The sequence below is a fragment of the Salvelinus namaycush genome, chromosome 10 (genome assembly GCF_016432855.1).
Source record: "Salvelinus namaycush isolate Seneca chromosome 10, SaNama_1.0, whole genome shotgun sequence".
In the NCBI taxonomy this organism is placed as follows: domain Eukaryota; kingdom Metazoa; phylum Chordata; class Actinopteri; order Salmoniformes; family Salmonidae; genus Salvelinus; species Salvelinus namaycush.
The window spans coordinates 43,671,521-43,734,963 of record NC_052316.1 but is presented as its reverse complement, the minus strand read 5'-3'; the positions used below and the strand labels follow the sequence as shown (position 1 = coordinate 43,734,963).

At 43.7% G+C, this 63,443-nt stretch overlaps 1 protein-coding gene across 3 annotated transcripts; it reads left to right on the top strand.

The window, feature by feature from the left end:
- The first annotated feature begins 24,257 nt into the window (after positions 1 to 24,257).
- gtpbp3 (GTP binding protein 3, mitochondrial) lies at positions 24,258 to 61,869 on the top strand. 3 transcript variants are annotated; one of them, XM_039002924.1, is made up of 9 exons: positions 24,258 to 24,627; positions 36,351 to 36,610; positions 36,765 to 36,851; positions 41,662 to 41,864; positions 43,280 to 43,352; positions 51,132 to 51,275; positions 54,341 to 54,506; positions 59,758 to 60,072; positions 60,548 to 61,869. In XM_039002924.1, the coding sequence occupies exons 1-9, from the start codon at positions 24,569 to 24,571 to the stop codon at positions 60,777 to 60,779; spliced, it is 1,539 nt and encodes a 512-aa protein (XP_038858852.1). In that variant the 5' UTR covers positions 24,258 to 24,568; the 3' UTR covers positions 60,780 to 61,869. The 3 variants fall into 3 exon arrangements, with proteins under 3 accessions (XP_038858852.1, XP_038858850.1, XP_038858853.1); XM_039002922.1 differs by having other exon boundaries at positions 36,348 to 36,610; XM_039002925.1 differs by lacking the exon at positions 51,132 to 51,275 and having other exon boundaries at positions 36,348 to 36,610.
- Positions 61,870 to 63,443: the final 1,574 nt, after the last annotated feature.

Below are 63,443 nucleotides of genomic sequence, written 5' to 3'. Positions count from 1 at the left end.
TCCACAAATATATATTTAAAAAAATATTCAGAACTTATCTATTTTTGTAATAACCAATTAGGTAATATTCAGAATGTATCTATTTTTGTAATAACCAATTAGGTAATATTCAGAATGTATCTATTTTTTGTAATAACCAATTAGGTAATATTCAGAACTTGTGTATTTGTGTAATAACCAATTAGGTAATATTCAGAATGTATCTATTTTTGTAATAACCAATTAGGTAATATTCAGAATGTATCTATTTTTGTAATAACCAATTAGGTAATATTCAGAATGTATCTATTTTTGTAATAACCAATTAGGTAATATTCAGAATGTATCTATTTTTGTAATAACCAATTAGGTAATATTCAGAACTTGTGTATTTTTGTAATAACCAATTAGGTAATATTCAGAACTTGTGTATTTTTGTAATAACCAATTAGGTAATATTCAGAACTTGTGTATTTGTGTAATAACCAATTAGGTAATATTCAGAATGTATCTATTTTTGTAATAACCAATTAGGTAATATTCAGAATGTATCTATTTTTGTAATAACCAATTAGGTAATATTCAGAACTTGTGTATTTTTATAATAACCAATTAGGTAATATTCAGAACTTGTGTATTTTTGTAATAACCAATTAGGTAATATTCAGAACTTGTGTATTTTTGTAATAACCAATTAGGTAATATTCAGAACTTGTGTATTTTTGTAATAACCAATTAGGTAAAGAAGAGAGCCAGTGATGCACTGGTGCTGAAATACCAATGTCTGAAATGGACCAAAAACTGATCCTCTCCCCTGTAGACTTTCGGCAGAGGTAGAGGGTAGAGTAGAGGGTAGAGTAGAGGGTAGAGTAGAGGGTAGAGTAGAGAGTAGAGTAGAGGGTAGAGTAGAGGGTAGAGTAGAGAGTAGAGTAAAGAGTAGAGTAGAGGGTAGAGTAGAGGGTAGAGTAGAGGGTAGAGTAGAGAGTAGAGTAGAGAGTAGAGTAGAGGGTAGAGTAGAGGGTAGAGTAGAGAGTAGAGTAGAGTAGAGTAGAGTAGAGAGAGAGTATGAGGGTAGAGTAGAGGGTAGAGGGTAGAGTAGAGGGTAGAGTAGAGAGTAGAGTAGAGTAGAGGGTAGAGTAGAGTAGAGGGTAGAGTAGAGAGTAGAGTAGAGTAGAGGGTAGAGTAGAGTAGAGAGTAGAGTAGAGGGTAGAGTAGAGGGTAGAGGGTAGAGTAGAGGGTAGAGTAGAGGGTAGAGTAGAGAGTAGAGTAGAGTAGAGGGTAGAGTAGAGTAGAGAGTAGAGTAGAGGGTAGAGTAGAGGGTAGAGGGTAGAGTAGAGGGTAGAGTAGAGGGTAGAGTAGAGGGTAGAGTAGAGTAGAGAGTAGAGTAGAGGGTAGAGTAGAGAGTAGAGTAGAGTAGAGGGTAGAGTAGAGTAGAGAGTAGAGTAGAGGGTAGAGTAGAGGGTAGAGGGTAGAGTAGAGGGTAGAGTAGAGGGTAGAGTAGAGGGTAGAGTAGAGAGTAGAGTAGAGGGTAGAGTAGAGTAGAGAGTAGAGTAGAGGGTAGAGTAGAGTAGAGGGTAGAGTAGAGTAGAGGGTAGAGTAGAGAGTAGAGTAGAGTAGAGGGTAGAGTAGAGTAGAGGGTAGAGTAGAGGGTAGAGGGTAGAGTAGAGGGTAGAGTAGAGAGTAGAGTAGAGGGTAGAGTAGAGAGTACAGTAGAGGGTAGAGTAGAGAGTAGAGTAGAGGGTAGAGTAGAGGGTAGAGTAGAGGGTAGAGTAGAGGGTAGAGTAGAGGGTAGAGTAGAGAGTATAATAGAGGGTAGAGTAGAGGGTAGAGTAGAGTAGAGGGTAGAGTAGAGGGTAGAGTAGAGTAGAGAGTAGAGTAGAGGGTAGAGTAGAGTAGAGGGTAGAGTATAGGGTAGAGTAGAGTAGAGAGTAGAGTAGAGGGTAGAGTAGAGAGTAGAGGGTAGAGGGTAGAGTAGAGTAGAGAGTAGAGAGTAGAGTAGAGGGTAGAGTAGAGGGTAGAGTAGAGTAGAGAGTAGAGTACAGGGTAGAGTAGAGTAGAGGGTAGAGTAGAGAGTAGAGTAGAGGGTAGAGTAGAGTAGAGAGTAGAGAGTAGAGTAGAGGGTAGAGTAGAGTAGAGAGTAGAGAGTAGAGTAGAGGGTAGAGTAGAGGGTAGAGTAGAGAGTAGAGTAGAGTAGAGGGTAGAGTAGAGAGTAGAGTAGAGGGTAGAGTAGAGTAGAGAGTAGAGAGTAGAGTAGAGGGTAGAGTAGAGTAGAGAGTAGAGAGTAGAGTAGAGAGTAGAGTAGAGAGTAGACTAGAGTAGAGGGTAGAGTAGAGTAGAGAGTAGAGTAGAGGGTAGAGTAGAGGGTAGAGTAGAGAGTAGAGTAGAGGGTAGAGTAGAGGGTAGAGTAGAGAGTAGAGGGTAGAGTAGAGAGTAGACTAGAGTAGAGGGTAGAGTAGAGTAGAGAGTAGAGTAGAGGGTAGAGTAGAGGGTAGAGTAGAGAGTAGAGTAGAGGGTAGAGTAGAGGGTAGAGTAGAGAGTAGAGGGTAGAGTAGAGAGTAGACTAGAGTAGAGGGTAGAGTAGAGTAGAGAGTAGAGTAGAGGGTAGAGTACAGGGTAGAGTAGAGAGTAGAGTAGAGGGTAGAGTAGACGGCATTAGAGTAGAGGGTAGAGTAGAGAGTAGAGTAGAGTAGAGAGTAGAGTAGAGAGTAGAGTAGAGGGTAGAGTAGAGGGTAGAGTAGAGGGTAGAGTAGAGAGTAGAGTAGAGAGTAGAGTAGAGTAGAGAGTAGAGTAGAGAGTAGAGTAGAGGGTAGAGTAGAGGGTAGAGTAGAGGGTAGAGTAGAGAGTAGAGTAGAGGGTAGAGTAGAGGGTAGAGTAGAGGGTTGAGTAGAGGGTAGAGTAGAGGGTAGAGTAGAGGGTAGAGTAGAGAAGAACCGATCCGGTCTTATTCCCCATGGCATGACAGAGGTTAAAAACAGTCGGCGATTGGCCAATAGTAGGGATTCTTCAATAAAGTCTTTGTGGTCATTCAACAACTCGTTTTCATGCTAATCTTTTCATTGAGAAATACTGCACCAAAGATCTTAGTTAGATGTAAAATGACTTGACTAAGATCTCCTCTGCAAAAACGTCAAATGTAATGACAGATTTGAGTCATCTTAGATTAATTCTGACTATTTTGAGGAAGTGTATACTGGCTACGGCGCCTCAAAATGGACAAACAGCACGTTTTTTTCTAATTTCTCAAGCGAAGTAGGCTTAGTGAGTAAGCTCGAAGTAGGCTTAGTGAGTAAGCTCGAAGTAGGCTTAATGAGTAAGCTCGAAGTAGAATTAGTGAGTAAGCTCGAAGTAGGCTTAGTGAGTAAGCTCAAAGTAGGCTTAGTGAGTACGGTAAGCTCGAAGTAGGGTTAGTGAGTAAGCTCGAAGTAGGCTTAGTGAGTAAGCTCGAAGTAGGCTTAGTGAGTACGGTAAGCTCGAAGTAGGCTTAGTGAGTAAGCTCGAAGTGTTATGGTGCAAGAGGCTAGTGAGTACGGTAAGCTCGAAGTAGGGTTAGTGAGTAAGCTCGAAGTAGGCTTAGTGAGTAAGCTCGAAGTAGGCTTAGTGAGTAAGCTCGAAGTAGGCTTAGTGAGTAAGCTCGAAGTAGGCTTAGTGAGTAAGCTCGAAGTAGGGTTGGTGTTGTGGCAGGCTGACTAGACTTGACCCTCAGACAGACAACATCAATGTATGACTAGCACCACTTGCATTGCTCATCTCTGGAAGAACATTTAGTAACACAAGACAGCAACCTGAGACAGAATGGGTTTGGTAGGCCTGATGCTGATGGAGGGCCCCACCAGCTTGCTCACAGATACTCTCATCATCCCTTATATGGCCCTTAGACCGCACAGCTACTGCTATCTTTAATCCAGCCCGCCTTCATCAATATTCTCCATTTCCTCTGTGAAACCATTTGGTCACTGTCATGTCTGATATGAACACTCAAGGCTACAGGACCGTCCATGTTAGTTAGTTTGTTCATATAGACAGAGGCTATCTCATTTTGGCATTTTGGCATGATACAAAATAACAAAAATTGTAATTCTGCTCCCTTTCCTGAACAACAAATAGAGTGATGCATATCGAAGTTGACTGGAAGCATGATAGACCTATTAGGAGGTGAAATGAAATCCCAGTCAGAAGTCCCTGCAGCGTGCCATGCGGTTATGGAAGACTCAGCATCAGTCAGGCCAGACTCAGCACCAGTCAGGCCAGACTCAGCATCAGTCAGGCTAGACTCAGCACCAGTCAGTCCAGACTCAGCGTCAGTCAGGCCAGACTCAGCACCAGTCAGTCCAGACCAGCGTCAGTCAGGCCAGACTCAGCATCAGTCAGGCCAGACTCAGCACCAGTCAGGCCAGACTCAGCATCAGTCAGGCCAGACTCAGCACCAGTCAGGCCAGACTCAGCACCAGTCAGGCCAGACTCAGCACCAGTCAGGCCAGACTCAGCATCAGTCAGGCCGCTATGCTGTACCATATTCTATCTCTATGGTGCTATGAGAGAAAATAATATAATAGGATCAGATAGATAGAATAGGATCAGATAGAATATAATAGGATCAGATAGAATAGAACATAATAGGATCAGATAGAATAGAATATAATAGGTTCAGATAGAATATAATAGGGTCAGATAGAATATAATAGGATCAGATAGAATAGAATATAATAGGTTCAGATAGAATATATTAGAATGTCTGCTGTAAAAATTGTAGCTTCTTGCTTCTACAAGTGTGGCAAGTTTGATGCTTTTGAATAATTTGCTCTGCTCTTCAGTGCTGTCACAGAGGATATATGTATTTGAACCAAGCTGTGTGCCATTGTACCTGTCTAAATCTGCTTAAAGCAGAGTGGGGGACTTCTCACTGAGGGGTAAAGAGAGATACACAGAGAAAGTGGAATCCCTGCCAGTGCCAAGGCTGTGTGGATGATGTGTGCTGAGTCAGAGTGCACATCCCTGCTTAAAACATTTCACTCATGCATTATTGCACAAGGTGAAGTGCCTTTATTAATGCTGAGCTCTAAAGAATGAAACTAAGTTTTCCCAAAATGGATCCCTCGAACCTCCTATCTCACCAAGATCCCAGAATAGATCTGGTGCCACTTTCTGAGGATGTCGGCAGAGTGAAAACAGTTCTCATGATCTGATTGGTTCAGACAAGGACGGGTGTTTCTCAATGCGCGCCACAGTCTCATGATCTGATTGGTTCAGACAAGGATGGGTGTTTCTCAATGCGCTCCACAGTCTCATGCTCAGAGTTGGTTTTCCAAGAGCATTCTCTTTGGGTTGAGATGTTACCCGGGTAACGCTAAGATCAGTTATTCACTTGATCTACAGAGAGAGATAGAGTTAAACCAATGATAATTGGGAAATATACTTGTTACTAGGCGGCAGCGTGGCCTAGTGGTTAGAGCGTTGGGCCAGTAACCAAAAGGTTGCTAGATCAAATCCCCCGAGCTGACAAGGTAAAATCTGTCGTTCTGCCCCTGAACAAGGCAGTTCCCTGGTAGGCCGTCATTGAAAATAAGAATTGTTCTTAACTGACTTGCCTAGTTAAATAAAGGTTACATTTAAATAATAATAAATAAGCACAGACCAAGTCCATGTTTAGAAGAGGAAGACTCTTAACAACCAATACCTTTTCTATCAGATTAGGGAAACTCCCTCCCTCTCTCCCAAACAACCAAAACAAACCCCTTTGATGTTGTGGTTGAATGAGTATCCACTGTGAAATCCATGCCCTAATTTCCCTGACGGAACTGTTCCTTATCAGCAGCTGCTCTAGCAGTCTGCAGACAGACACAGTCAGTAATTGCTGCAACTCAGTATGCGTCCCAAATTAAACCCTATTCTCTATGTAGTGTACTCGTTCAGCGAGGACCCATAGGGCGAAGATGACTATGTCCTATGATGGACGTATAATTCATGTGGAGGACGAGGGCAGGGACTGTGAGGGGTGAAGTCACAAAGGACAGCGGCTGAACGGATCAAAGCTACTTTAGACTAAACAGAAATGGATTAGGAAGACATGGAGAAGAAACATCCAATCATCCAATCCTCGCCGTCCCGCCCGGCTGAAACGGGGAGCAGGGCTGAGGGAGAATCAAGCATCAGGACTCAATACACTGTGTGTGGTGGTGGTGGGGGGGGGGGGGGGGGGGTGCTGACAGACACTGACACGCGAGAAGGCAGTTATGTGATATCAAGTTAATCCTGACGAAACTAAAACCCACTGACTCCCCAGCTCCAATCTTCTTCTCCCCCATGAACCAACTGGTAAATACAGTCCATAGTAATATACAGACTGTATACTAATGCTGACAGAGAAAATCGCTGCAGGGTTAATATTATTACTATTAGACTACAGTGAAGTCAGTCCCGCCATATTAACACAAATACAGCTACACTCCACAGTTTACAATATCTTTAGTTACGTTATCGTGGACTAAGTCAAAGACCATCTCTGGCCAAGTGAAGAGCCACTCTCTTTCATTAACTGTAAGCTATGTTTCCAGGATAGTTACCCTGGGGGGACCTCAGTCAGTTTTTTTCCTAAATTGAGAGTTAGAATATTAGAATAGGCAAGGTGCAATTTTTATTTATTTTGGTTGTGAATCAGCAGTTTCTCTCTTGTTATGTTAACCACTGACAGTCACTCAACTAGCCATGTTTTTTTATTGTTTTTTTTATTGGTTAATTAGTCTAGCCAGCTATCTAAACTTGTAGTAATCAGGGCCGAATAGCAAAGGGGCACGCAAGGCATGAGCTCAGGGGCCCTGACTTCCAGGGGGGCCCCATTGATTGTGTTAGTCACTCTCACTTAGATATCATTAACATGGCATTTTATGGTTGTTATGGTTACCTTCCTCTGTTATCTACTGGCGATCTCATATTGTAGCTTGTCAAGTATCCTAGTTCTCTCCTCTGCCTGTTATGGTTTTACAGACGCTCCCCACCCCGTGGCTGTAACCCTTCTAATTTAGTTTACCCTGCGCGCACAGCCCATGTGGTATTCCTAGTCTCTGGCAGTGTTCGGAAACTGTGGCCTGCAGTCAGTAAGGCTGAGTTTATCTCCGACTCCAGTATATTGCCCTTTAGTCCCTACAATGTTTGTCCCTGACGGAGACACGGATCACCCCAGAGAACACTGCTAATCCAGCTGCTCTCTCTTCATCATATGTTCTCTCATCGTCCGAGAGCATCTGGTCGTCACGGCGGTGGCACGGGGCAGACAATTACTCATAAATGGATATTTTCTCTTCCCCTTCTGTCACCTGTATATATCCTCATTTGAATTACATGTGGTCACTGTCACTTGTCAATTCATTTCTTTCCACCTCTTACTTTCCCCGCCTTGCCTCTTTTGACCTCACCCTTTCCCAGTCCCCTCCCTCTCACAAGGCAGGCAATATGCTTGACCTCATCTTTACTAGAGGCTGTTCTCCTACTAATCTCACTGCAGCCGCCCTCCAGGTCTCTGTTCTCCTACTAATCTCACTGCAGCCCTCCTCCAGGTCTCTGATCACTATTTTGTTTCCTTTTCTCTCCCATCTCTCCTCCTACCCTACCCACGCAGCCCCTATCCATCTCTCCACTCAGCCCCTATCATCTCTCCTCCTACCCACACAGCCCCTATCCATCTCTCCTCCTACCCAACCCATCTCTCCTCCTACCCACGCAGCCCCTACCATCTCTCCTCCTACCCACTCAGCCCTTACCCATCTCTCCTCCAACCTTACCCACTCAGCCCCTACCCATCTCTCCTCCAACCTTACCCACTCACCCCCTACCCATCTCTCCTCCTACCCACGCAGCCCCTACCATCTCTCCTCCAACCCACTCAGCCCCTACCCATCTCTCCTCCAACCCACTCAGCCCCTACTAGAGGTCGACCGATTAATTAGGGCCGATTTCAAGTTTTCATAACAATCGGTCATTTTGGACGCCGATTTTGCCGATATTTTATTTTGTACACCTTTATTTAACCTTTATTTAACTCGGCAAGTCAGTTTAAGAACACATTCTTATTTACAATGGCAGCCTAGGAACAGTGGGTTAACTGCCTTGTTCAGGGGCAGAACGACAGATTTTTACCTTGTCAGCTCGGGGATTCAATCTTGCAACCTTACGGTTAACTAGTCCAACGCTCTACCCACCTGCCTCACGAGGAGCCCGCCTGTTACGCGAATGCAGTAAGAAGCCAAGGTAAGTTGCTAGCTAGCATTAAACTTATCTTATAAAAAACAATCAATCAATCAATCCTAATCACTAGTTAACTACACATGGTTGATGATATTACTAGTTTATCTAGCGTGTCCTGCGTTGCATATAATCGATGCAGTGTGTATCGTTGCTCCAATGTGTACCTAACCATAAACATCAATGCCTTTCTTAAAATCAATACACAGAAGTATGTATTTTTAAACCTGCATATTTAGCTAAAAGAAATCCAGGTTAGCAGGCAATATTAACCAGGTGAAATTGGGTCACTTCTCTTGCGTTCATTGCACGCAGAGTCAGTGTATATGCAACAGTTTGGGCCGCCTGGCTCATTGCGAACTAATTTGCCAGAATTGTACGTAATTATGACATAACATTGAAGGTTGTGCAATGTAACAGGAATATTTAGACTGATGGATGCCACCCGTTAGATAAAATACGGAACGGTTCCGTATTTCACTGAAAGAATAAATGTTTTGTTTTCGAGATGATAGTTTCCGGATTCGACCATATTAATGACCTAAGGCTCGTATTTCTGTGTGTTATTATGTTATAATTAAGTCGATGATTTGATAGAGCTATCTGACTGAGCGATGGTAGGCACCAGCAGGCTCGTAAGCATTCATTCAAACAGCACTTTCGTGCGTTTTGCCAGCAGCTCTGCTGTTTATGAATTCAAGCCTATCAACTCCCGAGTTTAGGCTGGTGTAACCGATGTGAAATGGCTAGCTAGTTAGCGGGGTGAGCGCTAATAGCGTTTCAAACGTCACTCGCTCTGAGACTTGGAGTGGTTGTTCCCCTTGCCCTGCATGGGTAACGCTGCTTCGAGGGTGGCTGTTGTCGATGTGTTCCTGGTTCGAGCCCAGGTAGCGGCGAGGAGAGGGATGGAAGCTATACTGTTACACTGGCAATACTAAAGTGCCTATAAGAACATCCAATAGTCAAAGGTATATGAAATACAAATCGTATAGAGAGAAATAGTCCTATAATTCCTATAATAACTACAACCTAAAACTTCTTACCTGGGAATATTGAAGACTCATGTTAAAAGGAACCACCAGCTTTCATATGTTCTCATGTTCTGAGCAAGGAACTTAAACGTTAGCTTTCTTACATGGCACATATTGCACTTTTACTTTCTTCTCCAACACTTTGTTTTTGCATTATTTAAACCAAATTGAACATGTTTCATTATTTATTTGAGGCTAAATTGATTTTATTGATGTATTATATTAAGGTAAAATAAGTGTTCATTCAGTATTGTTGTAATTGTCATTATTACAAATACATTTTTAAAAAATCGGCCGATTAATCAGTATCGGCTTTTTTGGTCCTACAATAATCGGTATCGGTATCGGCGTTGAAAAATCATAATCGGTCGACCTCTAGCCCCTACCCATCTCTCCTCCAACCCTACCCATCTCTCCTCCTACCCACTCAGCCCTTACCCATCTCTCCTCCAACCCACTCAGCTCCTACCCATCTCTCCTCCAACCCTACCCATCTCTCCTCCTACCCACTCAGCCCTTACCCATCTCTCCTCCAACCCACTCAGCTCCTACCCATCTCTCCTCCAACCCACTCAGCCTCTACCTATCTCTCCTCCTACCCACTCAGCCCCTACCCATCTCTCCTCCTACCCACTCAGCCCCTACCCATCTCTCCTCCTACCCACTCAGCCTCTACCTATCTCTCCTCCAACCCACTCAGCCCCTACCCATCTCTCCTCCAACCCACTCAGCCCCTACCCATCTCTCCTCCAACCCACTCAGCTCCTACCCATCTCTCCTCCAACCCACTCAGCCCCTACCCATCTCTCCTCCTACCCACTCAGCTCCTACCCACTCAGCTTCTACCCATCTCTCCTCCAACCCACTCAGGCCCTACCCATCTCTCCTCCAACCCACTCAGCCCCTACCCATCTCTCCTCCAACCCACTCAGCCCCTACCCATCTCTCCTCCAACCCACTCAGCCCCTACCCATCTCTCCTCCAACCCACTCAGCCCCTACCCATCTCTCCTCCAACCCACTCAGCCCCTACCCATCTCTCCTCCAACCCACTCAGCCCCTACCCATCTCTCCTCCTACCCACTCAGCTCCTACCCACTCAGCTTCTACCCATCTCTCCTCCAACCCACTCAGGCCCTACCCATCTCTCCTCCAACCCACTCAGCCCCTACCCATCTCTCCTCCAACCCACTCAGCCCCTACCCATCTCTCCTCCAACCCACTCAGCCCCTACCCATCTCTCCTCCAACCCACTCAGCCCCTACCCATCTCTCCTCCAACCCACTCAGCCCCTACCCATCTCTCCTCCAACCCACTCAGCCCCTACCCATCTCTCCTCCTACCCACTCAGCTCCTACCCACTCAGCTTCTACCCATCTCTCCTCCAACCCACTCAGCCCCTACCCAGATGGTCATGCGCCGCCGCAATCTTCGCTCTCTCTCTCTCTCTCTCTCTCTCTCCCACTACTCTCTTCAATCCTCTATCTCTTCTGCTAAATCCTTCTCCCTCCTGTCACCTGACTCTGCCACTTCTACTTTTCTCTCCTCCCTTTCCGCATCCTTTGACTCTCATTGTCCCATTTCCTCCCCGCCGGTTCAACCTTCGACTCCCGCACCATGGTTGAGCAACTCACTGCGAGCTTAGAGAACAGGGCTGCGGGCAGCTGAGCAGAAATGGAGAAAAGCTCAACTTCCAGAGGACCTATCATCCTTCCATTCCTTCCTGTCTCTGTATTCGCTGCTAGAGCCGCTTTCTATCACTCAAAATGTAAACCCTGAGAAACTCTTCTCCACTTCCTCCTCCATCCTTAATCCTCCACCTCCTTCTCCACTCTCCACTCTCCCCCTCCACCTCCTCCCTCTACACTCTCCCCCTCCACCTCCTCCCTCTACACTCTCCCCCTCCACCTCCTCCATCTACACTCTCCCTCTCCACCTCCTCCCTCTACACTCTCCCCCTACACCTCCTCCCTCTCCACTCTCCCTCTCCACCTCCTCCCTCTACACTCTCCCCCTCCACCTCCTCCCTCTACACTCTCCCTCTACACTCTCCCTCTCCACCTCCTCCCTCTACACTCTCCCTCTCCACCTCCTCCCTCCACCTCCTCCCTCTCCACTCTCCCTCTCCACCTCCTCCCTCCACCTCCTCCCTCTACACTCTCCCTCTCCACCTCCTCCCTCTACACTCTCCCCCTCCACCTCCTCCCTCTACACTCTCCCCCTCCACCTCCTCCATCTACACTCTCCCTCTCCACCTCCTCCCTCTACACTCTCCCCCTACACCTCCTCCCTCTCCACTCTCCCTCTCCACCTCCTCCCTCTACACTCTCCCCCTCCACCTCCTCCCTCTACACTCTCCCTCTACACTCTCCCTCTCCACCTCCTCCCTCTACACTCTCCCTCTCCACCTCCTCCCTCCACCTCCTCCCTCTCCACTCTCCCTCTCCACCTCCTCCCTCCACCTCCTCCCTCTACACTCTCCCTCTCCACCTCCTCCCTCTACACTCTCCCCCTCCACCCACTCCCTCTACACTCTCCCTCTACACTCTCCCTCTCCACCTCCTCCCTCTCCACTCTCCCTCTCCACTCTCCCTCTACACTCTCCCTCTCCACATCCTCCCTCTCCACCTCCTCCCTCTCCACTCTCCCTCTCCACCTCCCTCTCCCTCTCCACCTCCTCCCTCTCCACTCTCCCTCTCCACCTCCTCCCTCTCCACTCTCCCTCTCCACATCCTCCCTCTCCACCTCCTCCCTCTCCACTCTCCCTCTCCACTCTCCCTCTCCACCTCCTCCCTCTCCACTCTCCCTCTCCACCTCCTCCCTCTCCACTCTCCCTCTCCACCTCCTCCCTCTCCACTCTCCCTCTCCACCTCCTCCCTCTCCACTCTCCCTCTCCACCTCCTCCCTCTACACTCTCCACCTCCTCCCTCTCCACTCTCCCTCTCCACCTCCTCCCTCTCCACTCTCCCTCTCCACCTCCTCCCTCTCCACTCTCCCTCTCCACCTCCTCCCTCTCCACTCTCCCTCTCCACTCTCCGCAGACGACTTTGTCAACCATAAAAAGGTTGACAACATTTCCTCCTCATTCACTCTGCCTACTAGTCCACTGATCCCACTCACACAGAACGACCCTACGCCTTGACCTCTTTCTCCCCTCTCGACAGACCAGTGTCCATTCTTTATTTTCTTTACAAAACACTTGAACGTGCTGTCTCCGACAAACCCTCTCGTTATCTCTCTCAGGCTTCAAGGTGGCTCTCCGCGCTGCCAAAGCTGACGCTCTCTCCTCTGTTCTTATCCTCCTAGATCTATCTGCTGCCTTCAACACCGTGAACCATCAGATCCTCCTCTCCACCCTCTCAGGGCTGGGCGTCTCAGGCTCTAAACACTCCTAGATTGCATCCTGCCTGGCAGGTCGCTCCTACCATGTGGCGTGGAGATGATGTGTCTGCAACACGTGCTCTCACTACTAGTGTCCCCCGGGGCTTGGTTCTAGGCCCTCTCCTCTTTCCCCTTTACACCAAGTCACTCGCCTCTGTCATATCCTCACATGATCTCTCCTATCATTGTGATGACACTCAACTACTTTTCTCCTTCCCCCTTCTGACACCAAGGTGGCGGTACGTGTCTCTGTATGCTTGGCAGACATCTCAGCTTGGATGACGGCCCACCACCTCAACAAAACGGAGATGCTCTTCCTCCCGGGGAAGGCCTGCCAGCTCCAAGACCTTTCCATCACGGTTGACAACTCTGTGGTGTCCTCCTCCCAGAGTGCAAAGAACCTTGACGTGACCCTGGACCCTGTCGTTCTCTGCAAACATCAAAGCAGTGACTCACTCCTGCAGGTTCATGCTCTACAACATCCAGAGAGTACGACCCTACCTCACACAGGAATTGACACAGGTCCTAATCCAGGCACTTGTCATCTCCCGTCCGTACCACTGCAACTCTCTGTTGGTAGAGTATCTTAAACAACTCTCTGTTGGTAGAGTATCTTAAACAACTCTCTGTTGGTAGAGTCTCTTAAACAACTCTCTGTTGGTAGAGTATCTTAAACAACTCTCTGTTGGTAGAGTATCTTAAACAACTCTCTGTTGGTAGAGTATCTTAAACAACTCTCTGTTGGTAGAGTATCTTATAGAGTATCTTAAACAACTCTCTGTTGGTAGAGTCTCTTAAACAACTCTCTGTTGGTAGAGTATCTTAAACAACTCTCTGTTGGTAGAGTATCTTAAACAACTCTCTGTTGGTAGAGTATCTTAAACAACTCTCTGTTGGTAGAGTATCTTAAACAACTCTCTGTTGGTAGAGTATCTTAAACTACTGTCTGTTGGTAGAGTATCTTAAAGAGTCTCTTAACCAACTGTCTGTTGGTAGAGTATCTTATAGAGTATCTTAAACAACTCTCTGTTGGTAGAGTATCTTATAGAGTATCTTAAACAACTCTCTGTAGGTAGAGTATCTTAAACAACTCTCTGTTGGTAGAGTATCTTAAACAACTCTCTGTTGGTAGAGTATCTTAAACAACTCTCTGTTGGTAGAGTATCTTATAGAGTATCTTAAACAACTCTCTGTTGGTAGAGTATCTTAAACAACTCTCTGTAGGTAGAGTATCTTATAGAGTATCTTAAACAACTCTCTGTTGGTAGAGTATCTTAAACAACTCTCTGTTGGTAGAGTATCTTAAACAACTCTCTGTTGGTAGAGTATCTTAAACAACTCTCTGTTGGTAGAGTATCTTAAACAACTCTCTGTTGGTAGAGTATCTTAAACAACTCTCTGTTGGTAGAGTATCTTAAACAACTCTCTGTAGGTAGAGTATCTTAAACAACTCTCTGTTGGTACAGTATCTTAAACAACTCTCTGTAGGTAGAGTATCTTAAACAACTCTGTTGGTAGAGTCTCTTAAACAACGCTCTGTTGGTAGAGTATCTTAAACAACTCTCTGTTGGTAGAGTATCTTAAACAACTCTCTGTTGGTAGAGTATCTTAAACAACTCTCTGTAGGTAGAGTATCTTAAACAACTCTCTGTTGGTAGAGTATCTTAAACAACTCTCTGTTGGTAGAGTATCTTAAACAACTCTCTGTTGGTAGAGTAGCTTAAAGAGTCTCTTAAACAACTCTCTGTTGGTAGAGTATCTTAAACAACTCTCTGTTGGTAGAGTATCTTAAACAACTCTCTGTAGGTAGAGTCTCTTAAACAACTCTCTGTTGGTAAAGTATCTTAAACAACTCTCTGTTGGTAGAGTATCTCAACCAACTCTCTGTAGGTAGAGTATCTTAAACAACTCTCTGTTGGTAGAGTATCTTAAAGAGTCTCTTAACCAACTCTCTGTTGGTAGAGTATCTTAAACAACTGTCTGTTGGTAGAGTATCTTATAGAGTATCTTAAACAACTCTCTGTTGGTAGAGTATCTTAAACAACTCTCTGTTGGTAGAGTATCTTAAACAACTCTCTGTTGGTAGAGTATCTTAAACAACTCTCTGTTGGTAGAGTATCTTAAACAACTCTCTGTTGGTAGAGTATCTTAAACAACTCTCTGTAGGTAGAGTATCTTAAACAACTCTCTGTTGGTAGAGTATCTTATAGAGTATATTAAACAACTCTCTGTTGGTAGTGTATCTTAAACAACTCTCTGTTGGTAGAGTATCTTAAACAACTCTCTGTAGGTAGAGTATCTTAAACAACTCTCTGTTGGTAGAGTATCTTATAGAGTATCTTAAACAACTCTCTGTTGGTAGTGTATCTTAAACAACTCTCTGTTGGTAGCGTATCTTAAAGAGTCTCTTAAACAACTCTCTGTAGGTAGAGTATCTTAAACAACTCTCTGTAGGTAGAGTATCTTAAACAACTCTCTGTTGGTAGAGTATCTTAAACAACTCTCTGTTGGTAGAGTATCTTAAACAACTCTCTGTTGGTAGAGTATCTTAAACAACTCTCTGTTGGTAGAGTATCTTAAACAACTCTCTGTAGGTAGAGTATCTTAAACAACTCTCTGTTGGTAGAGTATCTTAAACAACTCTCTGTTGGTAGAGTATCTTATAGAGTATCTTAAACAACTCTCTGTTGGAAGAGTATCTTAAACAACTCTCTGTTGGTAGAGTATCTTAAACAACTCTCTGTAGGTAGAGTATCTTATAGAGTATCTTAAACAACTCTCTGTTGGTAGAGTATCTTAAACAACTCTCTGTTGGTAGAGTATCTTATAGAGTATCTTAAACAACTCTCTGTTGGAAGAGTATCTTAAACAACTCTCTGTTGGTAGAGTATCTTAAACAACTCTCTGTAGTTAGAGTATCTTATAGAGTATCTTAAACAACTCTCTGTTGGTAGAGTATCTTAAACAACTCTCTGTTGGTAGAGTATCTTATAGAGTATCTTAAACAACTCTCTGTTGGTAGAGTATCTTAAACAACTCTCTGTAGGTAGAGTATTTTAAACAACTCTCTGTTGGTAGAGTATCTTAAACAACTCTCTGTTGGTAGAGTATCTTAAACAACTCTCTGTTGGTAGAGTCTCTTAAACAACTCTCTGTTGGTAGAGTATCTTATAGAGTATCTTAAACAACTCTCTGTTGGTAGAGTATCTTAAACAACTCTCTGTAGGTAGAGTATCTTAAACAACTCTCTGTTGGTAGAGTATCTTAAACAACTCTCTGTTGGTAGAGTATCTTAAACAACTCTCTGTTGGTAGAGTATCTTAAACAACTCTCTGTAGGTAGAGTATCTTAAACAACTCTCTGTTGGTAGAGTATCTTAAACAACTGTCTCGCCACCCTCCCACTCATGGTTTACTGATGTTTTTTTAGGTGCTGGAGAGCAATTAAAATATAAATAACGTCGTAATTTCCTCAAAGTTTGTACCGACAGATGTAGCCTGTTGAATATATCATCCTATACAATATAATTCTATATCATTATAGAAAATGCATAAAATACATCCTCCAATCGCAATGTCTGCCTAGGCCAACACATATTGTCAACAACAACAAAAATATATATATATATTTTTAATATCCTCAATCACCAAATTAGGCATACCCAATTTCAAAATAGGCCATAATCACTGTCAATCGTGAATGACAATTCTTCATGTTTTACGGTGAAGCGTCCAAACTGTATCTGCATACCAATCAATTGATCTCCGTCAGTTTCATGGGAATTTGTATTCAGATCTTATTGAATTACTGTTTTGTGAGTGAATTAGAGCAGATGGTGTTAACTAACTGCACACTGAGTGTACAAAACATTAAGAACACCTTCCTAATACACACAGAAAATGGTTGAGTGTGAAAAATCCTGCAGCATTGCCGTTCTTGACACAAACTGGTGCGCCTGGCACCTTCTACCACACCCCGTTCAAAGGCACTTAATAATTTTTTTTTTTTTTATTGCCTGGCACAACACATGTATCAACACATGTATCACACAACACATGTATCAATTGTCTCAAAGCTCAAAAATCCTTATTTAACTTGTCTCCTCCCCTTCATCTACACTGATTGAAGTGGATTTAACAAGCGACATCAATAAGGGATCACAGCTTTCACCTGGATTCACCTGGTCGGTCTACACGTCATGGAAAGAGCAGGTGTCCTTAATGTTTTGTACACTCAGTGGGTAATTTTACATAGATAGTAATACATCAATATTAAACTGATTATGGCAGTAGGCCGAGTATGGCATTAGTCATGTAAACACCTTACTCTGCTTATCTTAATTGGCGTAAGGTCAAAATCAAAGTGAACATACGCTGATTAAAACAACAGCCTTCCTGTATTTAGTTTCAATCAAATCATAATATGTTTAGTGGGGTGCGCTGGTGAGTTTGTTTATTGACTATTCAGCTAAACATCCTAAAATATCATCAGAAATGAGGTGGTGTTTTTGGTGTAACAGTAACATTATACTGTGCTATTGTATTTGGTTATGTTATGTAGAATACGAATGAATCATTATGTGATATTCAAAGACATTGATTCAGCTTTGATCTAACTTGACTAAAAAAGCCCCATTGTGAGAAGTGGCAGAGCGGTCGCTACAGTCCACTCCAGCAGCATTACACTCCTGCTCCTGCTGCACCGAACGAGCTAATTGAAGCGCACCTAGAAACGAAACATTGGCCAACGTCTCGTCTTGCGCTGCACAGGATATCAGATCTCTACAACGATTGGAGAAGTGTTCAACATCACCATGGCTATCACATCCTTATGATATAGATTTTTTTTCATAAGCGCAACGTGACTGCAAGAGACAGGTTGGAATGTCTGACTGAAATACGGGACAAATAAATAAAAAAATAAAAATCAGTGGCGTTTGAATTTGTTGATAAAATGCGGGACATGCTTGTTTGGTTGCGGGACACGGGACAAAGGGCCAAAATGCGGGACTGTCCCGCACAATCCGGGACATGTGATCACCCAACTCACCATGGCGAAATGTATTGATTTGCAGGAAATTACCATTAAAACTTAAATTGTTATCTCTGCCTTCAAGTGAGGGCCGATAAAATTGTTTTTTGGGGGAAGCATGCTGCCTGTGCTCTCTCTGCCGCCCTTCAGCCAAGACACGAAAACAGCCACACGCAGCTGATGCAGTTCCCAGAATCCCGGCTCCAGTTCCCACATGAAGCATGGACCGTATCCCAAAAATAGCACAGGCCCCGGGACCGTATCCCAGAAATAATACAGGCCCCGCGCAGAATATGACCGATGTTGCTTATTCAAATAAACGGGTCCAGTTTATAGACCCTACAAAAGCCGAACGAATTCATAAACCCAGTGATAGAAGGGGCACAATGTCACCAACATTCTTCCCACAATACATCATTTAAATAACAAAACATTAATCTGTCTATTGTGCGAAATCCGTCTCGGTTTGAACAGGCTGTGTAGTGTAGAGTATAATGTGATGTTTTCGTGGCCAACGATCATAACCCGGACCGTTCGAAAGCTCAGAATACAGTAGCCTAATCTTTCGGTGACATTAAAAGGTTAATTCGTCAAGAAACTGGCAACTGGGACGTTGCTGCATTTACAGGCTAACCTCCCACATGTCAGGCTGCTGGAGATAGCCTACATAGACAACACAATGTCTCTGAAAATATGGAATATGGAGGTTTGTAGCCTAGTAAACAGCGACGAATGTACAGTGACCTTCGAGGACAAATACATCATTTTACAAACAAGATAAGATGTGGGATGTTTTTCTAAGGGCCCGGTGCATAAAGACAAAAAAGACGCTGCGGTGGCAGTAGGCTATTGGCTATATTGTGATGCCCTGCTCATCTCATTTTCCTGCCACATCCACCTGTCCTGTCGCTACAATTCTACATTCAATTTCCGTCCCCGGCCCAATCCAAACCGACCCTTTGAAAAGACGGACTCACCCAGTACACCGGATGACGTTTGCTGCGAGGAGGCAGCACTTTGATCTGTCTTTTCCCCTTCGCCTTGCGATCGGTGTCTGTGCCGAGAGCTCTCGGTGCCACCACTGCTGTCGGAGGAGCTGCTACCCGCTGCTGCAGGGGCTGCTGCTCCCGCCGCCCCCGTCTCCGGCATGGTATTTCAGTGGGGAGTAACGGACGATATTCTCCGGGAAAGGGGAGAGCGAAATCTCATCTCAGGCAGGCAAATCATGGGACGCTGCTGGTCGGTGTGTCAGAGAGAGAGAGGGGTTAAATGAACGTGAAAGTGAAGGTTGTTGTGGTGGTGGCTTATCCTAGTTTGCAGCAGGATGCGAGCAGATTGATAGCGCTCGGTTGATTCTTACTATGGAGGAGGGACAAAGAGAGAAGGGGGGACGACACACACGTAGGGCTACAGCCAGCCTCACACACAGACACGCGCACGCACGAAAACACACATACACGCACAGGCATGCTGGAAATAAAATATCATGGTTCTCCTCCTCGCCCTCAAAGAGAGAACTGCTTTAAATGCACCCTTCACGTGCCCCTGACCTCTGCAAGCCGCTAGAGAACAACATGTTTATCTTTATAGAACCACGAGCCGATGCAAACGCGCCACCACCAGCTATGATATCACTGAAAATATAAAACGTTTATATTTCATTTTCAATTCCATGCCATAGGGAAAAGTACGCCACCACTAGTCATGTCAGTCACCCATGATTCCACCCCATAACATACACAATTATAAGACACAACATACATTTATGTTCCTATAAAGCAAGGTTTATGTACTTACTTTTGATCAGATCACTCTCTAGACAGTTTAGCAGCAAAATAGCCTATGTTGTTGTAGGTGCTTGAGTAGTCCAGCAGACAGACAGACAGACAGGTGCTTGAGTAGTCCAGCAGACAGACAGACAGGCAGGCAAGTGCTTGAGCAGTCCAGCAGACAGACAGGCAGGTAGTTGAAGCTCCTCTCCACGGATGTGTAATACATAACAAAGAACCCATCCTGTCTGTGAAGGATTAAGTACATCATTATTTATTTATCAATGCAAGAAATTTCTTCACAGATAAACATTTTTTGTTGATGTGAGATAGATCATCTGCTTCCTCTCTAGCCCACATTGGAGTCATCACCATTTAATAGACATACCATAGCCTAACATATGCTCCACAGTCTTTCCTGGACGACAGGTCCACTTACAGTGGCCTATGATGGATGTTTGTTCTGTTTTCATACTTTGCCATGTTTACAACGCTGTTGTAGACAGTATTATCTTTCTCAAAACCCCTATTTCTTTCCTTTGTAAATAGCCTTTGAGAAGGTAAACCCCGAGACCTCATAAATTGTATTTACTTTGTCAAACCGTCAAAACACAGGAACATAAAAAGGGGCACACTGTCCACAAAGACTCAGTTTGAATATACTCCTACTGTAGACAGTGAACGTTACATTTCAAGTCTTCTTCAAATCTAATATTGATGGTAGCCAATGTAACAGTCTCCACACATGACAAACTCCCAAACTTTTATTAGTTTAGTGTGTGTGTGTGTGTGTGTGTGTGTGTGTGTGTGTGTGTGTGTGTGTGTGTGTGTGTGTGTGTGTGTGTGTGTGTGTGTGTGTGTGTGTGTGTGTGTGTGTGTGTGTGTGTGTGTATGTGTGTATGTAAGGTGCACCAAGAGAATAACATGATGATTGCTTTTACCATACAAAAATCAAATCCAATTATATTGGTCACATACACATATTTAGCAGATGTTATTGCGGGTGTAGCGAAATGCTTGTGTTCTCTAGCTCCAACAGTGCAGTAGTATCAATTCACAACAATACACACAACAATACACACAATACACACAAATAGACCTGGCTGTGTGGTGCCAGGACAACAACCTCTCCCTCAACGTGATCAATACAAAGGAGATGATTGTGGACTACAGGAAAAGGAGGACCGAGCACGGCCCCATTCTCATCGACAGGGCTGTAGTGGAGCAGGTTGAGAGCTTCAAGTTCCTTGGTGTCCACATCATCAACAAACTAACATGGTCCAAGCACACCAAGGCAGTCATGGAGAGGTCACAACTAAACCTACTCTCCCTCAGGAGACTGAAAAGTTTTGGCATGGGTCCTAAGATCGTCAAAAGGTTCTACATACAGCTGCACCATCGAGAGCATCCTGACTGGTTGCATCACTGCCTGGCATGGCAACTGCTCGGCCTCTGACCGCAAGGCACTACAGAGGGTCACTGGGGCCAAGCTTCCTGCCATCCAGGACCTCTATACCAGGCGGTGTCAGAGGAAGGCCCTAAAAATTTTCAAAGACTCCAGCCACCCTAGTCATAGACTGTTCACTCTGCTACCGCACGGCAAGCGGTACCGGAGTGCCAAGTCTAGGTCCAAGAGGCTTCTAAACAGCTTCTACCTCCAAGCCATAAGACTCTTGAACATTGATTGACTCTGTACCGGTACCCCCTGTATATAGCCTCCACATTGACTGTATATAGCCTCCACATCTATTTCACTTGCTTTGGCAATGTAAACACATGTTTCCCATGCCAATAAAGCCCTTAAATTGAAATTGAAATTATTGAGACTATTGAGACACACCCACAGAGTCTTCTCCTGTTCTCCACCCCCCCTGTACACCATCTGCCGTGGAGCCCAGCCCTCCCACCCCTCCCAGCCCAGCTCAGCTCAGCTCAGCCCTCCAAGCCCATCCCTCCCACCCCTCACAGCACTCCTACCCAGCTCTCCCACCGCTCTGAGCCCAGCCCTCCAACCCCTCACAGCCCAGCCCTCCCACTGCTCTGAGCCCAGCCCTCCAACCCCTCACAGCCCAGCCCTCCAACCCCTCACCGCCCAGCCCTCCCACTGCTCTGAGCCCAGCCCTCCAACCCCTCACAGCCCAGCCCTCCAACCCCTCACAGCCCAGCCCTCCAACCCCTCACAGCCCAGCCCCCCCACCCCTCTGAGCCCAGCCCTCCAACCCCTCACAGCCCAGCCCTCCCACTGCTCTGAGCCCAGCCCTCCAACCACTCACCGCCCAGCCCTCCCACTGCTCTGAGCCCAGCCCTCCAACCCCTCACAGCCCAGCCCTCCAACCCCTCACAGCCCAGCCCTCCAACCCCTCACCGCCCAGCCCTCCCACTGCTCTGAGCCCAGCCCTCCAATCCCTCACAGCCCAGCCCTCCAACCCCTCACAGCCCAGCCCTCCAACCCCTCACAGCCCAGCCCTCCAACCTCTCACAGCCCAGCCCGCCCACCGCTCTGAGCCCAGCCCTCCAATCCCTCACAGCCCAGCCCTCCAACCCCTCACAGCCCAGCCCTCCAACCCCTCCCAGCCCAGCCCTCCAACCCCTCACAGCCCAGCCCTCCAACCCCTCACAGCCCAGCCCTCCAACCCCTCACAGCCCAACCCTCCAACCCCTCACAGCCCAGCCCGCCCACCGCTCTGAGCCCAGCCCTCCAATCCCTCACAGCCCAGCCCTCCAACCCCTCACAGCCCAGCCCTCCAACCCCTCACAGCCCAGCCCTCCAACCCCTCACAGCCCAGCCCGCCCACCGCTCTGAGCCCAGCCCTCCAACCCCGCCCAGCACTTTCCTCGGTGAAGCTCAGAGGTAGCTAGTATCACCAGCATACATTTTGCTTACTCACCATCCTCTCTGTCATCTGACAGCCACAAAGATCTGCAGTGGGGCTCCCCAGTGAACATATACACTGAGTGTACAAAACATTAGGAACACCTTCTGAATATTGTGTATGTGTGCCATTCAGAGGGTGAATGGGTAAAACACCACCCAAAGGACATCCAGCCAAGTTGACACAACTGTGGGAAGCATTGTATTCAACATGGGCCAGCATCCCTGTGGAACGCTTTCGACACATTGTAGAGTACATGCCCAAACAGATTGAGGCTGGGCAAAGGAGGGCAAAGGGGGGTACAGCTCAATATTAGGAAGGTGTTCCTAATGTTTTGTACACTCAGTGTATATGTTAACTGGGGAGCCCCACTGCAGATCTTTGTAGCTGTCAGATGACAGAGAGGATGGCGAGTATTCAAACTAGGCGTCAAAACAAATTTCATTTATGGGACTTGTCTATGTATTGACCCCCGCGGGGTTAGGGCAGGAGAGCCGTGAGCTCCGTTGTGAAGCTTTGACAGGTAATCCTCGAATCATCCAAAAGAGACTGGATTATTGTTTTTAACTAAATCAAAACACTTAAGGCTTGTATAATAATAACAATATAATATTGTATCTTCTCAGTCAAATAATTGGATCCCTTACAACCCTTTAAGAATAAGAAGTAAAACCGAATTTCAATCATAAGGTCAATTACAGTTTATATGGGATTTATTTCAGTGATCAAAGTACTAGACTGAAACTGAGCTGACAGAAACAGCTTCACTTCAAGGCCAGTAAGGATATGGCCAGATGGTGACGTCACCACAGTGACTGACAGCTCATCGTGTGTTTCACAGAGAGAAAACAAATTACTCTACTGTACATAGGCCTGTTACATAATGCATTTGCTGCAAGTGCTCAAAGAAAATATGGCAGGTTTTTATCATGATTATTTTCTCAAAAATATATATTTTTAGTAAAAATGTAATTAAAAACACTTTCTAAAACATCCTTAAAAATAATAGAAAACTACATTAATCTATATATGCACGTTATCAAAGAGTATGATATTAAAGCTGCAATATGTAACTTTTGGGGTGACCCCACCAAATTACCATAGAAATGTGAGTTATAGATCTGTCATTCTAATTTAAAGCAAGTCTAAGAAGCTGTAGATCTGTTCTATGTGTAATATTTCTATGCTTCTCGGTCTTAAGTTTCGTTATTGCGTCTTTTACTTTCAGTTTTGTACACCAGCTTCAAACAGCTGAAAATACAATATTTTTGGTTATGGAAAATATATTTCACAGCGGTTTAGATGATACAATGATTCTTTACACTGTACTTGCTTGCTTGCTTGTACTTGCTCCCATAAACTGTAATTAAGCGAATTATTCGAATTTTAGCAACCAGGAAATGGCGGAGTGATTTCTGCATACTGCACCTTTAATGTTTCCCTGTTCATAATGTGCCTAGTACCTAGTAGGCCAGCTACTACAGTCTCAATAACATAGATTCAACCAGAGAGGAAGAGGCGAAGCGAGAGGTTTCACTCTCGCCAAAGTATGTCCAAAATAAGCCCAATGCGTTTCTAAAGACTTATTTTGGAACTACAGTAAGCTTGTCGCCTGCCTGCCCTTGTTTAGGATAACGACTCCCATTGTAAGGGCGGAGACATGAGCATCTCGTCATTATATTAAGATCTCTGCTACAACGTTGAACAAAACGATATTAAGTAACAAGGTCAGCGAATGATGTCATATTTATGCAAAATCAACAGAATGCAAAATTGCGCAAATGATGTCGCTGCAGTAGCAGCACGGACCCATTTTGATAGCACAAAAGAGGAGGGCATATTCTTGATTGACGGTAGTTGGACCAGTTACATCCATGCATCATTAACGAGATTGAGGACTCCAGACCAATACAAACCATCCGTAGTATTAACACGTTTTCGTCTTTTTGGAAACGGAAAGAAAGAAGCATGGAGACAGGCGATGGGAGTTTGTGCGCTGAATGTCACCGATAGATAGTAAATACAACTCTGCGTTGTCTAACTGCCATATTCAAGTATTTCAGTCACCACCAGAACGTTTGACAGAATGCCTCGAGTGAATCTCACGTGAGATTTGCCTTTTGACTAAACGATGGTAACATTTCACATGGACAGCTGTAGTTGTTCTAGCTTCTGCCGAGAATAGGGTCTACACATAACCTAGCTATTTACATACAATGGGCAGAGCCGATCAGCTATGCAACATTTGTTGTGTTTTGCTTTGAATCATAATGTCGCCATGCACTTGGGGATTGTGGAGAAGCGCTATTCACACCCTTAAGACATTCAGGTTAGTCAAAACTCTCTGGGCTAGTTGCTTTTATTTCAATTAAATGTATCCTGCTCATAACCATACTTCTACCGTTTTATAACCAATATATCCCTTAACCGATCGATAACCCACATTTTGTTACCCAGCCATATAACAGTCCCATGATCTGACTTATCTCCCCTGTCTTAAAATGAGCAATAATAATACATAAAGTTGCAAGCGGCGATGACCCGGGGTCCAAGCCTTTTTTGTCCCGTTTTCGCTTGCTCAAATATTACGCCTTATTTTACAAGTCATAAAATGTGTTTCTGGTACAACACCCCTCACTGTCCAGGGATGTCTGTCAAAGATGCAGGGGTGAGGTTTGACCCTCGGCTGCCTTGGGTTGGTATGTATTACTAAGGCACTAGCCCTCTGAGCCGTGCTCACCTCATGGTTGAACACTACGGAAGAGCATACAGTGCCTAATGAAAGTATTCAGACCCCTTTACTTTTTCTACATTTTGTTATGTTACAGTCTTATTCTAAAATGGATTAATTAAAACATTTTCCTCAGGAATCTACACACAATACCCCATAATGACAAAGTGATTTTTTTTTAATAGAAATTTTAGCAAATGTATTAAAAACAGAAATACCTTATTTACATAAGTATTCAGACCCTTTGCTATGAGACTTGAAATTGAGCTCAGGTGCATCCTGTTTCCATTGGTCATCCTTGAGCTATTTCTACAACTTGATTGGAGTCCACCTGTGGTAAATTAAATTGATTGGACATGATTTGGAAAGGCTCACACCTGTCTATATAAGGTCCCACAGTTGACAGTGCATGTCAGAGAAAAAACCAAGCCATGAGGTCGAAGGAATTGTCCGTAGAGCACCGAGACAGGATTGTGTCAATGCACAGAATTGGGGAAGGGTACCAAACAATGTCTGCAGCGTTGAAGGTCCCTAAGAACTCAGTGGCCTCCATCATTCTTAAATGGAAGAAGTTTGGAACCACCAACGCCCTTCCTAGAGCTAGCCGCAAGGCCAAACTGAGCAATTAGGGGAGAAGGGCCATGGTCAGGGAGGTGACCAAGAACACAATGGTCACTCTGACAAAACTCTAGACTTCCTCTGTGGAGATGGGTGAACCATCAGGACCTCAGACTGGGGTGAAGGTTCACCTTCCAACAGGACAATGACCCTAAGCACACAGCCAAGACATCGCAGGAGTGGCTTCGGGACAAGTCTCTGAATGTCCTTGAGTGGCCCAGCCAGAGCCCGGACTTGAACCCGATTGACAATCTCTAGAAAGACCTGAAAATAGCTGTGCAGCAACGCTCCCCATCCAACCTGACAGAGCTTGAGGGGATCTGCAGAGAAGAATGGGAGAAACTCCCCAAATACAGGTGTGCCAAGCTTGTAGCGTTATACCCAAGAAGACTCAAGGCTGTAATCACTGCCAAAGGTGCTTCAACAAAGTACTGAGGAAAGGGTCTGAATAATTATGTAAATGTGATATTTATTTAGAGGGGGGGGGGCAATTTAATCCATTTCATAATAAGGCTGTAACGTAACAAAATGTGGAAAAAGTCAAGGGGTCTGAATACTTTCAGAATGCCCTGTATGTGGATGAATTGCAGGTTCCAGTGTTTCACAAATCATATAACATTCCATTTAGCAGGTCGCTTTCATCCGAAGCCACCTAGTCATGCTTGCATACATTCTTTACACTTGGGTGGTCGTGAGAATCGAACCCACTATTTTGCCAGCGCCATGCTCTACCAACTGAGCTACAGAGAACCACCATGTGGGTAGTGGACAACTGCACACTTCAGGGAAAAAGTGCAGAGTATTGACATGTCTGCAAGGGCTCCAACCCTCCAATAGCACAAATACACTGAGTGGACAAAACATTAAGAACACCTTCCTAGTATTGAGTTGCACCCATCCTTTTGCCCTCAGAACAGCCTCAATTTATCGGGGAATGGACTCTACAAGGTGTTGAAAGTGTTCCACAGGGATGCTGGGCCATGTTGACTCCCATGCTTTTCACAGTTGTGTCAAGTTGGCTGGATGTCCGTTGGGTGGTGGACCATTCTTGATACACACGGTAAACCGTTGAGTGTGAAAAACCCAACAGCATTGCAGTTCTTGACACAAACCGGTGCGCCTGGCACCTACTACCATATCCCGTTCAAAGGCACTTCATTATTTTGTCTTGCCCATTCACCCTCTGAATGGGACACACACACAATCCATGTCTCAGTTGTCTCAAGACTTAAACATCCTTCTTTAACCTGTCTCCTCCCCTTCATCTACTCTGAGGTGGATTTAACAAGTGACATCAATAAGGGATCATAGCTTTCACCTGGATTCACCTGGTCAGTCTACGTCATGGAAAGAACTGGTGTTCCTAATGTTTTCTGCACTCAATGTAGATGTATATTTGGCCCAACATTAGATATCTATAATGTTTTGAACTGTACTGTACTGAACTGTACTGTACTGAACTGAACTGTACTGAACTGTACTGAACTGTAATGTACTGTAATGTACTGAACTGAACTGTACTGTAATGTACTGAACTAAACTGTACTGAACTGAACTGTAATGTACTGTAATGTAATGAACTGTACTGTACTGAACTGCACTGAACTGTAATGTACTGCACTGAACTGTACTGAACTGAACTGTATTGAACTGTAATGTACTGAACTGAACTGTACTGAACTGAACTGAACTGTACTGAACTGTACTGCACTGAACTGTAATGTACTGCACTGAACTGTACTGAACTGTACTGCACTGAACTGTAATGTACTGCACTGAACTGTACTGAACTGTACTGAACTGCACTGAACTGTAATGTACTGCACTGAACTGTACTGAACTGTACTGTACTGAACTGCACTGAACTGTACTGAACTGTACTGAACTGTACTGAACTGCACTGAACTGTAATGTACTGCACTGAACTGTACTGAACTGTACTGAACTGCACTGAACTGTAATGTACTGCACTGTACTGAACTGTACTGAACTGTACTGAACTGTACTGAACTGTACTGTACTGAACTGTACTGTACTGAACTGAACTGTACTGTACTGTACTGAACTGCACTGAACTGTACTGAACTGTACTGAACTGTAATGTACTGCACTGAACTGTACTGAACTGAATTGTACTGAACTGTACTGAACTGTACTGTACTGTACTGAACTGTACTGAACTGTACTGTACTGTACTGAACTGTACTGAACTGAACTGTACTGTACTGAACTGTACTGAACTGTACTGAACTGTACTGAACTGTACTGAACTGTACTGAACTGCACTGAACTGTACTGAACTGTAATGTACTGAACTGTACTGAACTGTACTGTACTGTACTGAACTGTACTGAACTGTACTGTACTGTACTGAACTGAACTGTACTGTACTGAACTGAACTGTACTGAACTGTACTGAACTGAACTGTACTGAACTGTACTGAACTGAACTGTACTGAACTGTACTGAACTGTACTGCACTGAACTGTACTGAACTGAACTGTACTGAACTGAACTGTACTGTACTGAACTGTACTGAACTGAACTGTACTGAACTGTACTGAACTGAACTGTAATGTACTGCACTGAACTGTACTGAACTGTACTGAACTGAACTGTACTGTACTGTACTGAACTGTAATGTACTGTGCTGAATTGTACTGTAATGTAATGTACTGAACTGAACTGTACTGTACTGAACTGTACTGAACTGAACTGTACTGAACTGTACTGTACTGAACTGTACTGAACTGTACTGAACTGAACTGTACTTGAACTGTACTGAACTGTAATGTACTGCACTGAACTGTACTGAACTGTACTGTACTGAACTGTACTGAACTGTACTGAACTGAACTGTACTGTACTGAACTGAACTGTACTGTACTGAACTGTAATGTACTGTGCTGAATTGTACTGTAATGTACTGTACTGAACTGAACTGTAATGTACTGCACTGAACTGTACTGAACTGTACTGAACTGTAATGTACTGTGCTGAATTGTACTGTAATGTAATGTACTGAACTGAACCGGTCACAACCTGTAGACTTGTTTACGTGCTGCTGTGCGGTTTGTTGCTAACCTTACTTTGCTACCTGCCAACTTTACGGTTTTTACTTTTTAATTACCGTTTTATATATATTTTTTCTTCCCTCGCTCGACTTTTCATTCAACTTTTTCCCCCCGGACGCTTTATCTGGACGTGGTTCGTCAGGACCTCCACCAGCCGAAGCTAAGTAGTAACATTAACACGTGCCTTCTAATTGCAGTCGCTGTACTCATAATATACAGGAGAACGATCGCATTACGGCGAGGATAGCTGTGCTGCAAGCCCAGCTTCAGACGCAATCGTTAGGCAAGGGTAATTTCAGTGTAGGAAAGGATGAAACAGCGTCTGTGCCACCAGTAAGTACAGATAGCAGTATAAATCCCCTTGCACAGTCCCCGCAGCCGGACAACTTTCTCATGGCTTCTGGAAGGAAATGCTGTAGGAATGCTCAACCGGTGTCTCTCATTCAGCCGACAGAAACTTTCAACTGGTTCTCCCCATTAAGCAACGGATCGGAGTCAGAGGCCGAGCCTTCTCTGGTCTCTCCTCCTTCCGTTACGGGGTCTGAGACACCGAAGCCTCCCACCATTAGCTCTGACAAATTGAACACCCTAGTCATTGGCAACTCCATTACCCGCAGTATTAGACTTAAAATGAATCATCCAGCAATCATACACTGTTTACCAGGGGGCAGGACTACCGACGTTAAGGATAATCTGAAGATGGTGCTGGCTAAGGCTTAAACTGGCGAGTGTAGAGAGTATAGAGATATTGTTATCCACGTCGGCACCAACGATGTTAGGATGAAACAGTCAGAGGTCACCAAGCGCAACATAGCTTCAGCGTGTAAATCAGCTAGAAAGATGTCGGCATCGAGTAATTGTCTCTGGCCCCCTCCCAGTTAGGGGGAGTGATGAGCTCTACAGCAGAGTCTCACAACTCAATCGCTAGTTGAAAACTGTTTTCTGCCCCTGCCAAAAGATAGAATTTGTAGATAATTGTCCCTCTTTCTGGGACTCACCCACAAACAGGACCAAGCCTGAGGAGTGACGGACTCCATCCTAGCTGGAGGGGTGCTCTCATCTTATCTACGAACATAAACAGGGCTCTAACTCCCCTAGGTCCACAATGAGATAGGGTGCAGGCCAGCTTAGTGGAGTCTGCCACTAGCACAGTCAGTGTAGTCAGCTCAGCTATCCCCATTGAGACCGTGTCTGTGCCTCGATCTAGGTTGGGCAAAACTAAACATGGCGGTGTTCACCTCAGCAATCTCACTGGAGTAAAGACCTCCTCCATTCCTGTCATTATTGAAAGAGATTGTGATACCTCACATCTCAAAATAGGGCTACTTAGTGTTAGATCCCTCACTTCCAAGGCAGTTATAGTCAATGAACTGATCATATCCTTGATGTGATTGGCCTGACTGAAACATTTCATCTTTTGAGCTTTTAGTCATGAAATCAATGCAGCCTACTCAATCACTTTTTATAGCTACTGTTTACAGGCATCCTGGGCCATATACAGCGTTCCTCACTGAACTCCCTGAATTCCTATCGGACCTTGTAGTCATAGCAGATAATATTCTAATTTTTGGTAACTTTAAAATTCACATGGAAAAGTCCACAGACCCACTTCAAAAGGCTTTCGAAACCATCATTGACTCAGTGTGTTTTGTCCAACATGTCTCCGGACCTACTCACTACCACAGTCATACTCTGGACCTAGTTTTGTCCCGTGGAATAAATGTTGTGGATCTTAATGTTTTTCCTCATAATCCTGGACTATCGGACCACTATTTTATTACGTTTGCAATCTCAACAAATAATCTGCTCAGACCCCAACCAAGGATCATCAAAAGCCGTGCTATAAATTCTCGGAAAACACAAAGATTCCTAGATGCCCTTCCAGACTCCCTGCACCTACCGAAGGACGTCAGAGTACAAAAATCAGTTAAATACCTAACTGAGGAACTCAATTTAGCCTTGCGTATATCCCTAGATGCAGTCGCACCCCTAAAAACTAAAAACAAACTAGTCTTCCGACTAGCTTGGAAAGACAGTACCGTGCAGTATCAAAGAGCCCTCACTGCTGCTCGATCATCCTATTTTTCAACTTAATTGAGGAAAATAAGAACAATCCTAAATGTATTTTTGATACTGTCGGAAAGCTAACTAAAAAGCAGCATTCCCCAAGAGAGGATGGCTTTCACTTCAGCAGTGATAAATTCATGAACTTCTTTGACGAAAAGATCATGATCATTAGAAAGCAAATTACGGACTCCTCTTTAAATCTGCGTATTTCTCCAATGCTCAGTTGTCCTGAGTCTGCACAACACTGACGGGACCTAAGATCAAGGGAGACACTCAAGTTTTTTAGTACTATATCTCTTGACACATTGATGAAAATAGTCAAGGCCTCTAAACATTCAAGCTGCATACTGGACCTTATTCCAACTAAACTACTGAAAGAGCTGCTTCCTGTGCTTGGCCCTCCTATGTTGAACATGATAAACCTATCCACCGAATGTGTACCAAACTCACTAAAATTGGCAGTAATAAAGCCTCTCTTGAAAAAGCCAACCTTGACCCAGAAAATATAAAAAACTATTGGCCTCTATCGAATCTAACATTCCTCTCAAAAAAAAAAAGGAAAACGCTGTTGCGCAGCAACTCACTGCCTTCCTGTAAACATACAATGTATACGAAACGCTTCGGTTTGGTTTTAGACCACATCATAGCACTGAGACTGCACTTGTGAAGGCGGTAAATGACCTTTTAATGGCGTCAGACCGAGGCTTTGTATCTGTCCTCGTGCTCCTGGACCTTAGCGCTGCGTTTGATACCATCGATCAACACGTTCTTTTGAAGAGATTGGAAACCCAAATTGGTCCACACGGACAAGTTCTGGCCTGGTTTAGATCTTATCTGTTGGAAAGATATCAGTTTGTCTCTGTAGATGGTTTGTCCTCTGACAAATCAACTGTAAATTTCGGTATTCCTCAAGGTTCCGTTTTAGGACCACTATTGTTTTCACTATATATTTTACCTCTTGGTGATGTCATTCGGAAACATAATGTTAACTTTCACTGCTATGTGGACGACACACAGCTGTACATTTCGATGAAACATGGTGAAGCCCCAAAATTGCCCTCCCTGGAAGCCCGTGTTTCAGACATAAGGAAGTGGATGGCGGCAAATGTTCTACTTTTAAACTCGGACAAAACAGAGATGCTACTTCTATGTCCCAAGAAACAAAGATCTTCTGTTGAATCTGACAATTAATCTTGATGGTTGTACAGTCGTCTCAAATAAAACTGAAGGACCTCGGCGTTACTCTGGACCCTGATCTCTCTTTTGACAAACATATCAAGACTTTTTCAAGGACAGCTTTTTACCATCTATTTTACATTGCAAAAATCTGAAACTTTCTGTCCAAACATGATGCAGAAAAATGTATCCATGCTTTTGTCACTTCTAGATTAGACTACTGCAATGTTCTACTTTCCGGCTACCCAGATAAAGCACTAAATAAACTTAAATTAGTGCTAAACACGGCTGATAGAATAGCTAGCCTCCCTCTGATTTCAAGGTTTTACTGCTAATCTACAAAGCATTACATGGGCTTGCTCCTACCTATCTTTCCCGATTTGGTCCTGCCGTACGTACCTACACGTACGCTATGGTCACAAGACGCAGGCCTCCTTACTGTCCCTATAATTTCTAAGCAAACAGCTGGAGGCAGGGCTTTCTCCTATAGAGCTCAATTTTTATGGAATGGTCTGCCTATCCATGTGAGAGACGTAGACTCGGTCTCGACCTTTACTGAGACTCATCTCTTCAGTCGATCCTATGATTGAGTGTAGTCTGGCCCAGGAGTGTGAAGGTGAACGGAAAGGCACTGGAGCAACGAACCACCCTTGCTGTCTCTGCCTGGCCGGTTCCCCCCTCTCCACTGGGATTCTCTGCCTCAAACCCTATTACGGGGGCTGAGTCACTGGCTTACTGGTGCTCTTACATGCCGTCCCTAGAAGGGGTGCGTCACTTGAGTGGGTTGAGTCACTGACGTGATCTTCCTGTCCGGTTTGGCGCCCCCCCTAGGGTTCGTGCAGTGGGGGAGATCTTCGTGGGCTATACTCGGCCTTGTCTCAGGATAGTAGGTTGGTGGTTGAAGGTATCTCTAGTGGTGTGGGGGCTGTGCTTTGGCAGAGTGGGTGGGATTATATCCTGCTTGTTTGTCCCTGTCCGTGGGTATTGTCGGACGGTGCCACAATGTCTCCCGACCCCTCCTGTCTCAGCCTCCAGTATTTATGCTGCAATAGTTTATGTGTCGGGGGGCTAGGGTCAGTCTGTTATATCTAGAGTATTTCTCCTGTCTTATCCGGTGTCCTGTGTGAATTTAAGTATGTTCTCTCTAATTCTCTCTCTTCTTCTCTTCTCTCTCTCTCTTTCTTTCTTTCCTTCTTTCTCTCGGAGGACCTGAGCCCTAGGACCATGCCTCAGGACTACCTGGCCTGATGACTCCTTGCTGTCCCCAGTCCACCTGGCCGTGCTGCTGCTCCAGTTTCAACTGTTCTGCCTGCGGCTATGGAACCCTGACCTGTTCACCGGACGTGCTACCTGTCCCAGACCTGCTGTTTTCAACTCTCTAGAGACAGCAGGAGCGGTAGAGAAACTCTGAATGATCGGCTATGAAAAGCCAACTGACGTTTACTCCTGAGGTGCTGACCTGTTGCACCCTCTACAACCCCTGTGATTATTATTATTTGACCCTGCTGGTCATCTATGAACATTTGAACATCTTGGCCATGTTCTGTTATAATCTCCACCCGGCACAGCCAGAAGAGGACTGGCCACCCCTCATAGCCTGGTTCCTCTCTAGGTTTCTTCCTAGGTTCCAGCCTTTCTAGGGAGTTTTTCCTAGCCACCGTGCATCTACATCTGCATTGCTTGCTGTTTGGGATTTTAGGCTGGGTTTCTGTACAGCACTTTGTGACATCAGCTGGTGTAAGAAGGGCTTTATAAATACATTTGATTGAACTGTACTGTAATGTACTGAACTGTACTGTAATGTACTGAACTGTAATGTACTGTAATGTGCTGAACTGTAATGTACTGTACTTTAATGTACTGAACTGAACTGTACTGTAATGTACTGAACTGAACTGTAATGTACTGAACTGTAATGTACTGAACTGAACTGTAATGTACTGTACTGTAATGTACTGAACTGTAATGTACTGAACTGAACTGAACTGTAATGTACTGAACTGAACTGAACTGTAATGTACTGTACTTTAATGTACTGAACTGAACTGTAATGTACTGTACTTTAATGTGCTGAACTGTAATGTACTGTACTTTAATGTGCTGAACTGTAATGTACTGTACTTTAATGTACTGAACTGAACTGTACTGTAATGTACTGAACTGAACTGTAATGTACTGAACTGTAATGTGTTGTAATGTACTGTACTGAACTGTAATGTACTGAACTGAACTGTAATGTACTGAACTGAACTGTAATGTACTGAACTGAACTGAACTGAACTGTAATGTACTGAACTGTAATGTACTGAACTGAACTGAACTGTAATGTACTGAACTGTAATGTACTGAACTGTAATGTACTGTACTGAACTGTAATGTACTGTAATGTACTGAACTGAACTGTAATGTACTGAACTGTACTGTGTTGTAATGTACTGTACTGTACTTTACTGTACTGAATCTACTGTATTGTACTGTACTTTACTGTAATGTACTATACTAGACTAATGTACTGAACTATACTGTGCTATACTAGACTACTGTACTGAACTATACTGTATATACTAGACTACTGTACTGAACTATACTGTACTATACTAGACTACTGTACTGAACTATACTGTACTATACTAGACTACTGTACTGAACTATACTGTACTATACTAGACTACTGTACTGAACTATACTGTACTATACTAGACTACTGTGCTGAACTATACTGTACTATACTAGACTACTGTACTGAACTATACTGTGTTGCAATGTACTGAACATAATTGTAGTGTACTACACTGTACTATACTGTACTGAATCTACTGTATTGTACTGTACTTTACTGTAATGTACTATACTAGACTACTGTACTGAACTATACTGTGCTATACTAGACTGTACTGTACATAACTATACTGTACTATACTAGACTACTGTACTGAACTATACGGTGCTATACTGTACTGTACTGAAATATACTGTGCTGTACTAAACTATACTGTGCTATACTAGACTACTGTACTGAAATATACTGTGCTATACTGTACTGTACTGAAATATACTATACTAGACTGTACTGTACTGAACTATATTGTACTATACTAGACTACTGTACTGATCTATACTGTACTATACTAGACTGTATTGTACGGAACTATACTGTACTATACTATTTTTACCCGTTTAACCTGGTCTTGGTCAGGGCATGGTCTCGATCAACTGGTCCTTGCACTGGGTCTTAAAAGCTCTTGGTCTGGATTTAAAGGGTTCTGGTCCTGACTTCATCTCTGGTACTCTCACCAATCGTATACTTTTGAATCCATGTGGGTAGTGGACCAGTGCAGACTTCAGGAAACATTGTAGAGTATTGAGATGCATGGCCAGCAGGGTCTTCCCTCATGGCCTTCCCTCATGGCCTTTCCTCATGGCCTTCCCTCATGGCCTTCCCTCATGGCCTTTCCTCAGGGCCTTCCCTCAGGGCCTTCCCTCATGGCCTTCCCTCATGGCCTTCCCTCATGGCCTTCCCTCATGGCCTTCCCTCATGGCCTTCCCTCATGGCCTTCCCTCATGGCCTTTCCTCAGGGCCTTCCCTCAGGGCCTTCCCTCAGGGCCTTCCCTCATGGCCTTCCCTCAGGGCCTTCCCTCATGGCCTTCCCTCAGGGCCTTCCCTCAGGGCCTTCCCTCATGGCCTTTCCTCAGGGCCTTCCCTCAGGGCCTTCCCTCATGGCCTTCCCTCATGGCCCCTCAGGGCCTTCCCTCATGGCCTTCCCTCATGGCCCCTCAGGGCCTTCCCTCATGGCCTTCCCTCATGGCCCCTCAGGGCCTTCCCTCATGGTCTTAGTCTTCCCTCAGGGCCTTCCCTCATGGCCTTCCCTCAGGGCCTTCCCTCATGGCCTTAGTCTTCCCTCAGGGCCTTCCCTCCAAGACTGACTTGAATTGTCAGGCCCGACCTCACTCAACTTCATTGGCTCACAGCGGCCATGATGTTTACGATATCAACTGCTTTTGAAGATCTTAGTCTTGAGATGCTGTACACCAAGTTTCTGAGAAATCGGTATAGTGGTGTCCGAGTCCATGATCGTCAGCCTGATAAACTCTATGCGAAGGAGATGTGTTGCGCTACATGAAGCAAATGGTGGTCACACCAGATACTGACTGGTTTTCTGATCCACGCCCCTACCTTTTTTAAAAAGGTATCTGTGACCAACAGATGCATATCTGTATTCCCAGTCATGTGAAATGGCCTAATGACTGATTTCCCTACATGAACTGGAACTCATGAAAATCTTAGAAATTGTTCCATGTAGCGTTTTATTTTTTTGAGCAGTGTATATATATATCGCACTTTTCAAGCACCCAGTCACTTGACAATTGTATAAATGTCTTCAGCAGAGCATCTCCATCAGCGAGGGGCCTGTGTATCCCGACCAGAGCGGTATGCGATGCTGAGACCATCTTTGCCCTGTCGTCGGGCCACGGCAGGTGTGGGGTGGCGGTGGTCCGTGTCAGTGGTCCTGCCTCCTCCATGGTCCTGAGAAACATGGCAGGTCTGACCCAGGCTCTACCCCCTCCTCGTACCGCCCTGCTACGGAGGATCAGTGACCCCCAGTCCAAAGAGTTGCTGGACCGAGGACTGGTCCTCTGGTTCAAAGGTCAGATCAGTCCTAGAGGACATCTCACGGTTATTATTGGATAAACCCACAATGCATTTTGATTTAAAAAAATATATATATAAGCATCTCATAGTAGCTGTTCTTGTTTGTCTTATTAAATGTTGTTGTCACTGTTGTTGTGCTTTCTTGTCAGGTCCCCACAGCTTCACAGGGGAAGACAGTGCAGAGTTTCATATTCACGGAGGTCCTGCAGTCATCACAGCTGTCTTACAAGCCCTAGGTAAACACACAGTCGTATGATGAGAGATAAGAGATATGGAACTAGGTTAGAGCACAGTCATTTGTAGAGAGATATGACTGGTCTGATTGAGTGTGATGTCCAGAGTGTATCTGCTGATGCTCCAGATACTCAACTAGTCTAAAGAAGGATAGTTTTATTGCTTCTTTAATCAGAACAACAGTTTTCAGCTGTGCTAAGATAATTGCAAAAGGTTTTTCTAATGATCAATTAGCTTTTTAAAATGATAAACTTGGATTATCTAACACAGCGTGCCATTGGAACACAGGAGTGATGGTTGCTGATAATGGGCCTCTGTACGCCTATATAGATATTCCATTAAAAATCAGCCATTTCCAGCTACAATAGTAATTTACAACATGAACAATGTCTACACTGTATTTCTGATCAATTTGATGTTATTTTAATGGACAAAAAAATTGCTTTTCTTTCAAAAGCAAGGACATTTCTAAGTGACCCCAATCTTTTGAACGATAGTGTGTGTATATATATATATATATATATATATATATATATATATATATATGTAGTACTAGGCTAGAGGCTAGAGGAGATAAGTGTTCTTGTAGCTGTTTCATCTGGGTGTCTGCGTTGCTTTCCTTCCTGCAAACACTTTCCTTGAACTCGAGAGCAATGCAGAACTGTTGTCAGCCTCCTTGCAATGTTCCTGTTTGGCTGCTAGGGGGCAGTGTTATATAAATGAATGTAAACTGTGCAGTGTCTCAGATTTGCATCTTCTCAGAACAGCCAGTCAACAACACAATACATAAAGCTGATGATTATATAATCCTGGTGTCTCCTGTAGTTATCAGCATTGTTCTTCTTTATTAACGCTGTAGTAGTACAACAGTCAACTGTCTCTGGACATCTCAGCTGTCTCTGGAGCGTGTAAGGATCAGGCCACCATATTGACAACCAATAAATTAAGTTCTGTAAAGGTTCAAACAAAAACACCTTACCTCGTTGCCAGTGTTGTTTTTGCCACTCACAGTGACCCCAGAATGACCCTTCAACTCTGAACCTCTGACCCTATGCCTTCATGAGCCCAGAGCCGGTTAGGGGGTTTGTCTCTTTCTGGCAGTGTGTGTATTTCTCAGGACGACAAGGAGACAAGCACCCAGCGGACACATAACATTAAATACGCCTACAAATATACACTGAGCACGGTCACATGCACACAATAATGTGTTAAATGTGGATAATCAGATGAATATAATAGTTTGATTAAAACTTTTACATACTTTGCAAGAAGAATGATTTCCCTAATAATCCTGATGGTACTCTGATAAATGCAGAAATCAGGCTACCTGATGGTACTCTGATAAATGCAGAAATCAGGCTACCTGATGGTACTCTGATGAATGCAGAAATCAGGCTACCTGATTGATGGTACTCTGATAAATACAGAAATCAGGCTACCCGGTGGTACTCTGATAAATATAGAAATCAGGCTACCTGATGGTACTCTGATAAATGCAGAAATCAGGCTACCTGATGGTACTCTGATAAATACAGAAATCAGGCTACCCGGTGGTACTCTAATAAATGCAGAAATCAGGCTACCCGATGATACTCTGATAAATACAGAAATCAGGCTACCCGGTGGTACTCTGATAAATACAGAAATCAGGCTACCCGATGATACTCTGATAAATACAGAAATCAGGCTACCCGATGATACTCTGATAAATACAGAAATCAGGCTACCCGGTGGTACTCTGATAAATGCAGAAATCAGGCTACCCGATGATACTCTGATAAATACAGAAATCAGGCTACCCGATGATACTCTGATAAATACAGAAATCAGGCTACCCGATGGTACTCTGATAAATACAGAAAACCGTCAATCAAAATAAACGTTCTAACACAGTGACCATGTTATTTTTGGGAAGCAGATCTGAGTTCAGATAAATAAAGTTTGTACGTGAAAACTACTTCTAAGACGCATAAAAGTAGGTGTTCCAAACTAACTTCACTCGCTCTGAAGAGGGAGGTTCGCTCGGCTGGTGCTGGCTCATGTGCAGATCAAATACACCGCTGGAACACTGGTTAAACCATGTACGTTTTATTTGAAAGATGGCTCAGAAAACCAGGTGTTTTAATCAGCGTATGCTTACTTTGATTATGACCTTACGCCGATTAAGATAAGCAGAGTAAGGTGTTTACATGACTAATGCCATACTCGGCCTACTGCCATAATCAATTTAATATTGATTTATTACTGTCTATGTAAAATTACCCACTGATTGTACAAAACATTAAGGACACCTTCTCTTTCCATGACGTGTAGACTGACCAGGTGAATCCAGGTGAAAGCTGTGATCCCTTATTGATGTTGCTTGTTAAATCCACTTCAATCAGTGTAGATGAAGGGGAGGAGACAGGTTAAAGAAGGATTTTTGAGCCTTGAGACAGTTGAGACATGTGTTGTGTATGTGTGCCGTTCAGAGGGTGGAGGGGCAAGACAAAATATTGAAGTGCCTTTGAACGGGGTGTGGTAGAAGGTGCCAGGCGCCATCAGTTTGTGTCAAGAACGGCAACGCTCCAAGGTTTCCCATGTGTCTCAAGAATGGTCCTCCACCCAAAGGACATCCAGCCAACTTGACACGACTGTGGGAAGCATTGGAGTCCACATGGGCGAGCATCCATGTGGAACGTTTTCGACACCTTGTAGAGTCCATGCGCTGACGAATTGAGGCTGTTCTGAGGGCAAAATTAGAGGGGGGTGCAACTAAATATTAGGATTGTGTTCTTAATGATTTGTCCACTGTGTATTTAGGTAGTGTATATTTAGCTGTGAATTGATTTAAACCGTTTGTTGTTCTCTGCCGTCGCAAATGACTACATATACACTACCGTATCAAACATTTGGACACACCAACTCATTCAAGGGTTTCTTTATTTTTACTATTTTCTACATTGTAGAATAATAGTTAAAATCAAATCAAATCAAACTTATTTTGTCACATGCGCCGAATACAACAAGTGTAGACCTTACAGTGAAATGCTTACTTATAAGCCTTTAACCAACAGTGCAGTTCAAGAAGAGTTAAGAAAATATTTATCAAATAAACTAAAGTAAAAAATAATTAAAAGTAACACAATAAGATAACAATAACGAGGCTATATACAGGGGATACCGGTACCGAGTCAGTGTGCTGGGGTACAGGTTCGTTGAGGAAATGTGTACATGTAGGTAAGGGTGAAGTCACTATGCATAGATAATAAACAACGAGTAGCAGAAGTGTACAAAACAAGTCCTCAACTGGCAGCTTCATTAAATAGTACCCGCAAAACACCAGTCTCAACGTCAACAGTGAAGAGGCGACTCCAGGATGCTGGCCTTCTAGGCAGAGTTCCTCTGTCCAGTGTCTGTGTTCTTTTGCCCATCTTAGTCTTTTCTTTTTATTGGCCAGTCTGAGATATGGCTTTTTCTTTGCAACTCTGCCTAGAAGGCCAGCATCCCGGAGTCACATCTTCACTGTTGACGTTGAGACTGGTGTTTTGCGGGTACTATTTAATGAAGCTGCCAGTTGAGGACTTGTGAGGCGTCTGTTTCTCAAACTAGACACTCTAATGTACTTGTCCTCTTGCTCAGTTGTGCACCGGGGCCTCCCACTCCTCTTTCTATTCTGTTAGAGCCAGTTTGCGCTGTTCTGTGAAGGGAGTAGTACACAGCGCTGTATGAGATCTTCAGTTTCTTGGCAATTTATTGCATGGAATAGTCTTCAATTCTCAGAACAAGAATAGACTGACGAATTTCAGAAGAAAGGTCTTTGTTTCTGGCCATTTTGAGCCTGTAATCAAACCCACAAATGCTTATGCTCCAGATACTCAACTAGTCTAAAGAAGGCCGGTTTTATTGCTTCTTTAATCAGAACAACAGTTTTCAGCTGTGCTAACATAATTGTAAAATGTTTTTCTAATGATCAATTAGCTTTTTAAAATGATAAACTTGGATTATCTAACACAACGTGCCATTGGAACACAGGAGTGATGGTTGCTGATAATGGGCCTATGTACGCCAATGTTGATATTCCATAAAAAGTCTGCCGTTTCCAGCTACAATAGTAATTTACAACATTAACAATGTCTACACTGTATTTCTGATCAATTTGATGTTATTTTAATGGACAAAAAAAATTGCTTTTCTTTCAAAAACAAGGACATTTCTAAGTGACCCCAAACTTTTGAACGGTAGTGTACATTGCCTTAGTGAACCTTAGTAACCTTGGCTTGTGAACGATAGGGAACCTTATTAGTGACCCGAGTGTTGTCTTTGTCTTGCTGTGTGTGTGTTACTAATTAACCCTGGCTTTGACCCTGTTTGAGTAATTCTCTGTCTTGCTGTGTGTGTGTAACTAATTAACCCTGGCTTTGACCCTGTTTGAGTAATTATCTGTCTTGCTGTGTGTGTGTTACTAATTAACCCTGGCTTTGACCCTGTTTGAGTAATTATCTGTCTTGCTGTGTGTGTGTAACTAATTAACCCTGGCTTTGACCCTGTTTGAGTAATTCTCTGTCTTGCTGTGTGTGTGTTACTAATTAACCCTGACTTTGACCCTGTTTGAGTAATTCTCTGTCTTGCTGTGTGTGTGTAACTAATTAACCCTGGCTTTGACCCTGTTTGAGTAATTCTCTGTCTTGCTGTGTGTGTGTAACTAATTAACCCTGACTTTGACCCTGTTTGAGTAATTATCTGTCTTGCTGTGTGTGTGTTACTAATTAACCCTGACTTTGACCCTGTTTGAGTAATTCTCTGTCTTGCTGTGCTGTGTGTGTTATGCAGGAAGCCTGGAGGGTGTGAGGCCTGCGGAGGCAGGTGAGTTCACGCGGAGGGCCTTCCACGCGGGGAAACTGGGCTTGACGGAGGTGGAGGGCCTGGGGGATCTGATCCACGCTGAGACTGAGGCCCAGAGGAGGCAGGCCCTCAGGCAGATGGATGGCGAGCTGGGCCGCCTCTACCAGGACTGGAGTTACAGGCTCAAACGGGTAGGTTCCCCAGAGAAATAGAAAATACATGGATGGTTACCTAGCCTGGATCGGCTTCACCCAACTTGTTGTTCTCTAAGCTAGCCAGGCAGTTGTTGAGTGGTGTTGCATAGAAAACACACAGATCTCAAAGTTAGGATTCAGGCCTTTGTGGATACTGTAGAAGTCTAGGGTGAGCTGTTTTGAGTTGCCGTGGTTGCCATTTGGCTGCGAGTCGTCCCCAGGCCATTGTTAGAGTGGTCTGATTAAGTGTGATGTCCAGAGAGTGTCTTGTCTATACTGTAGTTGTCTGACAGCAGGGATGCGAGATCAGGGATCAGGAACCAGCTGATCCTAGATCTGTGCCAATGGGCAGCTTCTACCCAGAGTGTATCGTGTGATCTCTACCTTGACACCAGACCTGGGTATCAACACTTCACCACCTCTCCTGAGAGGAGTGCTACAGAAAAGAGCCTAATCTTGGTCTTCCTGAGGAAAACCGTCAGCAGTCTAACAAAATCCAATCTCTATTTCTGACAGTCAAAATAGTATGTTTGGAATCTACCTTCTGTAGTTTCACCCTTTCCTTAGTTCGGCATGCAGACAATGCTGCTATTGTTTCTCTGGTACAATGTGTGGATGAAGGGAACCTGCAGTCGGCTGATGTTTCTTCTCCTAGTGGGCCTATTGAACTGTCAATCATTCTCCTAGTGGGCCTATTGAACTGTCAATCATTCTCCTAGTGGGCCTATTGAACTGTCAATCATTCTCCTAGTGGGCCTATTGAACTGTCAATCATTCTCCTAGTGGGCCTATTGAACTGTCAATCATTCTCCTAGTGGGCCTATTGAACTGTCAATCATTCTCCTAGTGGGCCTATTGAACTGTCAATCATTCTCCTAGTGGGCCTATTGAACTGTCAATCATTCTCCTAGTGGGCCTATTGAACTGTCAATCATTCTCCTAGTGGGCCTATTGAACTGTCAATCATTCTCCTAGTGGGCCTATTGAACTGTCAATCATTCTCCTAGTGGGCCTATTGAACTGTCAATCATTCCATGTGTCAATCAACATTCAGATCTTTGCATTTCAGTAGCGATGATGTCTTCACCTGTTCACTTCTGTCATGGCACAGGAAGGGAGACAAGGAGAGGATGCTTTGTTTAGTCGACTGAGATGATTTAGTCGACTGAGATGATTTAGTCGACTGAGATGATTTAGTCGACTGAGATGATTTAGTCGACTGAGATGATTTAGTCGACTGAGATGATTTAGTCGACTGAGATGATTTAGTCTATCCCTCTGACCTAGAAGACAATCACGACCGAGAAACTTAAATCATTGCCAAATGAATGAATATAGAGAGGATCGTGATGAGGACCGCATATATTGCTGTCTCTCTCGCTCAACGTCTGTCTGTTTGTTTGTTGTTTCAGTGTTTGGCTCACGTGGAAGCCTTCATAGACTTCAGTGAAGATGAGCTCATCGAGGACGGGGTGTTAAATCAAGGTGGGTACGCCCCCTTCTCTGGAACAAAATAACAATTACGGAAGTGAGTTTTCCAGGGGGAGTTGGCATGGCTTTCCTGTTTGTATCTGCAGAGAGGGAGAGCTAGCGTCATTGAGAGGAGATATGCATCAAAGTGCTGAAAAGACGGTCTCCTTGGAGGAAGTGGGGAGAAGGGGCCACAGGGACACTGCAGGCATTCATCTTGTCTTCAAAGCCTGGCCTCTCAGGCTGTCCAACACAGGAATACACTGTCAGCAGCTACAAACCTGCTCTCTCTACCACCTCTCTCTCTCTGTCTCTCTCTCTCTACCACCTTTCTGTCTGTCTCTCTACCACCCTTCTCTCTCTCTCTCTCTCTCTCTCTCTCTCTCTCTCTCTCTCTCTCTCTCTCTCTACCATCTCTCTCTCTGTCTTTGTCTCTCTCTGTCTCTCTCTCTCTACCACCTCTCTCTCTGTATCTCTCTCTCTACCACCCTTCTCTGTCTCTCTCTCTCTACCACCTCTCTCTGTCTCTCTACCACCTCTGTCTTTGTCTCTATCTGTCTCTCTCTCTCTACCACCTCTATCTGTGTCTCTGTCTCTCTTTCTCTCTGTCTACCACCTCTCTCTGTCTCTCTCTCTCTCTCTCTCTCTCTCTCTACCACCTCTGTCTCTGTCTCTCTTTCTCTCTGTCTCTCTCTGTCTCTCTCTCTGTCTCTCTCTCTCTGTCTCTCTCTGTCTCTTTCTGTCTCTCTCTGTCTCTCTCTGTCTCTCTCTGTCTCTCTCTCTGTCAAATTCAAATTCAAGCTGCTTTATTGGCATGAAAAACATTGTCAATATTGCCAAAGCAACAATGTATGCAATATACATTGTAATGAAATGATAAAGAATAACAAATAATAACATAAAATGGTAGTAAATAATAATACAAAATTAAATAAAAAAATAACAATAAAATGGTAACAGTCAATAGTAGAAATGTAATAAATATAAAAAGCTAAACATGGAAAATGAAACTATAACTAACTTATAACTGTCATCTTCACCATTACATCATTACTACTACTACCATCATCACTAAACTACTACCATCATTACTAAACTACTACCATCATTACTAAACTACTACCATCATTACTACAACTACCATCATCATTACTACTACAACTACTACCACCATTACTACAACTACCATCATCATTACTACAACTACCATCATCATTACTACAACTACCATCATCATTACTACTACAACTACCATCATCATTACTACAACTACCATCATCATTACTACAACTACCACCATCATTACTACAACCATCATTACTACTACTACAACCACCATTACTACAACTACCATCATCATTACTACAACTACCACCATCGTTACTACAACTACCACCATCATTACTACAACTACCATCATCATTACTACTACCATCATCATTACTACAACTACCATCATCATTACTACAACTACCATCATCATTACTACAACTACCATCATCATTACTACTACAACTACCATCATCATTACTACAACTACCATCATCATTACTACTACAACTACCACCATCATTACTACAACTACCACCATCATTACTACAACTACCGTCATCATTACTACAACTACCATCATCATTACTACAACTACCATCATCATTACTACAACTACCATCATCATTACTACAACTACCATCATCATTACTACTACAACTACCATCATCATTACTACAACTACCATCATCATTACTACTACAACTACCATCATCATTACTACAACTACCATCATCATTACTACTACAACTACCATCATCATTACTACTATCATCATCATTACTACAACTACCATCATCATTACTACAACTACCATCGTCATTACTACAACTACCATCGTCATTACTACAACTACCATCGTCATTACTACAACTACCATCGTCATTACTACAACTACCATCATCATTACTACAACTACCATCATCATTACTACTACAACTACCATCATCATTACTACAACTACCATCATCATTACTACAACTACCATCATCATTACTACAACTACCATCATCATTACTACAACTACCATCATCATTACTACAACTACCATCATCATTACTACAACTACCATCATCATTACTACTACCATCATCATTACTACAACTACCATCATCATTACTACCACTACCATCATCATTACTACTACAACTACCATCATCATTACTACAACTACCATCATCATTACTACAACTACCATCATCATTACTACAACTACCATCATCATTACTACAACTACCATCATCATTACTACCACTACCATCATCATTACTACTACAACTACCATCATCATTACTACAACTACCATCATCATTACTACAACTACCATCATCATTACTACAACTACCATCATCATTACTACAACTACCATCGTCATTACTACAACTACCATCGTCATTACTACTACAACTACCATCGTCATTACTACAACTACCATCGTCATTACTACAACCATCATTACTACTACTACAACCATCATTACTACAACTACCATCATCATTACTACCACTACCATCATCATTACTACTACAACTACCATCATCATTACTACTACAACTACCATCATCATTACTACAACTACCACCATCATTACTACAACCATCATTACTACTACTACAACCATCATTACTACAACTACCATCATCATTACTACAACTACCATCATCGTTACTATTTGGAATGATAATAGTAATAACAATAATAATAAGTAAGTTACTGTTTACTATGCAGATGTTATTATTCAGTGTCCCTCAGGCTATGGCAGGCAAATACATATTTGGCTGCAAGAGGAGCCATTGCTCCTTCGCCTATGAGTATTTTTAGTTTTTCCTCTGGGTTTAATAAGTAAACATTTTGAATAAATGTAGTAATTTCTGTGAATAATGAATCTCTTGGTGAGGAATATTTCTCACAGTAAAGGAGAAAGTGCATCTCTGTTTCTGCCTCCCCTGTTCGGCAGTGACCACATACACACTCCTCTTTGGGTAGCCATGTCTTTTTATGTCTGCCGGTTTCTATTGCCAATCGGTGGTCACTCAGCCTGTACTTGGTAAGGATCTCTCTGCTTCGTATCTTTGACAGAGTAGAGATAATCAGCCAATTCATATTCTCTGTTTAGGGCCAGCAAGCAATTTAGTCGGCTTTGGGATTTTGTTTCGTTTTTCCAATGTTGTAAATGAGTCCTTTTGATTGGTTCATGATTTTGTTTATTGGAATTCTTTCTTTTGAAGCAGTGCTGGTGTCAGCTTGGTTGGTTAGGTCCAACACCAGCTGACTGAGAGGGCTCGTTTCTGGGCTCAGCTCTTGGGTTTGAAGTGCTTTAAATTGCAGACTTGAATTTGGACTTGAATTTAGATGTAGCCAAAATGTTGATGATCTAATCTGTATTTACATTACCACTGGAAAGAGGCCCAATTCTGCCCTTCCTGCATTATTTGTGGTATTTCTCTGGACTTGTTGAATTTTCCGACAGAATTCTGCATGTAGGGCTTCAATTGGATGTTTGTCCCACATTTTAAAGTCCAGTTTATTGAGTGGCCCCCAAACCTCACTTCCGTAAAGAGCTATTGGTAGGATTACACTGTCAAATATTTTGGTCCAAATTCTAATTGGGATGTTGATTTGGAATCATTTCATAATTATTGCATACAATGCTCTGCGGGCTTTTTCTTTGAGTGCATTCACTGCCATATTAAAGTTTCCCGATGCAGATGTGGTCAGACTAAGGTATGAGTCATTTGTAGTGTGTTCAATTATGGTGTTGTTCAGGGAGAATTTATATTTGTGTTCCTGACATCTGTTTTTGGGGGGGAAATCATGATTTTCGTTTTTGGGAAATTTACTGCCAGGACCCAATTATGGCAATATTGCTCTAGAATGTTAAGGTTCTGTTGAAGACCTTCTTTGGTTGGTGATAGAAGTACCAAATCATCAGCATATAGCAGGTATTTCACCTCTGTGTCAAATAGGGTGAGTCCTGGCGCTGGAGAAGGGTCAAACATGTCTGCTAATTCATTGATATAAATGTTGAAAAGGTTTGGACTCAAACTGCAGCCTTGTCTCACACCTCAACGTTGTGAAAATAATTATGTTCTTTGGTTTTTGATTTTTATTGCACACTTGTTTTCTGTGTACATACAGATGAAGTCGGAAGTTTACATACACCTTAGCCAAAGACATTTAAACTTAGTTTTTCACAATTCCTCACATTTAATCCTAGTAAAAATTCCCTGTCTTAGGTCACCAATTTATTTTGAGAATGTGAAATGTCAGAATAATAGTAGAGAGAATTATTTATTCAAGTTTTTATTTCTTTCATCACATTCCCAGTGGGTCAGAAGTTTACATACACTCTAGTATTTGGTAGCGTTGCCTTTAAATTGTTTAACTTGGGTCAAACGTTTCGGTTAGCCTTCCACAAGCTTCCCACAATAAGTTGGGTGAATTTTGGCCCATTCCTCCTGACAGAGCTGGTGTAACTGAGTCAGGTTTGTAGGCCTCCTTGCTCGCACACGCTTTTTCAGTTCTGCCAACAAATTTTCTATAGATGAGGCCAGGGCTTTGTGATGGCCTCTCCAATATCTTGACTTTGTAGTCCTTAAGCCATTTTGCCACAACTTTGGAAGTATGCTTGGGGTCATTGTCCATTTGGAAGACCCATTTGCGACCAAGCTTTAACTTCTTGACTGATGTCTTGAGATGTTGCTTCAATATTTCCACATAATTTTCCTGCCTCATGATGTCATCTATTTTGTGAAGTGCACCAGTCCCTCCTGCAGCAAAGCACCCCCACAGCATTTCACCTTTATTTAACCAGGTAGGCCAGTTGAGAACAAGTTCTCATTTACAACTGCGACCTGGACAAGATAAAGCAAAGCAGTGCGACAAAAACAACAACACAGAGTTACACATAAACAAACGTACCGTCAATAACACAAAAGAAAAGAAAAATAGAAAGAATCTATGTACAGTGTGTGCAAATGTAGAAGAGTAGGGAGGTAGACAATAAATAGGCCATAGAGGTGAAAATAATTACAACTTAGAAACATGAAACATGATGCCGCCACCCCCGTGCTTCACGGTTGGGATGGTGTTCTTCGGCTTGCAAACCTCCCCCTTTTTCCTCCAAACGTAATGATGGTCATTATGGCCAAACAGTTCTATTTTTGTTTCATCAGACCAGAGGACATTTCTCCAAAAAGTACGATCTTTGTCCCCATGTGCAGTTGCAAACCGTAGTCTGGCTTTTTTGTGGCGGTTTTGGAGCAGTAGCTTCTTCCTTGTTGAGCAGCCTTTCAGGTTATGTCGATATAGGACTCGTTTTACTGTGGATATACATACTTTTGTACCTGTTTCCTCCAGCATCTTCACAAGGTCCTTTGCTGTTGTTCTGGGATTGATTTGCACTTTTTGCACCACAGTACGTTCATCTCTAGGAGACAGAATGCGTCTCCTTCCTGAGCGGTATGACGGCTGCGTGGTCCCATGGTGTTTATACTTGCGTACTATTGTTCATACAGATGAACGTGGTACCTTCAGGCATTTGGAAATTGCTCCCAAGGATGAAGTCTACAATTTGTTTTCTGAGGTCTTGGCTGATTTCTTTTGATTTTCCCATGATGTCAAGCAAAGAGGCACTGAGTTTGAAGGTAGGCCTTGAAATACATCCACAGGTACACCTCCAATTGACTCAAATTATGTCAATTAGCCTATCAGAAGCTTCTAAAGCCATGACATAATTTGTTTGAATTTTCCAAGCTGTTTAAAGGCACAGTCAACTTAGTGTATGTAAACTTCAGACCCACTGGAATTGTGATACAGTGAATTATAAGTGAAATAATCTGTCTGTAAACAAAAAAATGACTTAGTAGTTGGAAAAATGACTTAGTAGATGTAGATGTCCTAACCGACTTGGCAATACTATAGTTTGTTAACAAGAAATTTGTGGAGTGGTTGAAAAATGAGTTTTAATGACTCTAACCTTAGTGTATGTAAACTTCTGACTTCAGCTGTATGTTTTATGAAGTCATACACCTTACCACCAAGCCCACTTTGGAGAATTTTGTAGAATAGCCCTTCGTGCCAAATAGAATCAAATGCTTTTTTTAAAGTCAATAAAGCAAGCAAAGATTTTGCCCTCTTTTTTTTGATGGACGTGTTTATTAATTAGTATGTGTAAGGTATATGGTCAGTAGTGCGATGGTTAGGGAGAAAGTGAATTTGACATTTACTTATTACATTTTTTTCTTGAAGAAAGGTTTGAATTCCAGACATCAGGAAAGCAGCCAGAAGTTAATACCATGTAGCATTTTGCAACTCAGGTGTGCTGTTTTTCAGCATTTCATTTCTGATGTTGTCTAGACCACAAGCTTTCTTAGATTTGATAGATTTGTGCTTTTCATTTAGTTCTTGTTGTGTTATTGGGTCATCTAATGGATTTTGGTTGTTTTTAATGACTGATTCAAGGATGTTCAATTTTTCTTGAATTTCTAATTGGTTCTGTTGTAAGTCTTTTTGTGGGATGTTTTTGTATAGATTATCAAAATAAGTTTTCCAAATTCCTTCATCTTCTACGGTTAATTCTTGTGGCTTTGTCGTGCTTAAACTGTTCCACATGTCCCAGAACTGATTTTGGTCAATTGCGTTTTCAATTTCATCAAGTGTCTTGTTGGTATAATTCAATTTATTGTGTTTCAGTGTTTGTTTATACTGTTTCAGAGTTTCTAAGTATTCATATCGCAGCTCTGGGTTGTTTTGCTGCTTATGTTTTTCATTTGACATTTGTCACATCTCTATGTCTCTCTGTTTGTCTCTGTCTGTCTCTGTCTCTGTCTGTCTCTGTCTCTGTCTGTCTCTCTCTCTGTCTGTCTCTCTGTCTGTCTCTCTCTGTCTGTCTCTCTCTGTCTGTCTCTCTCTATGTTTCTTTCTCTGTCTCTATGTCTCTCTGTCTCTATTTATCTCTCTCTGTGTCTCTCTGTCTGTCTCTCTGTCTGTCTGTCTCTCTGTCTGTCTGTCTCTCTCTCTGTTTCTCTCTCTGTCTCTATGTCTCTCTATTTATCTCTCTCTGTCTTTCTCTACCACCTATTTGTCTCTCTCTATGTGTCTGTCTGTCTCTCTGTCTGGTTCTCTCCCTCTCTCTCTCTCTCTCTCTCTCTCTCTCTCTCTCTCTCTCTCTCTCTCTCTCTCTCTCTCTCTCTCTACCACCTCTCTGTCTCTGTCTTCCATTGTCTCTCTCCTTCCCTCTCACTCTCTTTCTGTCTCTCTCTCTTTCTGTGTTTCTCTCTCTCTTTCTGTGTTTTTTGGAGAGTGAGAGGAAGGGGAGGGAAGGGAAATTCCCCTCAGTGTCGCCTGCTGCAGTCTGGTGGGGCAGCTGAGAGAACAGAAGCCTCTGATCTTTTGATTTAGGGACAGATGCTTTGCTGCGTGGCATTTATTTTGGTGGCACGCCATTGGGCCCTTTCCTCTCAGAGGAGAAGTCAGAGCCACCTCTGGTTCATAGCTAAGTGGACAGGGGTCTACACGATGGGTGAGATTCTTTCATCTCATGTAATCGGCGTTTAAAAAGGTTGTTTCACATCAGACACGTTATAAATATGTCACAATATTGTTGACATTAATTGATTAGTTTCACATGTCACAGAGCAGAGAGACTTTCTCCTGTTTCCATGGCATTGGTTATTTGGAAAGCAAACATGAAATTGAACTTGACTCCGTGTCGTCCTGTCCCTGCCCGTCTCCCCTTCCCAGTGGACAGTTCAGTGCGCCAGCTGGAGACAGAGATAGAGAGACACCTAAAGGACGAGAGGAGAGGAGAGCGGCTGCGCACCGGAGTACAGGTGGTCATAGCAGGAGCTACCAATGCTGGGAAGAGTAGTCTGCTCAACACACTCTGTAAGAATAATACACACACACACACACACACACACACACACACACACACACACACACACACAGTATGACACATTGCAGGGCGAATCCTCATTTCTATGGACAGCCATGTATGAGTGGTCATACACCTACACTTAAAGGAAAAATGTGCTTTTTTTATGACCAAATCTCTATTTCTGATGTAAATGGCATGTTCTAGAAGGTTCCAGACACGTTTTTTTGTTGTTGTTGCGATTTCACTTATTTTTGAGAAACGTACACCAACCAGCGATTCAATTCCTTATCCTCGTTTTGCAGTATGGGGGCTCTATCCGCAGCAGTTTATTCCATGTTGTGTGACTTTGAGCCGTTTCCCCAATCCAGCTGTTCCATTCTGTATAGCTTTTGAGTCGCTTGAGTCTGAGTGTTTCTAAAAGGTTTTTGGATAATTTGTTCATGTTTTTTCAGAGCCCCCGTACGACACAACAAGGATGAGGAAGTGAATCGTTGGGTTGTGTACGTTTCTCAAAAACAAGTGAAATAGAGATTTGCTTGTAAAAAACAAACAAACATGATTCTCCCTTTTTTAATTCTAGAGAATACACATCTAATACACACCCAATACACACCAAGTACACACCTAATACACACCCAATACACACCCAATACACACCTAATACACACCTAATATACTCCTAATATACACCTAATACACACCCAATACACACCAAGTGCACACCTAATACACTCCTAATATACTCCTAATATACACCTAATACACACCCAATACACACCCAATACACACCTAATACACACCTAATATACTCCTAATATACACCTAATACACACCTAATATACACCCAATACACACCAAGTGCACACCTAATACACTCCTAATATACTCCTAATATACACCTAATACACACCTAATATACACCCAATACACACCAAGTGCACACCTAATACACTCCTAATATACTCCTAATATACACCTAATACACACCTAATATACACCCGATACACACCTAATACACCCCTAATAGACACCCAATACACCCCCAATACACACCCAGTGCACACCTAATACACACCCGATACACACCTAATACGCACCTAGTACACACCTAATACACACCCGATACACACCTACTACACACCCGATACACACCCGATACACACCCGATACACATCTAGCACACACCTAATACGCGCCCAATACATGCCTAATACACACCTAATACACCCCCAATATACACCTAATACACGCCCAATATACACCTGATACACACCCAATACACACCTAGTACACACCTAATACGCGCCCAATACACACCCAATACACACCTAGCACACACCTAATACGCGCCCAATACATGCCTAATACACACCCAATACACCCCCAATATACACCTAATACACGCCCAATATACACCTGATACACCCCCAATATACACCTAATACACGCCCAATATACACCTGATACACCCCCAATATACACCTGATACACCCCCAATATACACCTGATACACCCCCAATATACACCTGATACACCCCCAATATACACCTGATACACCCCCAATATACACCTGATACACCCCCAATATACACCTGATACACCCCCAATATACACCTGATACACCCCCAATATACACCTAATACACGCCCAATATACACCTAATACACACCCAATACACACCTAGCACACACCTAATACGCGCCCAATACATGCCTAATACACACCCAATACACCCCCAATATACAACTGATACACACCCAATACACACCCAATATACACCTGATACACCCCCAATATACACCTGATACACACCCAATACACCCCCAATATACACCTGATACACACCCAATACACACCCAATATACACCTGATACACCCCCAATATACACCTGATACACACCCCCAATATACACCTGATACACTCCACACTCCACACTTTAGAACGACACAATGACCACACACTGACTATTCACGACACTGCTTTAGTCCCATGTCCCTTAAAGAGAAAATAACTTTTTTTGTTTATCAGTCATGTGCTCGTGAGTTTGAGATATGACATCCTGCATCATAAAGCAAGGCTCTGTATAAACCATGTGTAATGGTTGTTTGGCTGCTGCGCCACAGGGCTTCCTATCACAATAATACACGTATTTATCAGCCTCCAGATAAAATCCTGTTATTGTTTCCTATTGAGCTTGGTCTTTCCCAGGGCCTGACTCAACGGCCACAGCTCTTAACACAGAGTAATGGCCCGGGCTGTCAGTTGTCTGGCTGGGCAGCGGGGAGGGAACACTTTACTCTTTGTACGTAGTTCCACTGAACAGAGGCGTGGTTGTGGATGAAAATATCCCATGGCAGGAGAAGGTTGATGAGTTTGTCGAGGATCTTATTTTGATTCCAAATAACCAAGAATAGGACACTTCAATGGTTAGTATTTCCCATGACTATATTTAGTTGTAGAGGTTTTAATAGATGAGAAGATATATGGGAAATAAAATAAAAAATCTCTGTCTGTCTGTTTCTCTCTCCATCTCTCTATCCCAATTCCTCTCTCTCCCTCTATCTCTCTCTCCCTCTCTCTCTCCCTGTCTGTCTGTCTCTGTCTGTCTGTCTGTCTGTCTGTCTGTCTGTCTGTCTGTCTGTCTGTCACACCATCTCTCTATCCCAATTCATCTCTCTCTGCCTCTATCTCTCCCTCTATCTCTCCCTCTCTCTCTCTCTCTCCCTGTCTGTCTGTCTGTCTGTCTGTCTGTCTGTCTGTCTGTCTGTCTGTCTGTCTGTCTGTCTGTCTGTCTCTCCATCTTTCTATCCCAATTCCTCTCTCTATCTCTCCCTCTCTCTCCCTGTCTCCCTCTCTCTCTCCCTGTCTCCCTCTCTCTCTCTACCTGTCTCCCTCTCTCTCTCCCTGTCTCCCTCTCTCTCCTTCTCCCTGTCTGTCTGTCTGTCTGTCTGTCTGTCTGTCTGTCTGTCTGTCTGTCTGTCTGTCTGTCTGTCTGTCTATCCAAATTCCTATATCTCTCACCCTCTCGATCTCTGTCTATCTCCATCTTTCTCTCTATTCCTCTCTGTCCAGGCCAGCGTCCAGCAGCCATCGTGTCCCCCATCGCGGGCACCACCAGGGACATTGTAGAAACCTCTCTGGACATTGGAGGCTTCCCTGTCCTCCTGAGTGACACCGCAGGGCTCAGAGACTCCTCAGACAGCGTGGAGAGAGAGGGGGTCCGCAGAGCCCGTCAGAGGTATATACACTACACCACATACTGTATATGGTGCAAAGCATTATGGTCAAAATGCATGTTCCATTTCAACTAATTGAATATCTTTGTTATGTAGTTCACCTAAAATGAATACATGAATTCTTATCATCAGGACTAGGATATGGAAAGACCTTAAACAATACGTTATGGAGCATTGTTGGGAGTCTCTTCCTGTGACTTCTGTACAGAACAAAGTCTAGTGTTGTCTACATTGTATGGGCAATATGAACAAAATGAACAAGATACTTGAAAATCCTCAAAAACAAAGGAAGGAAGAAATAATTCAAGGCTTTTTCCATATGTTGTATTTTGGCTTCAGTTCCAGTTCGTCAGTGTAAAGAGAATGTATGGATATAAATACCAGACGTAAACACACTCAGGAGGTGGGAGGATGTGCCACTATGCACATTAATATTTACCATACAGAGGGTGAGACACACACGCACGCACGCACGCACGCACGCACGCACGCACGCACGCACGCACGCACGCACGCACGCACGCACGCACGCACACACACACACACACACACACACACACACACACAGTGACAGAGTCAAATACATACATACCAGAGCACTCCATCCTAACGGCTGTCTCCATTGTTTACACCAGTGTAGAATAGCAGCAGCAATGTATATACTCGTCCCTGAATATACACACACACACACACACCCACACACACACACACACACACACACACCCTCACCCTCCACAGACTTGGCCAGGCTGACGAGAGGGAGAGGGGAGAGTTGGCCCGGTAGGAAGTGCAGGCAGTTCTTGTGCTTAAGGGGACTTTCTGTATGTCTGTCAGGGGATCCAGGGCTCATGACCTGGGGGAGGGCAGGAAGGAGGTAGTCAGAATAAGCATCCTGCTGCTACTGCTGCTAGTCCCTGGGGGCAGGGGAGAGTCCCAGGGGAGGGGGGTCCCCACAGAGATACAGTTAATTATGTGACTGTCTCTAGATTCCCTACCTATGCTTTTCTGTTTCAACAAAAATGGACAATAAAAATTGACAATGCTACGCAATTCTATTCTAATCTGGGGGATTATAAAGTGGGACTGCAGTGGATAGCAAAAAATGTACATACTCCTGACCAGTTCTGCTGTTTTGTGTTTTTTTACGCTGATCTTAAAAAATGTTTTTACACAATGTCTCCGCCATCATTTCCTATGATCTTCTGGAGAGCAGAACAGCGATCACTAACCTCCATTTGAATGGCAGTTTGTACTTCAACGAGTCGGCAGCTCTGGACGTTCTGTTTACTCCTGACGTTCTGCTTCCTCTGGACGTTCTGTTTACTCTGGACGTTCTGCTTCCTCTGGACGTTCTGTTAACTCTGGACGTTCTGTTTCCTCTGGACGTTCTGTTTACTCTGGACGTTCTGTTTACTCTGGACGTTCTGTTTCCTCTGGACGTTCTGTTTACTCTGGACGTTCTGTTTCCTCTGGACGTTCTGTTTACTCTGGACGTTCTGTTTCCTCTGGACGTTCTGTTTACTCTGGACGTTCTGCTTCCTCTGGACGTTCTGTTTACTCTGGACGTTCTGTTTCCTCTGGACGTTCTGTTTACTCCTGACGTTCTGCTTCCTCTGGACGTTCTGTTTACTCTGGACGTTCTGTTTACTCCTGACGTTCTGTTTACTCTGGACGTTCTGTTTCCTCTGGACGTTCTGTTTACTCTGGACGTTCTGCTTACTCTGGACGTTCTGTTTACTCTGGACGTTCTGTTTACTCTGGACGTTCTGTTTACTCTGGACGTTCTGCTTCCTCTGGACGTTCTGTTAACTCTGGATGTTCTGTTTACTCTGGACGTTCTGTTTACTCCTGACGTTCTGCTTCCTCTGGACGTTCTGTTAACTCTGGACGTTCTGTTTACTCTGGACGTTCTGTTTACTCTGGACGTTCTGCTTCCTCTGGACGTTCTGTTTACTCTGGACGTTCTGCTTCCTCTGGACGTTCTGTTAACTCTGGACGTTCTGTTTACTCTGGACGTTCTGCTTCCTCTGGACGTTCTGTTTCCTCTGGACGTTCTGTTTACTCCTGACGTTCTGCTTCCTCTGGACGTTCTGTTTACTCTGGACGTTCTGCTTCCTCTGGACGTTCTGTTTCCTCTGGACGTTCTGCTTCCTCTGGACGTTCTGTTTCCTCTGGACGTTCTGTTTACTCTGGATGTTCTGCTTCCTCTGGACGTTCTGTTAACTCTGGACGTTCTGTTTACTCTGGACGTTCTGCTTCCTCTGGACGTTCTGCTTCCTCTGGACGTTCTGTTTACTCTGGACGTTCTGCTTCCTCTGGACGTTCTGTTTACTCTGGACGTTCTGTTTCCTCTGGACGTTCTGTTTCCTCTGGACGTTCTGTTTACTCTGGACGTTCTGTTTCCTCTGGACGTTCTGTTTACTCTGGACGTTCTGTTTCCTCTGGACGTTCTGTTTACTCTGGACGTTCTGTTTACTCTGGACGTTCTGTTTACTCTGGACGTTCTGTTTACTCCTGACGTTCTGCTTCCTCTGGACGTTCTGCTTACTCTGGACGTTCTGCTTACTCTGGACGTTCTGTTTACTCTGGACGTTCTGTTTCCTCTGGACGTTCTGTTTACTCTGGACGTTCTGTTTACTCCTGACGTTCTGCTTCCTCTGGACGTTCTGCTTACTCTGGACGTTCTGTTTACTCTGGACGTTCTGTTTACTCCTGACGTTCTGCTTCCTCTGGACGTTCTGTTTACTCCTGACGTTCTGCTTCCTCTGGACGTTCTGTTTACTCTGGACGTTCTGTTTACTCCTGACGTTCTGTTTACTCTGGACGTTCTGTTTACTCTGGACGTTCTGTTTACTCTGGACGTTCTGTTTACTCTGGACGTTCTGTTTACTCTGGACGTTCTGTTTACTCTGGACGTTCTGTTTACTCTGGACGTTCTGTTAACTCTGGACGTTCTGTTTACTCTGGACGTTCTGTTTCCTCTGGACGTTCTGTTTCCTCTGGACGTTCTGTTTACTCTGGACGTTCTGTTTACTCTGGACGTTCTGTTAACTCTGGACGTTCTGTTTACTCTGGACGTTCTGTTTACTCTGGATGTTCTGCTAACTCTGGACGTTCTGCTTACTCTGGATGTTCTGCTTACTCTGGACCAGACCCTAATCCCGGGGACTCAAAAGAGGAAGTGACGGCGCAAAAGAGGCAGATGAGCCGGCATCATGACGAGACTACGTTGGCGTGCAAATAAACCGCAAGTCTTAGACTGCTCTCTGTGCTACCGCACGTCAAGCAGTACCGATGCACCGATTCTGGAATCAACAGGACCCTGAACAGGACCCCTAACTACACTATATGTACAAAAGTATGTGGACATCCCTTCAAATTAGTGGATTCGGCTATTTGTGGACAGGTGTATAAAATCGAGCACACCGCCATGCAATCTCCATAGACAAACATTGTCAGTAGAATGGCTTTACTGAAGAGCTCAGTGACTTTCATCGTGGCACCGTCATAGAATGCCACCTTTCCACCAAGTCAGTTCGTCAAATGTCTGTCCTGCTAGAGCTGCCCCCGGTCAACTGTAAGTACTGATATTGTGAAGTGAAAAAGTCTAGGAGCAACAACGGCTCAACCGCGAAGTGGTAGGCCACACAAGCTCACAGAACGGGACCGCTGAAATTGTCTGTCCTCGGTTGCAACACTCACTACCGAGTTCCAAATTGCTTCTCGAAGCAACGTCAGCACAAGAACTGTTCGTCTGGGAGCTTCATGAAATGGGTTTCCATGGCTGAGCAGCCGCACATAAGCCTAAGATCACCATGCGCAATGGCAAGCGTTACACCACTCCAGCCGACTCCATTGGACTCTGGAGCAGTGGAAACGCGTTCTCTGGAGTAATCTAACATCTAAATGGAAGCAAGTCCCCGCAGCAATGTTCCAATATCTAGTGGAAAGCCTTCCCAGAAGAGTGGAGGCTGTTATAGCAGCATATTAATGCCCATGATTTTGGAATGAGATGTTTGATGAGCAGGTGTCCACATACTTTTGGTCATGTAATGTATATGTACATATCTACCTCAATTACCTTGTACCCTCGTACTGGTACCCCGTGTATATAGCCAAGTTATTACCTAGTACCCTTACACATTGACTTGGTACTGGTACCCCGTGTATATAGCCAAGTTATCGTTACTCATCACATATGTTATTTTTTTATATTATTGACTGTTGTTGGGAAGGGCCGGTAAGTAAGCATTTCACTGTTACATGCTGACTACACCGCTCGCGAGAACATTGCAAAACAAATTTAGACATGTTATTCAATCATTGCATCCAAGCTGCTCGCGCGTGTCTGTCAACGAGCGTCTGCGTAGCCAGACGCTAAACTAGAACTTGGTTCTATTTGTGACGCTTGATGCGCTGCAAGTACCGCCTCTCCCTTCTCATTTACATTTACATTTTTAGTCATTTAGCAGACGCTCTTATCCAGAGCGACTTACAGTAGAGTGCATACATTTTATTACATTTTTACATACTGAGACAAGGATATCCCTACCGGCCAAACCCTCCCTAACCCTCCCTAACCCGGACGACGCTATGCCAATTGTGCGTCGCCCCACGGACCTCCCGGTTGCGGCCGGCTGCGACAGAGCCTGGGCGCGAACCCAGCCCAGCCTGGGCGGGAACCCAGAGACTCTGGTGGCGCAGCTAGCACTGCGATGCAGTGCCCTAGACCACTGCGCCACCCGGGAGGTTCTCCTCATTGGTTGTTATGAGCGTTTACCCACGTGGGTGATTGAAAGATGAACTGAGGTCCACACTCCAGTCCAGTTGGTGGTGGTAATGGACATTAAAGTTATTTGCCATATAAAGTCAGAAGAAGAAGAAGATGAAGGAGGTTTACCCTTTTATCTGTGGATTAATTGTCAGAGTAGAGGACCTTGTGCATTTCAGTTAAAATAACAACCCAATGTTTATATCCCAGGACAAATTAGCTAGCAACAGTATGCTAGATAGCTTAATTGCCATGAATGTTTAATGCTTTTCGACCCCCAAGTTAATTTATTTGGTTCAGAGTTCGTTTTGATATTTCAACCTGCGTGTCCTGATCGCGTCTGGTGTGTGTGGACAGAATCAACATGCGCACGTGGATGCACGCCTTCGCGCGCCCGGTCTAGTCAGTGTGTTAGTCTACACTTGTTGTTTACGAAGCATGTGACAAATAACATTTTATTTGATTGCGTATTTTCCCTTCAGGGTGGAGCAGGCTGATCTGACCCTAGTAGTGGTGGACTCCACGCAGCTACCCCCAGACCCTCAGCTAGTACCAGCCTTCCTCCAGGAGTACCTCAGCACTGTGCTGCCCAGCCCTGAGGCCGGCATGAAGGCTGCGTCAGACAGGGTCCTGCTGGTGCTCAACAAGAGTGATCTGGTACCTGAGGAGCAGAGGGAGAGAACAGAGGGAGAGCTGAGAGAGATCACGGGTCTCCCTCCTGCATGTTTTCTGTCCTGCTATACCAGTACAGGGCTGGAGGATTTCCTCACTGTGCTGCAGAGCAGGGTCAAGACTCTGTAAGTATAGAGTATAGTTCTGTGTTAATGTTACTGTATGCTTCTACGTAGGTTTTTTAAATGGTTTTCCTGTATATCAGGTAGTCACCATGGGCGGAATCCTAACTCTGATTGATAGATTCATTGTGCAATTCATTCAAAATCAAACTCTTTGGTATCGCAAGTAAGTTATGATTGGTCCCTAAGCTTTTGATAATATCATGCATGACTTGTCATAACATGAGTCATAACATTATACACCCTGTGCTTACCCTACGGTAGGTGTTTCATTGTGTTGTTTACAGCCCGCCGTATCCTGTGGATATGAGGAATAAACTCTGATTAGATTTTATACATCCTGAGTCTTTCAAGAAAGTAACGCTGATAGCAGCTCCCAGACTGAAGATCAAACACCCCGTTCTTTTGAAATATTTGGCAGCGCCGGCCGGCTCACCTACATACAGTACATCAGTTATAACACATCTGTTCCATCCAGGTGTGGTGACCCTCTGAGCGGAGCTCCCAGTCTGACCCAGGCCCGTCACAGAGCCCACCTCCAGCAGAGTGTCGCGGCCCTGAACCAGTACCACCAGTACAGAGACCAAGACCTGGCCCTGGCCGCAGAGGGGGTCCGCCTCGCCCTCACCCACCTGGGACGCATTACAGGACGGGTCGGAGCCGAGGAGATCCTGGACATCATATTCAGAGACTTCTGTATAGGGAAATAAATGGTTGAACATGGATACATCTCATGCAGAAAGGACACTCTCACACGAGATCATGTGACAGGGAGGAACACTAACACAGACTTTAAGTGTAGTTATTCTAGCAAGATACCAAAATGTAACTAGTGTATTTCATTGTTTGTCCTGGTCATTTGAGCTGGTGGATCTCAACTCTAGCCATAGCCAGACTGAAGAAGTGTAAACATCTTAGCAGATCATCTGTGACTCTCTACTGAGTCACTGTTTGAGTCATCATCGCTCTGTGTTCTGTGGGGAATAAATGGTTTGGTAGGCGATCATCTCTGTGTTAAATGGGAAAGAAACGGTTTTGGTAGGCGATCATCTCTGTGTTAAATGGGAAAGAAACGGTTTTGGTAGGCGATCATCTCTGTGTTAAATGGGAAATAAATGGTTTTGGTAGGTGATCATCTCTGTGTTAAATGGGAAATAAATGGTTTGGTAGGTGATCATCTCTGTGTTAAATGGGAAATAAATGGTTTGGTAGGTGATCATCTCTGTGTTAAATGGGAAATAAATGGTTTGGTAGGTGATCATCTCTGTGTTAAATGGGAAATAAATGGTTTGGTAGGCGATCATCTCTGTGTTAAATGGGAAATAAACGGTTTTGGTAGGCGATCATCTCTGTGTTAAGTGGGAAAAAGAAGGTTTGGTAGGCGATCATCTCTGTTAAATGGGAAAGAAACGGTTTTGGTAGGCGATCATCTCTGTGTTTTGTGTGAAAAAGAAGGTTTGGTAGGTGATCATCTCTGTGTTCTGTGGGAAAAATAAGGTTTGGTAGGCGATCATCTCTGTTCTGTGGGGAAAAAACGGTTTGGTAGGTGATCATCTCTGTGTTCTGTGGGAAAAATAAGGTTTGGTAGGCGATCATCTCTGTTCTGTGGGGAAAAAACGGTTTGGTAGGCGATCATCTCTGTCCTGTGGGAAAAAGAAGGTTTGGTAGGCGATCATCTCTGTTCTATGGGAAAAAGACGGTTTGGTAGGCGATTAGTAATGAAAACACTTGTTTCCAAAGTGGTCCTCTGGTAAACCATATAGAACATATCATGATTAAAAGTGGTCCTCTGGTAAACCATATAGAACATATCATGATTAAAAGTGGTCCTCTGGTAAACCATATAGAACATATCATGATTAAAAGTGGTCCTCTGGTAAACTATATAGAACATATCATGATTAAAAGTGGTCCTCTGGTAAACCATATAGAACATATCATGATTAAAAGTGGTCCTCTGGTAAACCACATAGAACATATCATGATTAAAAGTGGTCCTCTGGTAAACCACATAGAACATATCATGATTAAAAGTGGTCCTCTGGTAAACCATATAGAACATATCATGATTAAAAGTGGTCCTCTGGTAAACCATATAGAACATATCATGATTAAAAGTGGTCCTCTGGTAAACCATATAGAACATATCATGATTAAAAGTGGTCCTCTGGTAAACCATATAGAACATATCATGATTAAAAGTGGTCCTCTGGTAAACCATATAGAACATATCATGATTAAAAGTGGTCCTCCGGTAAACCATATAGAACATATGATGATTAAAAGTGGTCCTCCGGTAAACCATATAGAACATATCATGATTAAAAGTGGTCCTCCGGTAAACCATATAGAACATATCATGATTAAAAGTGGTCCTCTGGTAAACCATATAGAACATATCATGATTAAAAGTGGTCCTCTGGTAAACCATATAGAACATATCATGATTAAAAGTGGTCCTCTGGTAAACCATATAGAACATATCATGATTAAAAGTGGTCCTCTGGTAAACCACATAGAACATATCATGATTAAAAGTGGTCCTCTGGTAAACCATATAGAACATATCATGATTAAAAGTGGTCCTCTGGTAAACCATATAGAACATATCATGATTAAAAGTGGTCCTCTGGTAAACCATATAGAACATATCATGATTAAAAGTGGTCCTCTGGTAAACCATATAGAACATATCATGATTAAAAGTGGTCCTCTGGTAAACCATATAGAACATATCGTGATTAAAAGTGGTCCTCTGGTAAACCATATAGAACATATCATGATTAAAAGTGGTCCTCTGGTAAACCACATAGAACATATCATGATTAAAAGTGGTCCTCTGGTTAACCATATAGAACATATCGTGATTAAAAGTGGTCCTCTGGTAAACCATATAGAACATATCATGATTAAAAGTGGTCCTCCGGTAAACCATATAGAACATATCGTGATTAAAAGTGGTCCTCTGGTTAACCATATAGAACATATCGTGATTAAAAGTGGTCCTCTGGTAAACCATATAGAACATATCATGATTAAAAGTGGTCCTCTGGTAAACCATATAGAACATATCATGATTAAAAGTGGTCCTCTGGTAAACCATATAGAACATATCATGATTAAAAGTGGTCCTCTGGTAAACCATATAGAACATATCATGATTAAAAGTGGTCCTCTGGTAAACCATATAGAACATATCATGATTAAAAGTGGTCCTCTGGTAAACCATATAGAACATATCATGATTAAAAGTGGTCCTCTGGTAAACCATATAGAACATATCATGATTAAAAGTGGTCCTCTGGTAAACCATATAGAACATATCATGATTAAAAGTGGTCCTCTGGTAAACCATATAGAACATATCATGATTA

Bases quoted from the DNA above. Each gene is read 5' to 3' on its own strand.
- gtpbp3 (XM_039002922.1), top strand. From the start codon at position 24,569: ATGTCGCCATGCACTTGGGGATTGTGGAGAAGCGCTATTCACACCCTT. The intron at 43,353-51,131 runs GTGGGTACGCCC...TCCCCTTCCCAG, and splicing joins GGACGGGGTGTTAAATCAAG to TGGACAGTTCAGTGCGCCAG. The intron at 60,073-60,547 runs GTAAGTATAGAG...TGTTCCATCCAG, and splicing joins CAGAGCAGGGTCAAGACTCT to GTGTGGTGACCCTCTGAGCG.